Source organism: Cucumis melo, chromosome 7, assembly GCF_025177605.1.
Source record: "Cucumis melo cultivar AY chromosome 7, USDA_Cmelo_AY_1.0, whole genome shotgun sequence".
Taxonomy (NCBI): Eukaryota; Viridiplantae; Streptophyta; class Magnoliopsida; order Cucurbitales; family Cucurbitaceae; genus Cucumis; species Cucumis melo.
The window spans coordinates 16,338,763-16,410,851 of record NC_066863.1 but is presented as its reverse complement, the minus strand read 5'-3'; the positions used below and the strand labels follow the sequence as shown (position 1 = coordinate 16,410,851).

At 35.0% G+C, this 72,089-nt stretch overlaps 1 protein-coding gene across 5 annotated transcripts; it reads right to left on the bottom strand.

Annotated features, from left to right (window-relative positions):
- Positions 1–32,642: 32,642 nt before the first annotated feature.
- On the bottom strand, positions 32,643–64,680 carry LOC103495777 (uncharacterized). 5 transcript variants are annotated; one of them, XM_008457441.3, is made up of 15 exons: positions 64,514–64,680; positions 64,087–64,229; positions 63,879–63,939; positions 62,118–63,630; positions 61,995–62,026; positions 61,151–61,283; positions 60,841–60,938; positions 50,242–50,286; positions 49,698–49,803; positions 36,277–36,403; positions 36,006–36,121; positions 35,537–35,613; positions 34,909–35,043; positions 34,042–34,110; positions 32,643–33,058 (listed from the first exon to the last, which is right to left on the bottom strand). In XM_008457441.3, the coding sequence occupies exons 2-15, from the start codon at positions 64,221–64,223 to the stop codon at positions 32,786–32,788; spliced, it is 2,922 nt and encodes a 973-aa protein (XP_008455663.2). In that variant the 5' UTR covers positions 64,224–64,229; positions 64,514–64,680; the 3' UTR covers positions 32,643–32,785. The 5 variants fall into 5 exon arrangements, with proteins under 5 accessions (XP_008455663.2, XP_050943701.1, XP_008455664.2 ...); XM_051087744.1 differs by having other exon boundaries at positions 64,087–64,244; positions 64,414–64,626; XM_008457442.3 differs by having other exon boundaries at positions 64,087–64,244; positions 64,514–64,625.
- Between the last annotated feature and the right edge of the window lie 7,409 nt (positions 64,681–72,089).

The following is a 72,089-nucleotide window of genomic DNA, read 5'->3' as shown; positions in this document are numbered from 1 at the left end:
TGAATGTTGGATTAAGATATGGCCCTACTTTTCTTCCTTGAAGGTAGTGCAGAGTTGACGCTTAAGTTCTCGGGTTCCGCGGCAGACCGGGTTGGAGTTAGCTTCCTTTCCTTGGGTAAGTCAGCGGATAACCTTTTAAAACAACTGCTACTGAAATCACCAACTAAAACTTTCGTGTTTCGTTAGGTAGATCTGTCGAGCGTGGTTTTCGATCGAGGGGCATAACCGAGTTTCAGGTAAGGGTTTTCCTACTACTGGACCCCGAGTCCAGGCTAAAACCGTAGTAATCCACAGGGGATTACACGTTAGTGACTGTACTGAATATCTGTATGCGTGTTGACTGTTAAGTACTGATATTATATTTTGTCTGATGAAAATATGCTGTGACTGCTATTTGTGGATTGAAATTATATGTTGATGGACCTTAAAGTTACGGTTTAGTATGTATTAAACACTGTTCTGGACGTGGTTCATGGAGTTTGGGCGGGGAAGGACAGTGAGTCCGGTTTTGGTTGGTTAGTCAATTGGACCTAGGGTTCCCCTATTGGTGTGCGAATCGGTAATGCATAAAGCAACTGAGGGTGTAGATGTTAAACCTATACTATCTGACTGACAAAGCCTATGGCGGGACTGTAATATGAATGCCGTTGAGATGTGACTGATGTAGACAGTTTAGTAAGGGCTGAGGGGTAACGGTTAGCTTCATCTATGGGGTAGTGTGCCTTACGGATACGTGCATCCTTCGGGAGCACTAGACTGATACGTGCATCCTTCGGGAGCACTAGACTGATACGTGCATCCTTCGGGAGCACTAGACTGATATGTGCATCCCTCGGGAGCACTAGACTGATATGTGCATCCCTCGGGAGCACTAGACTGATATGTGCATCCTTCGGGAGCACTAGACTGATATGTGCATCCTTCGGGAGCACTAGACTGATATGTGCGTTCTACGGAACCACTAGACTGTTATGTAGGGTACCCCCGAATAGGAAGTTAACTGTTGTTCCCTAACGGGCCCAGTAGTGGGTCCCTTACTGGGTATGTTTATACTCACCCTTTCTCTTCTTTAACTTTTCAGGTAGGGGTACAGCGAGGGGCAGACCGACGAGAGGCAGGAAGGATGCGTGAAGGCCATATGGACGCGTCTGGTTTTCTTTTCGCTTCCGCTATGTATTTTGTCAGAATATTTTGACTGTGATTTTGGACTGGTGACTTGACATTTTATTTTGTGATTTTCTTTTTGAATTATTTAAAATAGGGCCCGAAACTGTCTTTTGTAAGGTTTATACTGTTTTAATGAATCGTATCTGGTCCGTTTTAAATTTTACGTTGAATGGTCGAGTTTTGGTATTTGGTAGTGACCTCAGCTTAGTCCGGAAAAGTTGGGTCGTTACAACTTGTGTCCTACGGAATCACAAGATTGTTATGATACAGGGTACCTACCCTTAATGGGACCTGTAGTAGATCTCTTACTGGGTATATTTTTATACTCATCCTTTTCATGTTTAACTTTTTTAGGCAAAGGTAATATGAGAGATAGACCGACGAGGGACAAGAAAGACTCATGAACACCATATGGAAATCTTTCGAAATGCTTCTGCTTAACGTTTTTACTGTTTTTTAAGCAAAAGTAATGTTTCAACATGTTTATAACGACTGTACGTTTCATTATATCTTAAAACATAAATACTTTTGTACTTTTATCTTGTTTGAAAAAGGGCTTGAATTAAACTTTTCTTTCATGTTTATTTTTTAAACATATTTTTTATAATCTTTTGTGTCTTAACAATTTATTTTGGGTTGAACTTTAGAGTAATGACCTCAGCTTATTTTAAGAAGTCAAGTCTTTACAGTTGGTATCAGAGCCTAAGTTTTAGGTTTTACAGACTGACTTACAATGTGAGTCTTTGATTTTTGTCCCTATGGCTAATACGGTCCTTCATCACTCACCAAGTTTGTTTTTATGATATATGATTATGAATATGCACATGACCTTGCATGTATTAAACTAGAATTTCATGAATGTTATGATTTGCTGGTGAAGGATTTGGTGGTGAAATTTAGGAAATGTCACCACGTAAAGGTGCTTGAAGGGGTGGTCGAATAGGCAGAGGAGTAGGACGTATTTAGCTTAATTAACTATTTTGTGACTAAAAATCTAATAAAGAAGTTATGTTAGTGGTTTTAAAGGGAACTAAATACATGGTTCGGTTAAGTTTATACCAAGCATATTGAATTGTGTTTAGAATAGAGATATTGGGGAGGACCAAAGAAAACATTATAGCATAGTTGTCTTGATAGGACTTTAAGAAACTATTTTGAGTTTACCACGAAGAAAAAATTACTAGTGTGAAGTTTGAAAATGAAATGTAGTTTTTAACGATACGAGTTTAGACTATCTAGTTACAAATACAAGGGGTTGGGATTGTGGTCCTCTCCAAAGTCATCTCAGCTATGAAAGCCAGTAAGTTACTCAACAAGGGTACTTGGAGTATCTCGGTCAATGTGGTAGAGATTTGCATACACATTCTTTTCAATGTGCATCACATCTAAACAATGTCGCACATGAAGGTACTTCCAATATTCTAACTCAAAAAAACATAGATTTTTTCTTCCAATAAGTTCCTGAAGAACTCATTGAACTATTCTTTTCCTTGATAGTTCTCTTACCAAATGAATTTTCATACTTACTTTGTTTGTACAAGAATTTCTTTCCTACTCAATGGTTCTGGAGCACATTCTAATTCTTGCGCACCATTAAGAACTTTCTTTCGTTTCCTATATGGATGATGACGTGGTAAAAACTTGCGATGCCCAATATATGTCATCTTTCTTCCTTTTGGAAAATAAATGAATGAAGTTTTCTCCCCACAAATTGGAATGCATGACATCCTTTGACCGTACAACCACACAAGTTGTCATACGCAAAAAAATCATTAATGATCCATAACAAAATAGCTTTGAGCCTGAAACATTGACCTTGATATGTATCGTAACATTCCACCTCCTCATGCCAAAGTTTTTTCAAATCAACTAATGAAGCTAAATAAATATCTATTTCATTTTCTGGTTCTTTAGGACCAGATATTAGTGCAGTCAATATCAAAAATTTTTTCTTCATACACAACCATGGAGGTAGGTTGTATGTGACTAACATCACTGGTCAACAACTTTATCTACTCCTAAGATCTTCATGTGCATTGCCCTCATCTGTGGAAAGAGTAAGACGTAGATTTCTAGGTTCTAACCCAAACTCTGACCATAAATTATCTATTTTTTTCCACAATAACATATTTTTTGGATGTTGTAATAATCCATTCACTTCTCTTTTTCTGGCATACCACGTCATTAATTTTGATGTTTCTTTGCTTCAAAACATTCTTTCAAATCTTGAAATTGCGAAGAAATATCACATGACTTTCACTGGAACCCACATGACTTTCACTGAAACATTCTTACCCTCATTCTTTGAATTTTTAGGAATCTTCTATTTTGACATACCACAAGAGGGGCATACATTTACATCAAATAACTTTTTTCTAAACAAGCAACAATAATTCCAACATGCATGAATCTTCTTATATTTCATTCCAAGAGTACACAAAATTTTTTTTGCTTCATATGTAGAAGTAGGGATTTTATTAGGAGTACGTAAGATGTCACAAATTAATTCCAACAACTCAGTGAAACTCTTATCACTCCATCTAAATTTAGCTTTCAAATTATATAACTTTATCAATGTAGATATTTTGGTAAAATTCTTATAATTAGGAAATAATGAGTTCTTGGCATCATCTACTAGTCCCTCAAAATTTTTTGACTTGTCATTAAAATGATTGTATGCAACCTCAAATATTTCAATTGTGTCATCAAACATCATCTTTGTCAATTCCTTCTCTTGCATTACTAAAGACACTTTCATTGTTTCTCTTCATTGGTAGTGATTCACCATGAAAAATCCATACTTGGTAACTCTGATCGATGTCATTAAAAAATAAGTGATCTCTAATTGTATTCACATCTAAAGTTTTTGCATTCACTCACTTTAAACAAGGACAAGTCATGACATTTGACATCTTCGAATGTTTCAACCCATTTTTAATAAACATCTCAACCCTAAGCATAATCAGTTGACATTCTACTCTTTTTCATCCATGACTTATCCATATTATATAAGATGCAACTTAATCTATAAAAAGAAAAAGTAAAAAAAAAAAAACAAGGAATAATTAAGTAATCTTAAACTTGTAAACTTGACTATAATCAACAATAATACCTAAAAAGTTGAAGACTAAATATAATCAATAAAAAGTTCTATATACACCTAACCAACCAAACAATTAAAACAAAGCAAGATTATCAAATAAGCACATATGAAAACAAATTAAATTCTTACCCACATTCCAAAAACTAACAAGTTCTATATACACCCAAATAACCAAAATGTTCTATATACACTCAAACCACTACAAAACTCGTAATCATATCACTCAATCAACTAACAAACAGATCTTAAATTAAAATCATCCACAAAGACCAAACACAAACTTCTAACCATCATTATGACATATAATTCCAAATGAATGAAGTAATTAGTTTGATTTTCTTTTTCTAACAATTCGAGCGATGTTAAAAAGCCCTTCAGGTATGCCTAAATACTAATATCATGTACCAAGTACCAACTATATCTACAGCTCTTGTCAATGGGAAGCCTTCGAGCAAGGTTTTTTTTTCTACGACCAGTGGTATAAAATAAGTTGATTCAACTTTCAAGATAACACTTTTTCAAAAAGAACAAAACAAAACAAATGACACTAGAACACTCTTATCAAGGTCATTAAAAAATGTGCATTCTGTAAGAGCAACAACCGTCTAAAAGAGTATTAACATTCACCTAGAGGATTCAACAAACAGATCTTTGTTGCAGATGTATGTCAACAACTTCACAACTAGTATTTAAATCATACAAAATCAAAAGTTCCAACACTAAATGAATTTCAAATGAATAATAAATAATAAAAAAATTACCTTCACAAGTGTCTCCTTGATTACTTTATCACTCAACTTCTCACTTCGGCCTTTCTTAAGGATATTATCACGAAAGGTAGCAAGTAGTTCTGCACAAAGAAGAATATCAAAGCATGAGACGATTGTTAAATTATAATAGATGTTTAGTAAAAATGTATGATCTTTTAACATCCTCTTGCAAATTGATATCTATTGATGATGTTCCTTCGTATTTAAATCAAATATTTATAGTTCATATACTTTGATTTATCTTGGCGTTAGAACTTTTGAGGATCATCTTGATCCTTATAAATGAAAATGAACGGCCGAAATTGTCAGGACCAAACTGAACCAAAATTGAAAGTAATTTGATCAAAATGAACATTTTGGAAGTACAAGCCTAAAATAAACCAAAAGTATAAAGACTAAAGTAGAATTTTAATCTAAATCAAATTAACATGATAATGTAAATAATTCTAACAATGTCTTTAGAAATGAAATACGCCAAAAAAAAAATCTTAATCTTCTATATAGTTGCAAATACTATCACATACATTTTTTAACTCTTACACACATCCACGGTCACATCAAACCCCAAAATTCTATATATATTTTTAATGTTTCATTTTGAAATGAGAATCCAATGAAAACAATATTTTAAAGCAAATTCATGTCTAATAATATTTATATTTTGAGGTGATATATCCATAATGAAAAAAGGTAACAAGCTAAAGGTATAAATGATATGTAAACATAACCTAATCCAAAAGAAGAATATCAAAACCCAAAACAAGAATCACCCAAAAATTATAACTCCATCGTGATCCATATCTCAAGAAAACAATAGATTAGATTACAAATACCTATTGAACCTCTCAAGGCTAATCGACGCTTCTGCAACAGATCTGAGCTTGTGAGACAGATGCGGACGTGCAACGATTGTGGCGAAGGTTGGGCATGAACGTGGTCGAAGAAAAAGACTCCTAACAGTGGTGGTGAGCACAACAACTGTAAACCCCGAACCCTAAGGAACTTGGACTTTGCAAAGAGTTTGAGAAGCTGATTCTAAATGAAGTAGATGGGAAAGTAGGCTTGAGTATTGTCATTGTAAGTATGTCATGGTAGGTAGGAAGGAGGAGAGTTAAGAAGGAATGGTTTAAAAAGTAAAAGGGAAGTTATTGGAAAAGAAGGAAAAAATGGCAAGTCTATGGCTTAGGCGTTTTGGCCATGATGAGTAGTCAAAGGATGAGGAAATAACCTCTAAAGAGGTTATTTGGGCAAGGTGATGGTTCTAGGCTGCCAAAGACAAGTCTTGGTAGTATGTGTGGGCGAGAAGGATGAAGAAAACATATAAGAAGTGCTAGGCATTTGGACTAGGCGAGAAGACATGTCTTATAGGTTAGTTGGGGCATTTTGGCTTGGCGAGAAGGCTTCTTTAGAGGCTAGCACTACAGGAAAAAAGGTCTACGATAACACACTAAAAATACTATCCTAGACATTTTATAGCATTTAACAAAAAGTCGTAACAGTCCACGCTATTAAAAGTCGGGATTTTTAATAGTATTTCATCAAAGTTATAAAAAGTATTCATTTTGATAGCGTTTTGGGAAGGTTATAAAAACAACTTTGTAATACCGATCTTCTATTTATATCATTTATGATAGCGTTTTCACAAAGCTATGAAAACTTTTTATAGTGTCTTATGAAAGCTATAAAAAGTGTGCATTTTGATAGCGTTTTGGAAAGGCTATAAAAACAACTTTATAAAAACGTTTCTTGTATGTATATTATTTATAATAGCGTTTTGTTAGAGCTATGAAAAACTTTTTATAACAAGTATAAAAAGTTATTGATTGTTTATAATAGCATTTTTTTGACAAGTTTAAACGTTTAGTCATACCTTTATTAGATAAAAGCTTTAATAATGTAGTATTTTCACATATTTTATCTATAATAAACTTTTTTAAATACCAATATTCAAGTTCCAACATCAACATATAAAACACATCCCATTTATGTGAAGGAAATATATTTAAAATGCTATTGTTCATGCCTCATACATAAAAAGTCAAGTAACAAAAATAATGATCCTTATATATTGCCCTATACGAAATACAACACAAAAGATTTATAATGCCCTGCACAAAATGCTATTTCTATGGTTAAGTATTCTCACAAAAGATAGTCACTAATATATCATTCAATCCAACACAATGATCAACCTATAACATCCATTAGTTATAAAAAAGTAATAGAGCTTTGTACAATTCTTGGTAATAACATTTTTGGACTTTGTACTATTGTTCTTTTATCAACCTACAAAAGAATTATGAACAAAAGCTAAAGGAATTATTAATTTTATACACAAAGGTTTTAGTTGAAAAAGCTAGCTAGAAGTTAATAGTTCAAGAATGTACATACTTAAAATAACTTTGTCAAGAGGTCATGTTACTGTGCTTCCAACAACATCCTCAATGTATGTCATCTCTGAGTTAGATCTCCATAAAAATTCACCCGACTTCTTTGGCAAGTCCACCCAAACTCTAACAACATGAGGACCGAGAGGAACAAGGTGAACAATAACTTTAGGATCATTAGAGGACCATCGACCTTCGGCAACCACCTCTTCTGTACCACCTCAATCTAGCAACGTGCACTTGCGGAGAGTATCGTTGTTATTAATACATTATACCAACAAAACAATATAAAATGCAATATTATTAAGCATAATAAGCAAGTTATAACAATTAGAAATAAAGTAATAGAAATTAACAATTAAAGACCTTACCGGAGGTGAAGTTCCAATCAAGTTAGTAGCAACATTGTTAACCACTTGATCATTTGTAGCATTAGAAAGTTAGTCGCTTTCATTACCCTAAAGTTAGAAAATAGAAAAATAATTTATACAAGTTAAACAATTAGAAGTAAAGAATATAAACCTACGTTAAAGTATGCTATGAAACTTCATACTTGTGATTTAAGAAGGTGAGAAATTAAAGATCTCATTTGAGATATTTCAACCTCCATCTTCTCACACTTTTCTTCTAGTTTGGCATAATGGCCATCTTTTTTAGACAATAAAGAAAACTTCAAGGTGGTGACTCCAAATCCAAATGCTCTAATATGACCCTGATTAGGACCAAGAACTTTATTGCATCATTTGCCACATCTTTTGAAGAAGTGCTTATCCATTCATTGTCAATTTCGTTGATATGCCCTAAATTATATAAATGCATAAATACAAAAATATTTCTAAAAAATCATAATAAATATTAACACATTGTAAACTAACAACTAACGAAAACATCTTTAAATGTTTCATTTTCCATAATCCCTCTTTACCACATATTTAAAGGTTTCTAAGCTAGTATGCTTTTGATGAATTGACATTTATTAGATACTTCAAAATTCAAGAAGATAAACATAAAACTATTCATATTTAAAACGGTTCATCAAGAAAAAATCAGAACTACGGAGGAAAATGTTTTCCTCTTAGACTCAAACTCAGATCCAGTATGAATTGACCTCATCTTAAGACTACAAACCTCACCAAGAGGAGAATTTGGCTGGAATTAAATGGAAACATTGATGTTGCTACTGAAAGAAAATCTAGTACAATTGATCTCTGCTATTTTCACATGGAAATAGATTCTTTATTACAAGCTTATGCAATTAAATTCACTTATAATAAGTCTTGTGATAATAAAATTTCACGTAAGGAAATACAAAATATGAATATGTTTTAAAAAAATGCTATTAAATAACAAAAATATATCAACGACTAAATTGTTGTTTTATATAACACTTACATAGCTTAAAAGAGTCTTATCTAGTTAGTAGTTATTGCCAAGGTTGTGTGCATGATATAACTATGTAGGACATTCTCATGTCAAATCCAAAAGGCCTCTAAACTCTTCTCTCAGAACATGAACAAAAACAAAAGTCTATAAATTCAAATTTTGTCCTTCAATTCATACCATTCAAAAGCCAATACCTAGCAAGTTTCATCATTTCCAAGCCCAAAGGGCAGAGTATTTCACAAACAAAAAACAAAAGCCATGAAGTTTGGCAAAGAGTTCTTGTCACAAATGGCAACAGAAAGGCAAGAAGCATACCTGAATTACAATCAATTGAAGTAATTATTGAAAGAAGTGAGTCAAGCAAGAGAAGTAGAAACAACATCAGAAAACCAAATAAAGGTCTAAAAAAGAAAGTGGTTCTACTCCTACTATTATCATAAACATCCACTAGAATGAATAACAAACAAACTCAAATAAAAAAATTCTCCTAGTAACCAACAAGCGAATATCAGAAATAAGGAGAAGAAGAGGGTAACAGTAAGTTGTTAAAAAAGAGTAACTAACTAGTTAACTAAGCATCCAAATTAAAAACTCATGCTTGACTAAAGTCTGTAAACATCAAAACCTGTCGACAACTAAAACTTTAATAGCACCGAAGGAAGTTGTATTGAAAGTACTTTACTCAAAACAAGGAGAAATAAAACATAACCACTTGCCATTCCAATTTCAGTATACAGTAGCTAGAAAGCAACAAGGTTACCAAGCAACTCAATTACAGACTAGGATTTCTGACTTTGTGCAATCAAGAATCCGACTCCAATGATAATACTTTCAAATAAAGGTCTAAAAAAACAAATGGTCTTACTCCTACTATTATCATAACATCCACTATAATGAATATAAACTACTTCCTTGATAGCAAATAACAAACAAACTCAAATAAACAAATTCTCTTAATAACCAACAAACGAAGATCGGAAGTAAGGAGAAGAAGAGGGTAAAGTCGTTGACTAAGAAAGAAAGTATAGAGAAAGAAAGAAAGAGAGAAAATTAAATATTATGTGTATGTGTGAGTTTGTTTTTAGTAAAAAACATAGAGAGGACTTTATAGAGTAGAAAAGCGATCCATGTCAAATTCTTCGCTAAAAGGAAAATTCTTCGCTAAAAGAGCCCTTTTCTATTAGATATTAGAAGGGACCCAAAAATAGACAATTCTAAAGCACTATAATAAATAAGGCAAACCAAATTTTCTCTCCCAAAAGAAAAAAGAAAAAGAAAACCCTCACTTTGAAAATGACCTACAATAACATGTCAAAGTGACTCAACTAGAGCTTTATGTTACTCAAATCCAACAAATTGCCATTGTAAAAGCTTGTGGAGAAGACCGCAAGCTTATGACATGAAAGGATTGGCAAAAGAGAGCTTAATGGATTGCATAATGTTTGTGAATGGTAGAATGAAGATGGATGAGGGTGCAAATAAGAGAATCAAGATTCTATATCATGCAAAAAGAATGATTAGCCACTACAAGAAAAGTCACTTTCTATGACATTTGTAAAGAAAAAAAATTGAGAGAAGAGGAGAAACAATTGTCATAATATGTAAAAATGCGCTTTTTTGGCGGGAAAATACGTTGTTTTCGGATATTGTTTTCCATGACAGTTATTTAGTGTCATTAAAGGGTATATGCTTTTTTTAATATAATTTATTAAAATAAAAAAACCTAATTTTATTCAATAAACTAAATCCCTAATTGATTTTCAAATTTCTCCTTCCCCATCCTTTCGAAACGACGCTACCTCTGCTCTCCCACGCCGACGCCGACGCTACCCTCTGCTCCTCCTCCACCTTCAACCGGCGCCCGACGAAGCTTCTTCAGCCGACGCCCATCTCAGCCGACGCCCATCTCAGCCGACGCCCATCTTCAGCGACGCCCATCTTCAGCCGACGCCCACCTTCAGCCGACCCCCGACGAACACATTCAGCCGACGCCCACCTTCAACCGACGGCCGACCAAGCTCTTCCACCGACGCCCGCACACCCAACTTCAGGCGACGCCCTACGCCCTACACCCACCACGGCCGACGCACCCACCACGGTTTACCCACCCACCCGCGGCCGAATCATCCAGTCCAGCGTTGATCCGCGCACCCAGCCGACGCACTGAGTCGACCCGTCATCCGCGCAGCTTCAAATCTAGAGCGTACCCAGGTTCTAATCCATTTCTTTTTAACTCATATATAATATCCATCTCCAATTTCATAAGGTTCTAGAATCGTTTATAATTGGACGTTTATAATTGGAATAAGGTTGGGAATTTGATCTATTGGCACAATACACAAAACAACGTTAATTCTCCTGCTATATTAAATTAGAAGAACAAAAAGGGGGCTATCACTTTTAACATTATTGCTTGCGACTTTGTGGTCCATTTGGTTGGAGGGAAATCACGACTTTGTGGTCCATATAACAATATATGTGCGTATGTTAGAGAATGTTAAATTCGTTTAAATGATCATCACTAGTTTCATTTGAGGTGTGCATTGTGTTTGGTGCATTATTGTTAAGAAATGTTGTTAGCAAATCTTTGCATAAATTGATCTAAAAAAAACTATTGAAAATATTAAGAGTTTTTCATAAAGCGAAATTGTTAAGGTTACGGTTTACTTGTAGGTTACTAAGTAACTCAATAATAAACTTGGAAAGATTAATTTAAGACTAAAGCTAGTTTTTAAGGTGGGGAGATTATAACACACATATATAATTAATTTTCATCCGTTTATATTTTATTCTGGGCTTCTTACCATACACGAATATATAATCAATTTAGGCTAAATTTATTATTTCCTTATTTTTTTTAATATTTATGTATATTTACCCTTGTCATACATTAATGAATCTTTGACTTGGACATGCTTCTACAATTGTCATCTATATCTTTTGTAACCCAGGTTTTTGTAAAGGGAAATTATAGAAGATTTGGTGTATGTAACATCTACAGAATGGACAAATCATGGATGATGGAAAATAGGATGTCTAGAGAATATGATGTAGGAGTTGAAAGTTTTATTCAATTTGGTTTGTCTCATGCCAAAGGTTCTAATTCGATAAGATGTCCATGTCTGAAATGCGGGAATCGTTTACTTAAGGATGTCTCAATAGTTCGATATCATTTGTATGCCAATGGAATTGATAAAAGTTACAAGATATGGTTCTGGCATGGTGAAGATTTGAACTCAGAGACCGTTACCAGTAAAATGGAAAATTTAGGTGATGAAAAATATGAACATGACGATTTGTTTAATACAGTAAACATGTTGCAATCCGCTCATGACGAATCTTGTAATACATCCAACACATTTGATACTATGTTTGATGATGCAAAGAAACCCTTATATCCAGGATGTAAGAAATTCACTAAGTTGTCAGCTCTCGTGAGACTATACAACTTAAAGGTTAGATATGGTTGGAGTAACACTAGCTTCTCCGAATTGTTGTCCATAATAAGTGATCTCCTACCTGACAACAATGAAATACCAACTTCTTTATACGAAGCAAAGAAAACACTAGGTGCCTTAGGACTCAGTTACCAAAAAATTGATGCATGTCCTAATGATTGTTGTTTGTATAGAAAAGAGTATGCAAACTCGACAAAGTGTCCTAAGTGTGGTTTGTCAAGGTGGAAGATCAATAAAAACTCAACAAAGGAAAACAGTGGAGTTGCTGCCAAGCAGATGTGGTATTTTCCAATAGTTCCAAGATTTATAAGAATGTTTAAGAACTTTGAGAATGCTAAGAACTTGCGTTGGCATGCGATGGATAGAAAAATCGATGATATTATGAGACATCCGGCCGACACTCCATCATGGAGGTTGATAGATCACATGTGGCCAACATTTGGGTCAGAACCTAGAAATCTTCGTTTAGGTTTGTCGACTGATGGAATTAACCCATTTGGAGATTTATCGTCGAACTATAGTTGTTGGCCCGTTATTACTACAATATACAATCTTCCACCATGGTTGTGTATGAGAAGGAAACATTTGATGTTGACAATGTTAATATCAGGTCCGAAGCAACCGGGATATGATATCAACACCTATTTAGCACCCTTAATTGATGATCTCAAAATTTTATGGGAAGAAGGGGTTCAGTGTTTTGATGCGTATAAAGAAGAATATTTCACTTTGCGAGCCGTCTTATTGTGGACTATCAATGATTTTTCTGCATATGGTAATTTATGTGGGTGTACTGTCAAAGGCTTTAAGGCTTGTCCAATATGTGGAGAAGAGACTACTTCAATCAGACTACAACATGGAAAAAAAAATGTATACATGGGACACAGGAAATATTTGCCAAGATATCATCCTTATAGATTACAGAAAAAGAATTTTGATGGTAAGCAAGAGCATGGAAAGCCTCCACAACCCTTGTCAGGAGAGGCCATCTACTTTAAACTCAAAGAAATGATTTTTTCTTCTGGGAAGAATTGTGGCAAGAATAATAATGAAGGTGGCAATGACTACTGGAAAAGAAGATCAGAATTCTTCGAACTACCATATTGGAAGAACTTGCATGTACGACATTGTCTGGACGTAATGCATATTGAGAAGAATGTATGCATGAATATAGTAGGAACATTGCTTGATTTACCAGGCAAAAGTAAAGATGGGATGAATAATAGACTTGATCTAGTGGACATGAATATAAGACCAGAATTGGCACCAATGGTTACAGGTAATAAAACTTACATACCTGCAGCATGTTATACATTGTCAAGAGAAGAGAAGTATCGGTTTTGTAAGACTTTGGCTGAAATTAAAGTTCCAGAAGGATATTCATCAAATATTAGAAGTATTGTCTCTTTGAATGACTTAAAACTTAATGGCCTTAAATCGCATGACTGTCACGTTTTAATGCAACAATTGCTTCCAATTGCAATACGTTCAATCCTACCAAAGAATGTGAGATACACTATAAGTAGACTGTGTTTTTTCTTCAATGCGATTTGTGCTAAAAGTTTCTCCGTATCAGAGCTTGATGCATTGCAAGAAGATATAGTAATGACTTTATGTAATCTTGAGAAGTATTTTCCACCCTCTTTTTTCACAATTATGGTTCATCTGGTTGTTCATCTTGTGAGAGAAGTAAAACTTTGTGGTCCTGTATATTTGCGGTGGATGTACCCATTTGAAAGATACATGAAAGTGTTGAAAAGTTTTGTTCGTAATAGAAATCGACCTGAAGGATGCATTGCAGAAGCACAAGTATGTGAAGAGGCTGTTCACTTCTGTTCGGATTTTCTTTCTGGATTAGATGAAATTGGTCTTGGATCACTAAATTCAAGGGAAGAGAAACAAATCGATAGGCCGTTGTCAGCGGGAACCTATGTCCGCCCTGATATGCAGGAACTGAAGCAAGCACATCTTCACATTTTACAGAACACTGAAGAAGTACATCCATATATAGAGTATGATTTCTTATCATCATACACTAACACCATTAAATTACCCTTAAGAACACATAATTTATATTTATTAACTATATTGTAGAGAACATATGAATCATCTCAAAATTGAAAACCCAAGAAGAGCAAAAAATGAACAGTGGCTACAAGTTGAACATAATCGATCATTCGGTGCATGGATACGAGATAAGGTGAATGAAAACTTCAAATCATCCATGTTGTTTTATTATTATTGTTTAGCAGTCCCAACATATAACTCTTTTTTTTAATAGGTGATGTGTGAATTACATGAAGGAAAGGTAGTCTCGAACACAATACGATGGCTTGCACATGGCCCCAATTGTGGTGTAATGACGTATGATGGGTATATGGTTAACGGATGTTCTTACCACACTAAGTCCCGTGATGACCATCGAACTGTTCAAAATAGTGGGATTATGTTAGTGGCAACGACAATGCAGGTGTCAAGTGCGAAGGACAAAAATCCAGTGATTGGTGACATGTCTTTCTATGGGATCATTGAAGACATTTGGGAAGTTAGTTACAATACGTTCAATACTGTTCTTTTCAAATGCAAATGGGTTGAAAATAAGAATGGTGTTCGAATAGACGATCTTCATTTCACGTTGGTTGACCTTAGCCGAATTGGACATTCTTCAGATTCCTTCATTATTGCCACACACGGACAACAAGTCTTTTATGTCTCAGATCCTGTTGATCCAAGATGGTCGGTTGTTGTAAGGCCACCACAAAAAGACTTTCCGTACAAATGTGCTAATGATGACCTTGGAGATATGTTGCCACACTACCCCCCAGTTTCAAAATGGAATTCAACAACTGACATTGATGAAAGTGGGGATGCATACACTAGACTTGACTGTGAAGGCATATGGGTTACCACTTGACTTTCATACGTATGTAAAGTAATTAAACTCTCTTTGAATCTATACAAGTTTCTTGATTCTGGGTCGATTAGTTGTGGAAGTTCTAAAGAAGAACGAGCCCAATTGTTGACTGCACGATTACTTGGAACAGATTACGATCAACTCTTACTGTTTCCTTACAATTTCGGGTATGTTCATAACCTAAAGTTATTGATAGGAATTGTGGTTACAGTAGTCTAAGATGTAGTATTATTGTTTGACACATATATTTAGGAATCATTGGACATTGGTTGTAATAAACCTTACGAAGGATGCTGCCTTTTGGATAGACCCTTTGAAAAACCGTATTGACCCAGATGTAACCGAAGTAGTTGAAAGGTATGTCATACTTACTTTTACCTTTACTTCCTTTTTTCTTAATGAGACAATATTTTAATTAGTTCAAACTTCAATATTATTCTGTAGGTCGTTCAACATAATGAACAAGAAAAAACCTGCTTGGAGGATCGTGAAGGTATGTGAATATCTATATTGCTATGGGTTGTATATTAATCCATATTTCTAACATAGGTGAACTCATGTGTATGTGTATCTCCAGTGTCCTAAGCAATCAGGAGTAGTAGAATGTGGTTATTACGTGATGCGGTTCATGCGTGACATCATAATGTCAACGAGTACTTCTATCATACAGATAGTAAGCATAACAGTTATAAAACTAGCGTGCATATATACTTTTTTGTAAATGAAACTCATTTAGAACCACTTCATTGTCTACAGATGAAAGATTCACCTCGTGCGTACACACAGGATGACATTGATTGTATAAGGTCTGAGTGGGCTGAGTTTGTAGGGAAGCACGTACATTGTGCTTAGGATAAGATATTTTGTTACACATTTTGTCACATATTTTGTCATATACTTTGCACATATTTTGTCATATATTTTGTCACATATTTTTGTGTTCGAGCTACCATGGAAAATACAGTGCTGGAGGAAAATACAACTGTCATGTTCAATATCAATGAGGTAAGGTTATCTTAGAATGTATTAAAATGCAGTTTTTTAAGTTCATCAAATTATCTCCATTGATTTAGTATCTCCTTTTGTACTTTGTTCTAGTTATCTTAGCGTGTTGTTGATCTTGAAGTGTGTTGTTGATCTTGAAATGTGTATGTAATTATTGTTGAAGTGTGTTGTTCATAAGTGTTGTTGATCGTGGAGTGTGTATGTAATTATTGTTGAAGTGTTGTTGATCTTGAAGTGTGTTGTTGATAAAAGAGTGTTGTAGATAAAGAAGTGTTGTTGATCTTGAAGTGTGTATGTAATTATTGTTGATCTTGAAGTGTTGTTGATCTTCAAGTGTGTATGTAATTATTCTTGAAGTGTGTTGTTGATAAAAGAGTGTTGTAGATAAAGAAGTGTTGTTGACTTTGAAGTGTGTATGTAATTATTGTTTAAGTGTGTTGTTGATAAAAGAATGTTGTACATAAAGAAGTGTTATTGATATTGAAGTATGTATGTAATTGTTGTTGAAGTGTGTTGTTCATAAAAGAGTGTTGTAGATAAAGAAGTGTTGTTGATCTTCAAGTGTTGTTGATCTTGAAGTGTGTATGTAATTATTGTTTAAGTGTGTTGTTGATAAAAGAATGTTGTACATAAAGAAGTGTTGTTGATATTGAAGTGTTGTTGATCTTGAAGTATGTATGTAATTATTGTTGAAGTGTGTTGTTCATAAAAGAGTGTTGTAGATAAAGAAGTGTTGTTGATCTTGAAGTGTTGTTGATCTTGAAGTGTGTATGTAATTATTGTTTAAGTGTGTTGTTGATAAAAGAGTGTTGTAGATAAAGATGTTGTTGATCTTGAAATGTGTATGTAATTATTGTTGATATTGAAGTGTTGTTGATCTTGAAGTGTGTATGTAATTATTGTTGATATTGAAGTGTTGTTGATCTTGAAGTGTGTATGTAATTATTGTTGAAGTGTGTTGTTGATAAAAGAGTGTTGTAGATAAAGAAGTGTTGTTGATTTTGAAGTGTGTATGTAATTATTGTTTAAGTGTGTTGTTGATAAAAGAATGTTGTACATAAAGAAGTGTTGTTGATATTGAAGTGTTGTTGATCTTCGACGTCTTCGTTCAATCCTTTTCCTTTTTATCGTTTAAATGATTAAATGTAGGGATGTATATTAACGTTTCTTTGTCAAGTATACTTCTGTCCTGTTGATTACATTTACTTGCAAGGTGTGGTTATTACGTGATGCGGTTCATGCGTGACATCATAATTGTTGAAGTGTGTTGTTGATAAAAAAATGTTGTAGATAAAGAAGTGTTGTTGATCTTGAAGTGTGTTGTTGATCTTGAAGTGTGTTCTTTTTGGTTTTGCTAGGTTGACAAAGGTCTTAACAAGGCAAAAGGGAATCCTATGGCATTCTATAAGGTATGTACTCAATCATGTTATGGTTGAATAGGCAAACATATTTGAAGTGTGTATGTGTTCTATGTTGTTGAAGTGTGTTGTTCATAAAAGAGTGTTGTAGATAAAGAAGTGTTGTTGATCTTGAAGTGTTGTTGATCTTGAAGTGTGTATGTAATTATTGTTTAAGTGTGTTGTTGATAAAAGAATGTTGTACATAAAGAAGTGTTGTTGATATTGAAGTGTTGTTGATCTTGAAGTATGTATGTAATTATTGTTGAAGTGTGTTGTTGATAAAAAAGTGTTGTAGATAAAGAAGTGTTGTTGATCTTGAAGTGTGTTCTTTTTGGTTTTGCTAGGTTGACAAAGATCTTAACAAGGCAAAAGGGAATCCTATGGCATTCTATAAGGTATGTACTCAATCATGTTATGGTTGAATGGGCATACATATTTGAAGTGTGTATGTGTTCTATGTTGTTGAAGTGTTGTTCATCATGAAGTGAATGTGATGTGTTTATGTGGGTGAATGTGTTGTCTTGTTGAATTATTTTGTTTCTTTTCTTTTCTTATTAGGTTTTGCCACAATCCATTGGAGCAATGAAACCATGGATACGCCAATTAGTTGATGTATAGCCTTTTTTATAGGTTTGGTAGGAATTTTTTTTGTTTAAATGTAATTATTTAAAATATTTTGTTCGTACGAAAAAACATTTGTACTAACAATTAAAGCAATATTAGTAAGTGTTTATTTCTATTAAAGCGTTCACCTTTTTTCCATTTGTTATTGTATTGGTATGTAATGTTATGTGTAATGGCAGGGCGACAACAAATGCATAATTCAATAAGAAATAGGGCTTTTGAAAAAAGGGACTAAAAAACACAACTATGACATTAAAATTGAAAAATAAAACTGTCATCGAAAAAGTTTTATTGACAGTTAATAAAAGTCATGGTAAGTAAAATGATGACAGTTAAAAAGTGTCATAAATGATAAATAATGACATTTAATATCAGTCATAGATTATTAACAATGACAGTTATATTCCGTCATAAAATGTCAACTATGACAGTTATAATCTGTCTTAAAATATAAACAATGATAGTAATTAACTGTCATCGAATATATATAATGACAGTTATATTCTGTCATAAAATGTAAATTGTGATAGTTATTAACTGTCATCGTAGCTAAATAATGACAGTTATATTCAGTCATTAAAAAAAATCTTTTGTGACAGGTATTATGTGTCATTGAAACGACATTTCGTGACAGTTTATACAACTGTCATAAAATACTTTTAATGACTGCCGCATCAATGACTGCAAAAAACTGTCACGAAAACCTTTAATGACAGCATTTAACTGTCATTGTAGGCCCTTTTTCTACTAGTGAGCAAACAGATGGAAGCAACATGGCTTTTTTTAGTTTCACTAAGAGATGGAAGAATAATAAGCAACATGGAAGCAATACTACAGCCATAACAATATGCACTGCAAAAACAAATGTCTAAATTCAAATGGACAAAAATGTACATAAAGAAAGAATAATAAAAGAGAAAGCACATAACGGTATATGCAATTGAAATAGAAACTAAGAGATCAGTTCAGTCAGTAACTAGACAGGTAAAAGGTCAGTAGGGGCATCCTTCAAGGATAAACTAAACTCTCAAAGTGAGCCGTACGGGGTAAACCAAAAAACTTCAGCCTTTTGTAGGACAGCCATTGGTTAAAGTTTATGAAAAAACTAAACTCTTAAAGCAACATATAACGTTCTTAAATGCTTGCCCTTGTCAAGGCTATTGTTTCCTTCAAGAGGCAATACATTAAAAAAATGGTTCCAGACCCAGCAATCTCTAAAGGATTTAGCAAGGAGATAACCATTGCATTTACTAAAATTTCGTGTTCCCTATATCAAGCCCCCATCCTTCAAGAGACAAACAAACAAACAAACAAATCGTCGACTAATAACTACCATTGAATCCATCCCCCAAAGATGTCTGTAACATGCATTCTTAATTAGGACATGTAAATTATTGCCAATCTATACATGATACGTGAGACAAATTCCCTAGTGATATTTAAGGTGCAAAACATAAACGATTAGTCTCATAACAAACAAAAGATTAGTCAGACATCAAACTTCAAATATTCTCATATAAGAAAGAAGTGAGAAAGTCAAAGACTCCACTACAAATAACTTTCCACGAGAAACAACTACACAACGATTCTATACGACGATCAAAACGGGCGTAAGGATTTTAGTTTTGTGTTGTACATAAGTTTAAGGTTTAAGGTTAATGTAATTTGGTTAATTTAGTTGTAAATATTTGGTTAATTTAATGACAACTAGCCTTCTATTGTATAAAGAACTCATGTAATGAAGTTGGGTTAATTTATGTTATGAATTTTGGTGTTAGAACACTACATCAGTCTTTATTTTACTTAAGATGTTTAGCATGTAAAAAGGATTCAAAAGTTAGGATCAATTGGTATTGTTCAGAAGGAGAACGATGTCGGTTGGCTTCACGCCACATCTTAGGCCGAGCAAGAAGGTTCCCGAGGTGGAGTGTGACAACGACGATCGAAAAAAGGGAAGAGTGACGACAGTGGTGGCAAGCACGGTGGTGGCGAGTGCTGGGCATGAACGTTGTCGAAAAAAGACTCCTAATAGTGGTGGCAAGCACAACAATGGTCGAAGAAAGGGAAGAATGATGATGGTGGTGGCGAGCATAGGTTGGGCACAGTGGTAGTGAGGGCTAGGCCCGAACGTTGTCGAAGAAAAAGAGTTTTCAATGGTGGTGGCGAGCACAGGCTGGGCATGAGGGACGACAGTGGTGGTGATGGCAGCGGCTGTTTAGAGAAGAAAGGAAAGAGTGTGAGATGAGATTGAGAAGAGAAGGAAAAAATTGTCAAAAGAGGAAGAAATCGTGTGTGGGATATTGAGAAAGAGTAAAGAGAGAAATAATTAATTTTTTACAAAATTTAAAAAAAAAATCTAAAAATGAGCTTTAATGTCTCTTTTCAAAAGGAGGATGCTTAATGTCAATTTTAAACCGACATTAAACATCTGCCTTTTAAAAAGTGACAGTAAAGCTCCTTTTTCATTTTTTTCAACTGACATTAAAGGCCACATTTCTTTTAGTGAAGTTTTAAAAGGTAAACCTCCCATTGAAATATTATTTAACAATAAAATGAACTTTACGAATTTGAAGGTATTTGGCTATGCATGTTTCTCTTATTTACGAAGTATCAAATGAACAAATTTCAATTTCATTCTGAAAAGTGCATCTATCTGAGCCTAAGCCCATAACACAAAAGATTGAAGTGCCTTACTACATCTGGGAGAGTTGTTATATCGCGACATGTCCAGGTCAATAAGGTGAGTTTACTTTTTCCTTCCAAACAATTTTTTCCAGCCCATTTTAATAATGAGCCTAATACCTCTTCTACTCCAAACTCGTTCATGGTCATACTTCCTCCTTCACCCCATTACTGAAGGGATGAAAGCCCTTGCACAGTGAAAAAATTATAGAGACTTTAACTTAATTTAATTGGAAACCTAAAATATCAATACATTAGCAAAAAAATGTACAGAAACTAATTTCTATTATGGTAAAATTGCTAAAAAATAATATTATAGAAAATTACATAGAAGAGGAAACTTACAATCGTGGACGAATCTGGATCTACAAACCACCAAATTTGGAGATACCACCACTTGGAAACCTTCCTATTCTCTAGCTTATTTGGTTTGTGGGAACCAAACATGGAAAATAAAATTTTCAAAGAAAGTGAGAAAGAGTTTTATTCTTCTAGAGAGAATTGGAGTGTACGCAAAATCACAGACTATTCTTGTGGGTTGTTACTTAGAAATTTCCCTCTTCTTCAAACAAAAGAAGTGGGAAGTTGAGAGAAAAAATGGGAACGTGGAAAAATCGGTCACGTTTCCTATTAATTTAATAAATTAATATTAATATTAAAATAATTAATTAATTACATTACATAATTAATTAATTAAATTACATAATTAATTAAGTTAATAATTAATTAAATCATATTTAATTAATATTTCATTTAAATCATATTTAAATGAATATCTCTCGCATAATCTATAGTTTTAATTTAATTAATTTAATTTAATCAAATTAAACTAAACTATTAATTATTCTCCAAATAATTAAGGGAAACTTACATACATGTAACAAAACACCAAACTATTTACAAGTCCGTGTAACAAAGTCCATAAAGTTAGTCATTTTTTAAATTTTCAAGTTTGTCCTCTAATCTTTCTTCTCTTCCTCACGATGAAATTGTCTCTCCTACGATTTCTTTCATCATCTTCATATGCGATTTCTTTCATCGTCTTTCTTCTTTTCCTTTTCTTTTTTTCTGTGATTTTTTTCCATCATCTTTCTTATTTTCCAATTATTTTTTTATGTCGTTAAATCTTTCCATCGTCTTTCTTCTTTTCCTCTTTTTTTTTGTTGTGATTTCTTTCCATCGTCTTTCTACTTTTCTGATTTTGCGATTTCTTTCAATCATCTTTCTTCTTTTTTTATTCTTTTTTACGTAATTTAATATTTTCATCGTTTTTCTTCTTTTCTTATTCTTTTTTACGTTGTTTAATCTTTCCATCATCTTTCTTCTTTTCTTTTCTTTTTTTCTGTGATTCCTTTCCATCGTCTTTCTTCTTTTTCTCTTCTTTTTTACGTCGTTTAAATTTGAACAACCAAATCTAAATAACCGTGTATAAAAAAATAGCAAAATCTAAAAAATTATGTATAAAAAATCTTGAAAAAAATCATTTAAATTGAAGTAGCTAAATGTAAACGATTGTGTAAAAAAATAAATCATTAGTAGACAAATCTAAACAATCGTGTAACAAAAGAATTAAAAAAAATCGTTTAGCGAAATCTAAACGATCGTATAAAAAAAACAAACGATCGTGTAGCAAAAGAATTTTAAAAAATCGTTTAGCCAAATTGAAACGATCGTGTACCAAGTTTTGATTGGAGTAGCCAAATGTAAATGATCGTGTAAAAAAAATAAATCATCGGTAGACAAATCTAAACGATCGTGTACCAAAAGAATTAAAAAAAATCGTTTAGCCAATTCTAAACGATCGTATCAAAACAATAAACGATCATGTACCAAAAGAATTTTAAAAAATCGTTAGATTTGGCTAAACGATTTTTTTACACGATGGGTCCCCAAATCTAAACGATCAAATCTAAACAATCGTGTAACCAAGTTTAAACGTAACCAAATTAAACGATCGTGTAACAATTTTAAACGATAGAATTGAAAAAATAAATTATAGTCATATCTAAACGATCGTGTACCAAACAATAGCCAAATCTAAACGATCGCAAATATATTACGTGCGCATTGCTGACGGCGTAGTTGACGGGGCATTTTTTGTATTTTACACGATGTGTCTCTGGGCTTTTTCCGTTTTTGGAATTGTTCTATAGATAGTAAATAATTTGCCGCTCTTTTATATTTTTTAAAAGACCCCATTAATTAATTTTTAAATTAAATATCTTCTATTTAATTTAATCCAAATTTGAATCATATTCAAATATAAATTTTTCTCACAACCTATAGTTTTAATATATATGTATCATATACACATTAAATTTTAAGCTATATTTTTAATATGAATCTAATTCACATTAAATTAATATTTGAACCTATTCAAATATTTTGTTCTCTCATAAATTAATTTTGAATCATATCCAAAATTAAATTTATATATTAAAGTCTAATTAAAATATAAACTTTATATTATAAGGGGTCTTTTCAAGAATATAAAAAAGCGGTAAAATATTTACACTGTATAGAACAATTCTAAAAATGAAAAAAGCCCAGAGGCCCACCATGTAAAATACCAAAAATGCCCCATCAACTACGTCGTCAATAACGCACGTAATATATTTACGATCGTTTAGATATAGTTTAATATATACGCGATCGTTTAGATATGGCTACAACGCGACCGTTTAGATATGCCTATAATGATGGAACTAAACCAACTAGGGCATACAGCAGCGTAAGGAAAAGATCATGCTTTACTCTATATGCATCTAAACAATTTAGAAATTAACATGCATCTACTATGCGATGGGCCTAAACGAGGAGCCTAAAAAGTAAACAATGAACTTACATTTTATTGTTCTGTACTTCTTCAATCCTTTTTCTTCTCTGCCTAAAAATCACGAACAAGGACAACCACCAAGTTGACCTACTATGCTCAGGACTAAGAACGGAGTTGTGGGACTCGGTTTTGTGAAGTAAAACTTAGAGAGAAATGGGAAGTGGTGTATCGTTTAGGTGATAATTTTTGTAAAAAACATCATCCTCTTCTCATTCTATAATGAGAAGTTTTATATGAAATTTACATACAAATTGCATGTAAATTATTTCATATAATATCAACACCTAATCAATTCATTAACTCTTTAATGAAATTAGTGAATTCAAATTCACAATAATCTGCCACATTTCCCATTAACCGTTAATTAATAAAGTAATTAGTCAAAGAGGCATTGTGGTCATTTGACCAATTAAGTCAAAGTCAAACTTTCACTTTTCTTAGTCAAAAGTCAACTTTTTGACTTTTTGCTATTTTACCCATCTTGACTAATTCTAACCTCCCGAGTATGAATCCGCATTCATTTTTCTAAAATTCAAATCATATTTGAATATAAATCCGGTCAAAGGTTCAAAGTTAAAAATCAATATGTTGACTTTTACAACTTTGACCGTTCCAAAACTTTCCAAGCTTTTAAATATGAATCTATATTCATATTTATTTAAATCATTTTTAAACACAAAGCTTAAAGTTTATTTCTATCGACTTATATCTTATATATATTTGTCAGTTTCTCTCTCTTTTCTTTAATTCTAACAATTCGAGTTACTTCAACATATTGTTCTTAGTTGAATCCATATGAGCTAGTAGGGGAACCTAATGGACCTATAGATCATGGGCAGCAACGATTCGAGATTAACTAGCTAAACTCTTTTAGACCAAGCTTAATCAACATTCGTTAACTCAAGAGTCATTCCACTAAAGACTCTTAGTTGCACTCCCCTCACTATAGATATATTTCTGTCCACCTGATATAACCATGATGGATAAGTCGATCCTTCACAGGTTGTTTGTAATCTTGGCTGGGTCAAAATATTGTTTTACCCCCGATATTACATCTTGTTCCTTAAGACCCACTGATCTACTATTGAACAATTGGTTTAAGGTCCAGCTTTTAAACCTGAATCTTTCTCGGACCAATGAGAAGGTGGGACCCCTTGTTCAAGACTTGAATTCAGTCCTTAAGGGAACAACCTAACTACTATCCCAGAAGTGGGTAGGAGAGAATTCCATCTTGCACCCTATGTCCCTAGCTATCCACTTGGTCTTACCCCTGAAATGGGAGGCTTATTGGGTCAGCAATGTTGAGCTGCCCTCACCTATGCAGATCTAAGGATACTATCGAATGAACAGAAGTTCATAGTTCGCTCAGGATTAAGATCAAGTTACCTAGGTCATCATAATTAAAATAGCCAGTTTATAGTTTACGGTGTTATAAGTAAAAGTGACTATTTCGTGGTTCCAATCTTACGTAAACCATTTACAGAGGACGCCCCCACTCCCATGTCTCTATATAAACAATTCAGGATTACATCGTTTGTACTAACTACGGAGCGGGTCGCATCCATAGTGTTTTTCTAGAATAAGGTGCCCAACCTTATTCATATACTATAGACTATTTGGGCTATTAACTTGAACTTAATCCATGTTTATGTCTCTACATAAAGTTCAAGTGTATTTGACAAACTCATTAAAATAGCCTCGACATCTTAACTTATTGGTTTTAAGACTATAACATTCAATAATAAATTTTATTGAGTCAAATAACAAAGTACAAGTTTTAACACACAAATTCCAACATATAATTTATACGTGATCGTTTAGATATGGCTACAACTTATACGCGATCGTTTAGATATGTCTACAATTTATTTTTTCAATTCCATCGTTTACTTTTTTTACACGATCGTTTACATTTGGCTACTCCAATCCAAATGATTTTTTCAAGATTTTTTATACACGATCTTTTATTTTTTTTACACAATCGTTTACTTTTTTAAACGATCATTTACATTTGGCTACTCTAATCTAAATGGTTTTTTTTCAAGATTCTTTATGCACAATCTTTTATTTTTTTACACGATTGTTTACATTTGGCTACTTTAATCTAAATGGTTTTTTTTCAAGATTCTTTATACACGATCTTTTAGATTTTTCTATTTTATTGTACACAATCTTATACACAGCCGTTTAGATTTGGTTACCCAAATGTAAACCAAATCTAAACGCGAAAAAGGAAAAAAGACGATGGAAAGAAATTGCAGCGATGAAAAGAAATCAAAGCGAAAAAAACAAAGAGGAAAAGAAGAAAAACAATGGAAAGATTAAACAATATAAATAAAGAATTAAAAAATAAGAAAGATGATAGAAAGAAATCGCAGAAAAGAAAAAGAGAAAAAAAGAAAGACGAAATCGTAGGGGAAGACGGGGAAGACAAAATAACAAGAGGAAGGCGAATCGCGAGGAGAAAAGAAATTTGGAAAGGCAAATCTAGAATATTTTAAAAATGGCTAACTTTATGGGGCTTTGTTACACAGGCCGTAAATAGTTTACAATTTTGTTACATTTATGTAAGTTTCCCATATTATAATGTATCACCATATATTATATTAAAATATAAACTTTATATTATAATATATAGGGGTCTTTTCAAAAATATAATAAAGCGGCAAAATATTTACACTGTATAGAACAATTTCAAAAACAAAAAAAAGCTCACAAGTTCACAATGGAAAATACAAAAAATTCCCCATCAACCACGCCGTCAACAACGCGCGTAATATATTTGGTACACGATCGTTTAAATTTGGCTATTGTGAGATACATGATCGTTTAGATTTTGATAGCCAAATCTAAATGACTTTTTATTTTCAATTCTATCATTTAATTTGATTACACTGTCATTTAATTTTGTTATATGATCATTTAAATTTGGGTACACGATCGTTTAGATTTAATTGTTTAGATTTTAGTAGACAAATCTAAACGACTTTTTTTTCAAAATTTGGTACACAATATTTAGATTTGGCTAAACTAATTTTTTTAAGATTCTTTTGGTACACGATCGTTTAGATTTTTTTACACGATTGTTTATTTTTTCAAGATTTTTTGGTACATGATCGCTTAGATTTGTCTACATGATCGTTTATTTTTTTTTACACGATCATTTAGATTTTTCTATCCCAATCTAAATGATTTTTTTCAAGATTCTTTATGCACAATCGTTATTAGTACATGATCGTTCAGATTTGGCTACCCAAATCTCAACGACGTTTTTTACAAGTCTACACGATCTTGAACAACGAAATAAAAGTTTGAAAAGAAAATAGAACTTTTATATTTGATACATGATGTTGAACCATATAACAAGCTGGAAAAAAAAAAAAGAAAAAGAAGAAAGACAGACAGTTGAAAGAAATTGCAGTGAAGAGGAGAAGAAGGACAGAAAGACAAACCTGGAATATTTAAAAAATGGCTAATTTCATGGGCTTTGTTACACGAGCTGTAAATATTTTACTGCTTTGTTATATTTATGAAAATTTACCTAATATATATTTAATTAATAGAATAACTCCCTATGTGGAGGGAGAGGGAGGGAGTTATTTGATAATTTCCCCTCCATCCCTATTAAAAAATGGTTTAGATATAGAATCTCTCAAAGAGGACTTTTTGTGCTCTGTTTTTCACGATCTCTCTTTTGCAAAATCTCTCAAAACTTTTCCCTTCACTAAATCACTATCACTAAAACCCACAACAACTTGTGTGATTTTTACCTTAAGAATAAAAAAGGAAGACTTCGTGGTATTCTAGGGAGGAATCTACAAAGTTTAGATTTTTTTTCCCTTTCCTCTTTAGAAAAGCATGTTTAGTTTTAATTTTTGTTTTCTCTGAATTTTGTTGTTTAATTATCCAAATTGAATTCTATTTGCATCGCCTTTATATACATCCGCTATGACAATTTCATTCCTTTAGCAATAGTAGAGCGAGCTTCTCGTATTTTTTTTTATTGTGTTTATGTGAGCGAATGGCTCCACCTGAAGAATCTTGTACAAATCGTTTGAAGAGTCAGCAGTGACTCGAAGAATCTTAAAGGAAGTAGGGATTTCGGCGACACTGTCAAGGTTTGAATCAAGGCGATGGGCTTGCTTAGCATACTTGAGAGCAAACTTAAGTTAGATTCTCTAAACCTCTTCTTGCCAGTTCTCTAAGACGCTAAGCTTCTAATTTCTCCTTTGGTTACTCCCTTCATATTGATAGAGCGGCGATGGCGATGGCGGAGGAGGGAGTTCGTGATCGAATTTTGCTGCCTTCAGAATACAAATGAGGAAAAAAGAGAATCAGGTATCACATGAGCTCGATCCACTTTGTTAGACTTAAAAATTTCGTGAGAATCATAAAATAATTAAATGACAATTAGAAGGTACTTAGATGACAATTAAAAGAAAATCAAATTAAATTATTATTTCAAAAAGCTAACTAAAATGGAAAAAAAATTAAAAAGTAGAATGTGACAATTAGATGGTAATCAAATGTCTATTTCAGAAAGCTAACTAAAATTGAAAAACAAAAGTAGTCAAATAACAATCATAAGGTAATCAAGTAATATTATCTCAATATTTTGTCGTTGTGGTTAAGCTTTCAACGGTCATTTTTCATAGTGGCAATTAGATGATCGACAATGTTATGTAGATTAAAATGATGAAAAATAATCACAAACTACATAGTAATTAACAAAAAAAATATAAGATAATCATATGACAATCATAGTGTAATAGAAAAATTCTTAGCAGTTGACAAAAAAATTGGAAGGTAGATTATATGATAATATGATGGTAAATAAAAACCACTTGATAATTGACAAAAGATGGAAGATAATGAAAGGATTATCGATAAACTACTTAGTAATTATAAAAAATAAAAATAAAAATAAGGTCAGTAGATTTAAATGATATCATATTAAATCAAATAACAATGAGATGGTAAATTAGTATCATTACCAATTGATAACAATATACATCAAATAACAATCAGACAATAATCAGACGACAATCAAATAACAACCAATATGATTGATAATTAGTGGTAATAAGATGATAATCAAATAACGTTCAGACGGTAATAAAATGTAGTTACTCATTTTTAACTATAAGAGCATTTTGGTCATCCAAAAATTTCAGTTGGATTGGACTTGTTAATTTGTCATTTCTGCAAAATTTAAAATGTAAGGTCATGAACTTAATTTTCATTTTAGATTTTGCTATCGGTCTAAGTGCCCTTATATCAAAATATATGAGAAATAATTAAAGATACTTACAATACATGACTTTTGAGTTTCCTAATTTAGAATGTTCTTTCATTCCTTGTTGGATGGGATCTAAATAGTATTTGTGTTCTAAATTTATTGTAATTGTTGAGGAAAGTAGGACATTATTGTAAATAATGTATTACATATGAAGATTAATAGAATATAGGACCCTTGATAGATTCAAATGTGTATAAACCTTTAGACGATTTGGTCCAATTTAATATTAATATTTGACCTAATTTAGTATTAGGAAAAATTCATAAAATAGCACAAAGTAGAATATAAATTTAATTTATAGTACAAGGGAACAATATTTGTAAAAATTATAATTTTTTACCAGCCGTATGGTAAAATTTTTAAGAATATCAATTCCGCCCTACAATTTCCTTCCTCCCATGCTATCAGTAATCACTTCTATCAATGACAAATGCCTAATATGTCAATGTGTTTTTCATGAATTTATCACTAATAACTTGAACTTTGAATTCCTACATGATATAAATGATGATAGCATATTTTGAAATTATTAATTTATTTCAACAAAAGTTGCAACTATATCAATTTCATTTATACTATTAGTGATAGAAGCTATCATATGGATATTATGTTATTAGTGATAAAAGTTATCATATGGACAGTATGTTATTAGTGATTCAAAGTTATTGTCGATAGTATGCTAATATGATCGAAAAACAAATAACCAAAATATCACTTTATATTAGCATTACCTTGATATCATAGATATATAGTAGTCTATTAGGGATATTACTTATAAATGTTATTAGTGATATTCTTCTGTTGTTATCGCTGATAGATACTATTAATGATCGCAGTAGAAGAATATTATTGATAGTAGCTATCAAAAATAACTATTGGTAGCCTAATTAAACCTCATCAATTTACCAAGGAGACATCACTTATAAAAAAATATTCTTTTAATGATATCACTTATACTTACTATCAAAGGTATTCTTCTAATGCAATCATTGATAGATAATGTTTGTGATATCATTTTATGCCGATAGCAATATAGAAAAATTACTTATAGTAGCTATTAGGAATATCAATTGATAGCAACATCGTCGATAGAAGATATCAGTGATAGCAACTGATACCACATTTCTCAAATTGAAACGTATTACTGATAGCAGTTATCAGCGATAGCAGCTGATACCATATTTCTCAAATTAACAATTACTTTTCCCTTCGGTGGCTATCATTGATGAAAGATGACGCTGATAGTCTTATGAATTATATCAACTGATAACATATTTCTCAAATTAATAGCTATTATTGATAGCATCTCTCCGAGAGAAAAAAAATGTTCATAATGGTGACAAGTTATCACTGGTAGTAGTTATCAGTGATAACAACAGGTAACAACTATCTGTGATATTCACTAATTGTAGCTATTAGTGATAGCTTTCAATGTGAAAAGTTGAGAAGAAGTGTGTGAATTAATCATTTCTCAAATTGAAATCTATCAGTGATAGCATATATCACTAGTAATTATCAGTATAGATGCTGTTAGTGATTGATGTTGTTAGTGATAGATGTTGTCAGTGATAGATATCAGTAATAGATGCTATTCAGTGATAGTTTTTAGTTTGAGAAGTTCGACAAGAAACAGCCAAAATGGTGGTTTAACATGGATATTTAGTCTTTACCATTTTTTGTATTATATATACAATTATTTGATTCTTGTGCTAAATATGCTATTATTTTAGGTTTGTTTTATGCAACCAACCCTTAATATTAATATTTGGAGTAAAGTCACATTGACCCCAGAATAGGCTTAATTGACCAAATGTCCACCTAAGGCCCATAGTTTTCCTAATTAAAAACTCTTACGTTTACCTTTCTGCTTCTTTAAGTATATGAAGTTGAATCACACTTTTATTAGCATACAAACATTCTTGGGGGTCAATTTTGAGGGATTACAGGCTTTTGAGACTGTTTTTTATAAAGTTCAGTTTTATGACAAAATGAGGTATGAAAAGTCTACGATGTCCTTGTATGAAGATTTTCTTTTCTTCTTTTCACTCCAAAAAACCTAAAAGAGCTTTCTTTTTCCACTTTTTTCTCTATCTTTTTCTAACTCTTTTATTCTCGGCTCTCTTGTCATTTCTTAAAATTTCTAATCAATCTTGAACAAACTATCTTGCTATTTTAGAAAATATTTGGGTTTTTTCTCTTTATTGTTATAGATAATCCTCGTAAATTTTAATGTTCTCTTGGGTGAAACGTTTAAACCTTAAATGTATAATCCAAAATCAATTTTACAATTGTTCTAAGTGATTTGGGGTTTGTTCAATACAATTTTTTTTTAGCAATTTTTTGTTATTTTTTTCATCTCACATACATCTTTCACTTATCTCACTACTTCAAAAATTGAAATTTCTAAAAAAATCAATTTTATGCCTGTTTGAGGTTTTTAAATATATTTTAGAATAATTTTAAACATATATGAAGCTAGGTATTGAAAATTTGAACATTGCAAGATATGCGCAATATATTTTTTATATTAAAAAATAGCTAAAAAAACTTCATCAAACATGTGATAAATCAACATTAATCACATAAAACAACTATAATTGATTTGGTGTTTGAGTATTTCAAACATCTCACAACTTCTAAAATTTAAATGTTCAATTTCAAATCAATTATATACTTGTTTTATCGATTTAAGATGGTTTTATAATATGTTCAGGAGCTTTCTTTTAATCTAGCAAAAACTCTCGCACACATCTCATAATATTCAAATATGAAATACTCAAACAGCAAATCAATTAAATATGAAATACTCAAACAACAAATCAATTTTATACTTGTTTTATGTGATTTATGATGATTTTACCACATGTTTGATCAAGTCTTTTAGTTTTTTTTAATCTCATAAATATCCTGCACATATGTCTCGCAATGTCCAAATTTGAAACACTCAAATTCAAATTTGTTTGAAGTCACTCTAAAATATTTTTAGAACACCTTGAACACATAAAAATTATTTTGGATTAGAAATCTCAATTTTGGGAGTTGCGAGATAGGCCCGAGATGTTTGTAAGATATCTATGAGATGTTTACGAAGTGTTTGCAAGATGTTGTGCAACTCCAAATCAATTAGAGCAACTATAAAATTGTTTTTTGGATTGCACATTTAAAGTTTAAACGTTTCACTTCAGAGAACATTAAAGCTAAGAGAATTATTTATAACAATAGAAAAAATTAAAAAAATACAAACACTTTGCAAAATAGCAAGAGAATTTGTTCGAGAGTAACTAAAAATCCTAAGAAATGACAAGAGAGCTTGAAAGGAAAGAAGTTAGAGAAGGATAGAGAAAAGGTGGAAAAAGAAGGTTCTTTTATGTGTTTTTGGAAGAAAAAATAAGAAAGTAATATATCATGTAAGACACTGAACTTTTCATATCCCATTTTGTCCTAAAACTCAATTTTTTAAAAATCAATCCCACAAACCTATAACCCCTCATAACCAGTCTATTTTTTGTAATTCCCCAACATTGCTTCCTCAAATTGAAGTACACACATTCTATTGATTGATATCAATCAATTACCGAGAATAAACTACATCAAATCAAATCAACATCCACATGAAACACATGAACTATGTTTTTTTTACAGTTTTGAGTTTTGTGAAGTTGTCATACATAATAGGGGTAACAGGATCATTTTGACCTATAATGTAGGTACAATTTGAAGCGCACATTATCCCTCCGTTTAATAGTAGGAAGTAATACTATTGTCTCAGCCACAGTTGGTAATCTGATCCTTTGTCAACAAACTTTTGCCAGTTCCCATCCAAATGATTTTCCTTTGAGGGATTCCAATCAAAATGTCCAAGCTTCATTACCAGAGTATCTCCAACCTGTGCAACATATCCTTCATTGTTCGCATGGTATATCTTAACCGAGCTTCGACAATGGATCCCAGCACGTTGTCGAGCCTCAATTAACTCATTGATCATTTCACGAATCCCAAAATCATAAAAGTGGTCGTAGAAAATTGTAGGCTGCAAAATGAAACACAAAGTTAACAAAATTAAACTTCAGAAAAGGGAGAGGATTGAAGACGGGGACATCTGACATGACCGCAAGCAGACTCTGAAAACTAAAATTACCGCATAAAGCTTTACAAACAAGGAATAAACTTAGAAAAAAGACATAGCAAATGACAACGGATAACAATTTCATACCATTTTAACTTCATTGAAATAAGGTTGTTCGGTAGAGATGCTTAACAATTGATATAACCAAAGAGAGGAGCAGGAAAGGACTTAGACTACAATAGCCCATAGCCCACCCGCTTTGACTGATATAAGTCGACTAAAAATTGGTTGCTAGAATTATTTATATTGATCAGTCATGAATTATCATTGTCTGTTTTTCGTTACATTTTGAGGCAAGTTAAAGAGGTGTAGAATTTGAACAAAAGTAAATCAGTACAACTTGGAGAAAATACCGGTAATTGCAACTTACAAGGAAGAACATTATTCCAAATGGGATACAAAAAGAATGGCCTCAGTTTGATAACCATAGTTTCCTTTGACCTCCAAATTTCTTGTTTTGCTATCTATTTTTACCAATATTTCAAAAAACCAAACTAAATTTTGAAAACTAAAATAAAGTAAAATTTTAAAAATTGTTTATGTTTTCGGTTTTTGATTTAGAATTTGATGCAAATCATGGGAAGATATTGAAAAGAAAATAGACTTTAATTTTAAAAAACCAAGAAAAAAAACGAAATGGTTACAAAACGAGGTCATAAGAATAAAGATATTGATCTTCTTAGCTGAGATAAGAGTATTTTCGTAACACTCTATTGATATCTCTTTTTAGTCGTAATAATTCTCGCCCTCTATTTTTCCCCCTTCTTTTCTTCTTCATTTTCTAATCTACACTAGGAGGAATATATAATAAAATGATAAAAACAAATTTTTGCACTATGAAGAAAATAAACTAGATTCTTAGGATTCAGTGATTAAAAAGAACTTACCGTTCCAGGATGAGTCAAGATGTATGCATATCCTTGAGCAAGTTTATCACGTGGAAATGGCCAGTGTCCCTGGAAAGAAACAACTAAAGAAATTCAATTCCTGCCTCTCCAAAATTACTAGCATGTAAATCAACAAGAACTCAGTATGGAAAAATTCTAATAATGGAGGTAAGATTCAATATTAAGTGCTTCCAGAATGAAAATAATTTTACTAGCAGCCAAGAAATGTTTCATGTAAAATGTGATATTTGCAAACCAAGAAATGTTTGATGGAAGATGAGATCTTTGCAAGTTGCTTCGTTCACAAATGAATCTATCAAAAAATACTCTATTACATTATTTATTTACTTTTTTGTTTACTAACCACTCAGTGTCCAAGGAAAATTCCCCGACTCTACAAAATGCATCTAACTTATGACTTTGAAAAGCATTGGTTTATGGTTGGTTTGGTCCAATTTTACACTAAAAGATGAATTTTGGGGAGAAAGATTGCTCAAAAATATATTATTGAAACTCCAAATTACAGGAAAATATAATCGAATAGAAAACAATAGAAAAAAAAACTAGCTAAGAAGATAGCTCATGGGAGAATATAAAAGGACTAGTATCTAAGCCATATAACTTGTGAATCTTCAAAAGCTTAATGTATGAATCCACAAAAGACAATTGAAAATCCGGCCTAAAATGCAAGCTTAGAGAAGCTGTTGGCATCAAACAATGTGCTTAGCTATTACTTCCGCTGATATTTTTTCTCGACCGACGCGGATGTATAAAATATTAGATTTGTACTGCCATTTGTATATCATTATCCATGAAAGAGAAACATGTCGCATAATGCGAATAATAAACTCGCTCACAGTTTCAAACCTGTGTTGAGCCAGTGTCATGGTTTTCCAAGAAAGTGACAGCACGGGAAGGCCACCACCCCACTACTCCTGTTGGTTTTCCTTGTGGGTCTATCATCCTCCAATATTGGTTATGAAGTGCAGAATGCAGTATTCCCTGAGTGTGAGCGCGAACTTAAATGTCAAAATTCTCAAGCAAAGAAAACACTACGGTAGGATCCCTATTTATAAGAAAACATTGAAAATATAATGTATTACGACATCAAGGAGAAATTATATTATTGATGGCCTTTTGAGATAGTCACCTTTCTCCCACAAGTAACAGCAGTTATAGTATCCTACATTAAAATTCTATATTTACCAATTAATACTCCGACGCACTTGTACATGAGAAAATATTTGACAAAGTATAGATTTTCAGAATCTATGACAAATAGATTTACTCACTGTATCAGTATTCCGTCACTCCAAATATATACCATAGTTCCACATCCAAAAAAATAACAATAATAAAATCCACAATTTTTCTAGTTTGTCACCTAGTGATCTAAAGAAGGTGGCACCTGAATGTTTTATGGACCCACCTCGTCCACCAGTTTTTTCCTTCACTTTTTTCACAATCAGGAATGGAACATAAAGTAAAAGAATACCTTGGTGGTAACATCGAATGCAGAGGAAGTGCCACCCGTGGCATTGATCCAATTAACTATTCGTTGCCGATGAGCATCTGTTTATGAACACGATGAGAATAATTAGCTTAGCGTGAGGTAAGAAATCACAAAACCATGAAGTGAAATTTTTTAGCATTAGCCTACATCCACTTAAAATCCCTACTCCTAGATTATACGTATAAACTAAACTTGGACACAGTGTCAACCATATAAAATTTGTATTCACTGTTTTCTTAAATTTGTAGTAGATAAAGGAACCAGTGAATCTCATATGCACAATTAATAATACGAGATGCAAACGAGGAATTTTTTCACACATCTAACTTAAATTGGTAGTCGTGGACCCATGCAACAACCTCTTGACTACAGTAACCATAGAGAACCTTTGATCTGTTCATTGGAATTGAGGACTGAATTAACGGTCCAAAAATGTAGAGCAACCTACTACCTTGGTTATAACATAAATTCCCATGTTCATAAGCCAAACTGTCCCAGTATTCTCCAATAGCAAAAGCAGGGTTTGAAGTCTCAATATATTCTTTAACATATGTACCTGAGAAACCCCTATAATACCAAAATAATAATAATAATAATAATAGTAATAATAACAATAATAATCACTATCATATAATGAACAGAGAATATTTTATTTAAATTAGCATTCATTTATTATTTACAAGAAACCATCTATACTGAAGAAAAGAGTCGAAAAAAATTACCTCACAAAATCAAGACGCCACCCATCAAAACCAATATCATTGCGAAGCCAATTTAGCCATTCTTTTATGTCCCTCCTCACAAAGTCCTGGGAGTGATCAATATTTGGTGCTGCATGGAAGATGTCGCCTACAGCCATCACCAAACAAACAAAAAGTAGCATTGATAACCAAACCAAAGCTTTTCATGAAATTGAATTGGCTAACTTCAGAATATGATAGACCAATGTATCGTATCTGCTCATTCTAATCTTGATGAGATAGCAAACTTATGCTGGTCGTAAGTCTTCTCATTGGAAGACTTCACAATAAATCAAGCATAATACAATTTTATAGAGATTCAGTAGAAAGCAACAGTTCTTCAAATTATCAAATGCCAAAAACAAGTACAACTTAAAAGAATTAATACGCTGAAGCATTCCATTTTTCATGCCAACTAGAGAGGGGGATAGAAGGGGGGGCTGATTCTATTAAGCTCTTATTTGCAACTTCATATGCTTATAAATTTTCAAAAAGAGCCGTGAGAGCTCTATTTCTGGAGAATCAGACTCTTATTCTTCACAACTAATGCTTACAACCAATTCCTCATCTGAATCAATTTTAAATTTCTTGTTCATGGAGTTGTCCTGATATTGACTTTGATAAATTGGATATTTGAATCAGGGAGTGTAACTTGTAAGAACTGATTGGCAGATAACCTTTAACTTCTGAGACTGCCTATTGTTGCTTATATGACAGGCAAGTTGAAGTGTAGATGACATCAAAACACAAATGCGATCTTCTTCTATCTTATCTAAACTACACTCAGAATGTTTAGAGACTGCAGTCTGATTGAAATGAAATGGAAGGGGATCTAGAAACCGTATTGTCGAATTACTTCAGATTCGTGAGGGCTTCAAAGATGAATCCTCCAAACAAACTATCTGACTATAGTATCCCATTTGCTTTCTTATTAAAAACTTCCTCACAGACGTTGACTTCACCATTCAAACCATAAGCTGTTTGCAAAGACGAATTTGGTGCCTTATTTTCATCATCAACCGAACAAGTCTTGGAGGGAAAAAGCTCAGTAATCAAACTACCTCTTTTCCACTTGTAACAACCAAAATTGCTTGGTTACAAAACTGAGCTCTCGAGGTTTGTCCAAGTTTGTGAGCTACTCAAAGAGACCCCTTGAAACTAATGGAAGTTTCAAAATTAATTCGTAAAAGTCAACTTCTGGACTTTAAATTGTAGGTTCAATGCCGCCATCCATTACCTACTCTGAACGAAAAAGGTCAACCAGGTTGAAAAAATTACTCAAAAATAAAGAGTTGTGAACTATATTTGGAGGGTCCAATACTTCAATAACAACATAATGAAGAAATATTTTTCCTCTGATTTTATTATGAATTTCAATGGATGTTGGCATAAAACCACACAAATTATGTTGGACTTGAATTTGAGGCACCTAGTAATTGATCATATTAAGAGTATCAACTGCTATGCTATCAAGCCACCAAAATATAACCCAATAGCCTCAAAAGTCTTGCCAAAATAATATATTTTTGGTATATTTAACAAAGAGAGAAGAGTTTTCTTAAATAGAAGAACAATCCATTACAAAGAAGGAAAAAAAATAAATTTGGCAAATATAATACAACAAATACAATAAAATATAATACACAAAAGGAAATAATTAACACTCTGCCTCAAGTTGGTTTGAAGATATTAGTCTATCGCTAGCTTGTCAATCAATTAGTCGAATTGCGATTTTAGAAGCCCTTTGTTAACACATCTGCAATTTGTTCCATTGCCAGAAGATAGGGTATGCATATTACTCCTGCATCGATTTTTTCCTTTATAAAGTGTTTATCAACCTCAATATGTTTCATCCTATCATAAAAGACCGGATTATGGGCAATGGAAATTGCTTCCTTGTTATCACAGTAAATGTGCATGGGCATTGTCTGCGTGAATTTCAATTCTTCTAACAATCTTCTTATCCATATACCCTCACAAATACCATAGGCTAAAACTCTAAATTATGCTTCTACACTACTTCTTGCAACCACACTTTAAAACTCTAAATTATGCTTCTACACTACTTCTTGCAACCACACTTTATTTTTTACTTCGTCAAGTAACGAGATTTCCTCCAACAAAGAAGGAGTATCCAAAAGTGGATCTTCTATCAGTTATGCTACATGCCCAATCATAATCAATATAAACTTCAACATTAAGATGGTCATGTCTTTGAAACAATATGCTTTTTTTTAGTACCTTTCAAATATCTTAGGATTCTATAAATTGAATAAAGTGAACTGGCTCAAAAGCATGCATGAACTGACTTATCATACTAACTAAAAAAGCGATGTCAAGACTTGTGTGAGAAAGATGTATAAGTCTCCCCCAGGTACTTTTCTTTTTCCTTTATCTCATTCTTGGTTGCAACTTCCAATTTCAGATTCTGCTCGACGAGAGTTTCTGTTACCTTGCAACCTAGTGAGCCCAACTCTTTTAGCGTATCAAGAATATACTTCCTTATGTTGACAAGAATGCCACTTTTGGACCTAACTCCATGCCTAGGAAGTACTTTAAAGTTCCTAAATCTATGATTTGGAAATGATCGACTAATGTTTTCTTCAAGAAAGTCAGTCATGTCTCACCATTGCGTGTAAGAATGATACCATCAACATAAACTACCAAAACCACAACCTTGTCATTTTTGTATGTTTGTGGAACATTGTATGATCGGCTTACTTTGACAAAATCCATAGCTCGTGACCGCTTTTTTGAAGCGTTCAAACCAGACACTAGGAGACTATTTAAGACCGTATAATGATCTCTTCAACTTGCACACTTTGTTAATCTCGAGATCTACCCAAAACCAGGTGGCAAGTCCATAAATACCTCCTTCTTCCTTTTCCCCATTGAGAAAGTCATTCTTAACATCAAGTTGATAAAGAGACCCATCAAAGTTAACTACAACAGATAGGAACATTCTAATAGAACTGATTTTAGCAACTGGAGAAAATGTTTCTTGATAATCAACTCCATAGGTCTGAGTAAACCCCTTAGTAAACAATCTAGCCTTGTACCTTTCAACACTACCATCAGCTTTACATTTTACCATGAACACCCACTTGCATCCAACTGCTTTCTTTTCTTTTGGTAGTTCAACTATGTCCTATGTGCAATTTTGTTTCAGCAAATTCATCTCTTCTATCACTACTAATTTCCAATTCAAATCATTCAGGGCCTCCTGTATATTCCTTGGAACAAACGGGTTGGTTATTTTGGATGTGAAGGTGTTAAGAACCTTCACCTGCACTCAGAAAAACCCAACAAACTGCAAGAAACAGAGGCAGCACTCTGTGGATTCTTTATTTATATAAAGGGAGAAAAGTTCACAGGAAAACTTAAACAACCCAAACAAAGAGCTAGCTAACGGAAAGGAAAATAACAACAAAATAAACAGTAGCAGAATTCCAGCAATTTGAGATGCTGGTGTCTCCCTTCAGCCTCCACAGCAGTCTTTTCTCAAAAAAACCCATATCCTCAGCAATCCCTAAACATCCCTTAAATATTCCCCTCTTTTTTTGTTAGTGGGTCCCACCCCTTCTCTCAGCCTATTCGTTATTCATTCTTGTCTTGGGTCGGGCTGTCTATATGGATATTGGATTTCCTTCCTCTACGTTTATACGTATTTATGATAGGAGGTCTTACAATACCGGTGGGTTCAAAATTCACCTTGTCCTCAAGGTGAAAAGAAGGGTATTGTTGGTTCATTGCCCCAACGGGTTCCCAAGTCGCTTCACTGCCCGATAACCCCTTCCACTTAATTAGCCATTCGTTAGCTCCAATATCTGTATTCCAACGGATTCCCAAAACTGCTTCAGGTTCAACTTGTAACTCAAATTCTTCGGTCAGCGCGGGTGGCACATGCTGCACTTGGTGTGAATTTCCCAGCTTCAATTTAAGTTGTGATACGTGAAATACATTGTGTATGATGGCCTCGGGTGGAAGGTTTAGGCGGTAAGCTACTTCCCCAATCTCCTCAACAATCCGGTAAGGTCCATAGAACTTTGGGGCTAATTTTTCACAACGTTTCCGTGCCAATGATCGCTGCCTATAGGGTCGCAACTTCAGATAAACCTCATCTCCTACTTTGAATTTCAGTTCTTTACGGTGTAGATCCGCTTGTTTTTTCATTCTATTTTGTGCCATCATCAGATTTTCCTTCAAGGCGCTGATAACCAGATCCCTTTCCTTCAGCAGCTGTTCCACACTGTTGTTGTTAGATTTTATGTCTCCATAACGTACCAGCGGTGGTGGTGGTCGGCCATATACTACCTGGAATGGTGTTGTTTTGGCCGATGCGTGAAAAGTGGTATTATACCACAACTCTGCCCACGGGATACATTTATGCCATTTCGTGGGTTGCTCGTTACAAAAGCACCGTAAGTAGGTCTCTAGGCAGCGATTTACCCTTTCCGTTTGTCCGTCGGTCTGCGGGTGGAAAGCCGTACTTCTTTTCAAAGATGTCCCCATGGCTGTAAACAGTTCCTTCCAAAAATGACTTAAGAAAACCTTATCTCGATCAGTTACTATTGAATTCGATATCCCATGTTTACTAATGATCTCCTCAACAAATTTTTCTGCCACTTGTTTAGCTGAAAAAGGGTGTTTCAAGATAATGAAATGGGCCATCTTACTCAACCGGTCCACTACAACCATGATACTGTCATAACCTCCAGCCTTAGGTAAACCCTCGATGAAATCCATCGTCCAGTCTTCAAGAATCAGATTGGGTAACGGCAGTGGCTGCAACAATCCCGCTGGAGCCAGCGCTTCTGTTTTATTCCTTTGACAGACTTCACATTGCTCTACGTACTTCTTAACGTCGTTTTTCATGCCCATCCAGTGTATCTCTCCATTCATCCTCTTGTATGTTCGGAGAAACCCCAAATGACCTCCTAATACCGAGTCATGGAAGGTGTGCAGTAGTGATGGAATAAGGGTGGATTTTCTGGATAAAACTAACCTTCCTTTGTAAAATAAGTTTCCCGCTTTCCATTGGTAGTTGGCTTTGCCTTCCGGGTCTTCCTTCAAGATTTCAATGATACCTTGCAACTCCTCATCTTTTTCCACTTCCGTTGTTACTATGTCAATGTCTAGCAGCCCGTGAGCCCTTAAAGAGTGAAATTCGGCCGGTAGCTTCACTCGTGATAAGGCATCAGCCGCTTTATTTTGTAAACCGGGTTGATACAGAATTTCGAAATCATATCCCAACAATTTTGTTAACCATCTTTGGAATTGTGGTTGCACCTCCCTCTGCTCCAATAAGAATTTCAATGCCTTCTGATCTGAAATAATCGTGAATTTAAAGTCTAGCACGTAACGGCGCCATTTCTGTACAGCCATCACTACCGCCATTAACTCCCTTTCATAAATGGATTTTGCTTGGGTTGGGGGAGATAATTTCTGACTAAAATAGGCTATCGGTCTGTTGTTTTGAGAAAGAACAGCCCCCAAACCTGTCCCTGAAGCATCGGTTTCAATGATGAATGGTAATGAGAAATCTGGAAGGGCCAACACCGGTACTGATATCATCGCTTGTTTTAACGATTCAAAGGCTGCTGTAGCGTCTTCACCCCAATGGAACCCATTCTTCTGTAGTAATTTGGTCAGTGGCGCAGCAATGTTTCCATAATTTTTGACGAACCTCCGGTAGTATCCCGTCAAACCAAGGAACCCTCTTAGTTCCGAGACATTAGTGGGTTGAGGCCAATTAACCATGGATTTCACCTTCTCGCCATCGGCTTCTACCCCTTTTTTGATATCCAGTGACCCAGATAGTTAATTCTTGAATGCCCAATCACGCACTTCTTCTCATTTGCAAATAACTGATTGTCCTTCATCACATTAAAAACTACTCCCAGGTGCTTCTCATGTTCCGTAATATTTTTACTGTAAATTAGTATGTCGTCAAAAAATACCAAAACGAATCTTCGCAAGAATGGCCGAAAAATCTGATTCATTAACGATTGGAAAGTGGCTGGCCCGTTGGTCAACCCGAATGGCATTACCAAGAACTCGTAATGTCCCTCATGGGTGCGAAAAGCCGTTTTTTCGATGTCTTCCTCCTTCATCCGAATTTGATGGTAACCGGAGCGTAGATCCAATTTTGAAAAGACTTCCGCTCCGTGTAGCTCATCTAACAGTTCTTCTATGACGGGGATGGGAAACTTATCGGCGACAGTAACCTGATTCAACTTGTGATAATCAACACAGAATCGCCACCCTCCGTCTCTTTTTTTGACCAATAAAACTGGGCTGGAGTATGGGCTTCGACTGGGTCTGATAATTTCTGCTTGAAGCATTTCTGATACCAATCTTTCTATCTCCCCTTTTTGTATATATCCATATTTGTAGGGCCGAACATTGATTGGGTTTTGTCCTTCCGGAATTAGTATTCGATGGTCCACTGCTCTCTTTGGTGGTAATCCCTTGGGCAACTCAAATATGATTCTGTTTTTTGCCAACAGGTTTCTGATCATAGGCAGATTGGATTCCTCCCCTTCCTCTTCTTTTTCACTTTCCACTTCCGAGCCAGCTTCAATCTCGATCTTCTGAAACGCTATCAAAAATCCCTGATCCTCTTCTTCCCATGTTTTGGAAATCGTTTTCAAAGAACACTCTGCTTTGGCCAGTGAAGGATCACCTTTTAATATTACTTGCGACGATCCTACCATGAATACCATTGTCATTGACGGCCAATGGATTTCCATAAATCCTGTAGTACTCGGCCATTGCATTCCCAAAACCACGTCAACTCCTCCTAATTCAATCACTAAAAAGTCTGCCACTATTGTTAATTCCGGTAGTTTGATCTCCACTGTTTTGCAAATCCCATTTCCTTCCAAGGCTGTTCCATCGCCGATAGTCACTCCAAATTTATTTCTTCTTTCAAGTGGTAAGGCTAATTCCTCCACTACCCCTGGATGAAATTGTGGGTTGCCCCACTGCCGATAAGAATGATTACCTCTCTGCCACAGATCATCCCTCGTATTTTCATCGTTCCCTTCGACGTGAACCCTAGAATGGTTCGAAGTGATATTTCGGACCCACCTTTGATTACCAGGGATCCCAGCTCCGCTTCTTCAGTCACCTCATCTTCCTTCTCTTTTTCAGTTCCGAGCTCTTCATCTTCATTCGTGATAAAAAAACATCAACTCCCGGTTCGTTTTAGCCTTACACCGATGCCCCGGCGAATATTTGTCGTTACAACAGAAGCACAACCCCTTGTCCAGCCTTGCTCGGAACTCGCTATCGGATAGTCTTTTCACCGGCGGCTGTGGTTCTTTTTTAACAAAATTCCCCTTAATCGGCAAGGTCAGCTGCTTCATCGCGAAATCGGCCCTTTTGCCTTCTTTATTTTCTAGGTTTGTTAGGATCTGTTTTCCTTTGTGGGCTTGGGCCCCCACCACCTTTGGCCCATTACATCTCCAATCATTTAGGGCTAAATTAATGGCCAGATCCCGATCACTTACCATTTGGGCTTCCCGCTACACTCTTCTAACGTCACTGGGTGACGGCTTTTCACTTCCACCTGCAGGTTGGTTTCTAGACCGGTGACGAATGCGTCGATGAGGACGCTCTCTGCCATTTCTGGCAATGGGGCCGAATACTCCAAAAACTTCTTCAGATAATCGCTGTAACAGCCGTCCTGTTTAATTCGTATGAGACGCGCTCCTAGACTTCCTTCTCCTGGTGACTTAAAATGTTCGAACATTCTTCTTTTGAGGTCCTCCCACGTCTTCACCTTTTTCCGATTGTTACTCCAACGAAACCAGTTTACCTCGTCCAGCCCAAAACTTACTACGGCCACCTTCACTTTCTCCTCATCCACCAACTCATTGATATCGAAATAGTGTTCGGCTCGATAAATCCACGTTTCTGGGTTTTCTCCATTGAACACTGGTATTCCCAGTTTCTTATACTTACTTCTGTCCGATGACCCCACGGTGAAGCCCGGTGTCGTTTCTGTCTCTCCTATTTTTCCTTTACCTTTCAGTACGGACCCCTCGGAGGCACCTGATTCCTCCCTGAGTTTCGCCCGACAGCCTTCCTTAACTTCCTCCGTCACTCTCCATGCTTTTAAGTAGATTCAGCATCATTTCCTTCATCTCTCTTATTTCCTTTTCGTTCATGTTCAATCTATCTTCCCACTCCTTTTGAGCCATGGCTCGTGTCTTTCCCAGGATGTTTGTGGCTCTGATACCACTTTGTTAAGAACCTTCACCTGCACTCAGAAAAACCCAACAAACTGCAAGAAACAGAGGCAGCACTCTGTGGATTCTTTATTTATATAAAGGGAGAAGTTCACAGGAAAACTTAAACAACCCAAACAAAGAGCTAGCTAACTGAAAGGAAAATAACAACAAAATAAACAGTAGCAGAATTCCAGCAATTTGAGATGCTGGTGTCTCCCTTCAGCCTCCACAGCAGTCTTTTCTCAAAAAAAACCATATCCTCAGCAATCCCTAAACATCCCTTAAATTTTCCCCTCTTTTTTTGTTAGTGGGTCCCACCCCTTCTCTCAGCCTATTCGTTATTCATTCTTGTCTTGGGCCGGGCTGTCTATATGGATATTGGATTTCCTTCCTCTACGTTTATACGTATTTATGATAGGAGGTCTTACAGAAGGCTTTACGACTGTCAGACAATTTATCATAAAAAGATAGTTTGCAATGGAATATGTGAAACATTTACGAGTACCTTTTCTATGGGCAATTGGAATATCAAGATCAAAGATATTAGGCAAGAAATTATGAGAAGAAGAACAGGGAGAATTAGAAGAAGTAAAAGGAGAATGTATGTTACCTGGATCTTCAGAATCATTTATCGAGGTATTAGATTGGTTTACTGATAGATCAACTCTTTGTCCTTGATTCCTTTGAGTCAAGTTTGTTCTAAAACCGTAGTTCAGGTTTTTTACTTGTCAAGTCAATCTGTAATGTTTCTCCCTTTGAAGAAAAACTCTCCACACTTGGCATAAAAGAATTAGAACTCATAATTTCGAAATCACGATGTTTCGGATAGGTGAAGTGTCCCAAAAATTATCTTCAAGGTTAGGTGACTCCCTCAAAGAGAATTTTGGCTAAAAAATGTTGATTTTCCCAAAAAGTATAGATATATCCATACTCTTGAAATACTTTTTGGTTGAAGGGTCAAATGATTTGCAGGCCTTCTTATGGGAGACAGCCGACAAAAATGCATTTACCAGCTTGATGGTCAAGTTTAGTGCGAATAGGGTTGGGATTATGAACATAAGCAATGCAACCAAATAATTTAATGGATAAGTCAGAGAAGAACCGAATAGTAGGAAAAGAATTATTTAATTTTTTAAATAATACAGAGGAGTTTTAAAATTTAAAACCTTAGTTGCCATTTGATTGATCAAGTATGTAGTTGTAAGGACTACGTCATCCCATAAATATTTTGGGACATTCATAGTAAATATCCACACGAGCAACTTCAAGTAAATGTCTATTCTTTCACTCAGCAATTCCATATTGCTGAGGAGCATCACGACATGTAGCTTGATGAAAAATACCCTTTTCGTAGAAACTTGTTAATTGTTCGGTGAAATATTCAGAGTGAAAGATGTGATTTTAATTTGGAACTGAGTAACAGTATGAGTTAAAACTTTAGACAAACCCCAAAAATCTATGTGAGTTAAGGAAAAAGGTGAAAAGGCCTTGTAAGGTTTGGCAAAATAAGTGGATCGATGATGTTTGGCAAAAATGCAACTTTCACATTGAAAAAACGAACAATCAAGACCTTTAAATAAATCTAGAAACAAATACTTTAAGTAAAAGAAATTAGAATGCCTAATATACAATGTCAAAGCATTATAGTTTCTTTAGCAAAAGGAGAACAGACACTACTCGAGTCCTGAACTTGTTTATGACTAGCTGAAACTACATCAAAGTAATAGAGACCACAAATCATCCTAGCACATCCAATCGTCTCCACAGAGTGTTAGTCCAAAAAGGTAACGAGTGTCAGAAAAGACAACAGGACAATTAGTAACAGGACAATTAGTATCCTTAGAGATTTCACTGAAAAATAACAAATTGCAAGCTAATTTTGGAACATGAAGGACAAAATGCAACATAAGTTTTGTAGTCAGAGAAATAGTTCCTTTTCCCACAATAAGGATGAAACTACCATCAGTGATGCAAATTTTGTTATTGCAATATATATGGGAGTAGTATGCAAATAAGGAAAAGGAACTGGTCATATGATTGGAGGCTCCAAAATCAATAGTCCATGTGAATGAGTTTATGTAAGAGAGAGCATGAGGAAACTTACCTGATTGTGTCAAGTGTCAAGGCAACACTAGGATTATTAGATGAAGAAGTAGTCATTAGCAGTTCCAAGGATTTGATCAATTTGCTTCTTGCTAAACAGGTGGGAATCACCAAGATTAGCATTCGTGGTGTGTAGGAGAGAATTTCCCCCTCGTGCTTAGAACTTTTCCAATTTGCAGGTTTCCATGAAGCTTCCAACAGGTTTCTTGTGTACGTTGGAGTTTATTGCAATGGTCACACTAAACGAGAGGTCTTCGTGGCTGTTTGTTCGGTCACCAATGCAGAACTTTCTACAGAGTCAATAGATTACTTTTTCAATCATAACATTCTTGTGGCTTTCTTCCCTGCGAACTTAAAAAAAACACATCATTAATAGATGGAAGAGGTTTTCCCAAGTATTCGACCTCTAACCTCACCAAATTCAACGTTGAGGCCAGCAAGAAACTTGTAAGATCGTCTTCGACAATTTTTCTGTAATGCTTTTGATCATCTGCAGACTTCCACTTGTACGAATCAAAGAGATCCAAATCTTGCCAAATTCTTTCTAAGGAGTGAAAGTATTATGTCACTGAGTTACCTCATTGGCGTATATCTCATAATTTGAATTCAACTCAAATACCTATGATTGATTACCCAAATCAGAGTACATTTGTGTCACAATATCCCACTATTCTTTAACCGAAGAGTAGCACATGTAATTGCAGCTGATGTCTTCAATCATGGGGTTTACAAGCCAAGTAATAACCATGGAGTTTTTAGCATCCCATGTAGCAATCAAAGGATCGTTTGGTTTTGGGACAGTTTTCTCTCCGGTAATGTAGCCAATTTTCCCTTGTCCACGAATATACAACCTAACACTTTGTGACCAACGAAGAAAGTTATCTCCATTAAGTTAGATCGTGGTTATTTGGATAGTGAGGCTATTGGAATGGATACGATCGTCGACTTTAACCATAGGTGACTTAATATCTGACATGGCTGAAGTAAATAAGTTCAGAAAACAGACAGAATAGATTAGGAAAAAAGAACGAACAAAACTCATCAACAGAGGCAAACGGCGGTGGACGGTGGCAAAAACAGCGGTTGGACGACTCAGACAAGGGTGACCGGCAAATAGTAAAGAGAAACCACAAGAAACCCACCAACTTACAGCAAAAAACGCAAGAAAAACTGGCTGCCGGCGATCTCCAGCGAGCTGTGGCGGCGGCGGGGATCGATCGAGTAAAGTGACCAGCGGCGACGACCCTCGAGGCTGCGGATGTATGCAGTGCTGGGGGCTGTAAGGGATTTGGGATTTTTTTTAGGTTTTTCAAAAAGTTAGGTTTGTTAGTCTTTTCATAAAACTTGCTCTAAAACCATGCCAAAATAATATTTTTGTTGTATATTTCATAAAGAGAGAAGGGCTTAAATAAAAGAAAAACAGACTACAAAGAAGGAAAAAATAAATATGGCAAATATAATACGACCAATGCAATAAAATATAATACAAAATAGAAAACAATCAACAAGTCTCACGAGAAACGACACCAATAGTGTAAAGGGTAGATTTTTTTATTGAAATTCGACACCCTATCCCTTTATAAAACACGGATGACTGCATTCAGTTCTATTTTTTAAAATGCAAATGAAAATCCTCAAAAGTCGTCCCATTTCCCTATAGAATCAATAAAACTAGCTAAATTTTCATGGACACCTTCAATCAACCCTTTATCATCAAAGAGCAGATTGATCAATACTTTGGATCTGAAATGATATTCTAAAACCGCTGCAATTTTCTTCCAATCATTATGCACAAATGGTCTTGAAATCAACCATAAATCATGGAACTCAAGTTGAATCACCTCATGGTCTTTTCTAACCCAATAACAGGCCTGAGCATTACTCGAGTCAAAATTTATTTTTTAACCAAAACAGAGGATTGAATGCTCTGTTTTTTCACTAACACTTCCACATAGAAAAAGGCAAGGGAAGATCATATTCTATTTTGATGCTGCTACTTTTAGAGGATAGGTCGGACCCATAAAACAATATATCAAAGATGGAACTCAAACTGGGCCTTCAGAAACTGAAGGAAGGAAAGCCTAGGGTAAGGATTCCCCAGCCCAGCCGGGTTACTCTTGATTGCTCCATTCATCTCAATTTTCTCAGACTGGTATACTGGTTCAACCTCGATTGTTGCATAGGAATTCAAGTTAGCCATCTCATCAATATTAATGAATCACTACAAATTTCCCAAAAGATTACCCATCCTTTCTTGTCAAAACCAGCTCGAACATGATTGTTCATTTAACCTTTCGTGCTAGGATAAACAACGTATTCAAAAAATCGTTCTGAAGAAAATCTAAAATTAGATAATCGAATGACTCTTGAATCTCCTCAATCTTGTTGATGAAAAAAGGACTAATTTGGAAGAAGCAAAATATCAACCAAGCACGCTTCCAATGAACGAAAAAGGTAGAGAGAAAGGAATATCTACTTTTTGTAGCTCATGTCTTTTACCAAAATCCATTTAAAAAAGGGGAAAAAAAACAGACCGGATAACCACAAAAATGGCATTAGTCATCCAGCTGCATGGCAGAGGCGGCAGGCACGGGGAAAGACAACAGGGGTATGGAAAGTATATTCCAGCTAAATAAGTTGGGGTGGGCATGAGTTTAGGCAAGCAAGAGGTTAACAAGACTAGGTTGAAACAACAAGAAGGAGCAAAGAGGAAGTCAGAGAAGTTTGCGGCAGTTGAAAATAGAAAGGGAAAGTCTAAGGTTTCAAAATTGGATGGGCTGTATTTCAGTTATTCAATTAATTGTTTCTTCTCCAACGAGAAGAGGAGCAGGGTGAAATAAAAAGAGAAAAAGGGTAGAAGAGAATCTAGGGCTGAGGAGATGACGACCAACGATAGAGATCAACAGCCTAGGTGGTTAAAGATATTGGCAGTTGACGGCAATGTCTACCGTGGTTGAAGGCTGGACAAAGTAGTTAGGCTTTTCTGATACTAACTAGTTTTCCACACAAAATATCAGATAATAGCATTTGAAGTTCAATCAAGAGATAAAAGCTAAGAATTACCACTTGAAGGATTTCCTCGACCCTGAAAATTCGGATCGTCACAAACAATTGCTTCAGGCCCCCAAGGAAGCTTACCACCGAAAATGTTCCAAACCCCATTGGGACTCTGAAACCAGCAAGAGCACTAAGTTATATTTGTGCAACTACTCTGAGGCGCACCAAAAGGTCTGTTGGCATCACTGCAAAGTTCTGCATGCTTTAATCAGTAATAGACTGCAGATACATGATATAAGGGTCATTCAACGCAGCCTTTGAAGTCAGGAACGTAAACAAATATATCTCTCAACTTTCAAAAGAAACCAATAACTAAAATGGAAGAGAAAGGTCAGTCCAGCCATTGAAACGATGTAATCAATCAAGAAGATAAAACTTTTAAGACTGTTTAGTTCCATTTGGGGGTAGATTCTTAATACCAACAGTTCAACTTCCAGAAAGCAAACCATGCACAACTCTTCTACTAACTTAACATATATGATCTTATTAACATAAAGGAAAAGGAGCTAAAAGTAAGAGTATCAAGCTAGGAAACAGAAATAGAGGAGACCTGCTTGTGTGCACATCTATGATTGAGTACAACATCACCAAGGGCCTGGAGGCAAATTCAAATAATATTAGTCAAAAGAAGGGGGGAATTGAACACTAAAAAAGAAAATAAAGCATAGATCATTCTTTATACACAATCACCTATTGAGTTTACAACTCAATAAAAACTATACTATATAACTAACGTGTGGGAGTTGCACACCTTCCTAGAATTATGCATTCACAATTAGTGGTCGATCTCGTCTAACAGAGTTCTATATCATAGAATTTGCAAATTTCCAATATAGCATAGTTTTATTTCCTTAATATAGCATCCTTTTACAAAATATATACAACATATATATATTCTTAATACAGGTTAATAACATGTGTAAGGATTCTCCATCGGCAGATTTTGTCACAGCACTCCAGATGCCGGCGTCTGCTTCAATGAAGTAATAACTATTGTTATTGTTAAAAAAATAATAATAATAAAAGACCGCATCTTCTACTAAGTTTCCTTTTTAATGATATCTTGAAAATTAAGTAGTGTATCTATCTGGGAGTTTACACCTATCTCGGGTGAAACAGGTTAACATATAAAATTATACAAACCTTGACTTTCTTAAATAAATTCAATTTCTAATATTCCAGGTGTAAGAAATACTTGTACCAAGGGTATTGTGTATTATACCCTTGTTTATTTCCTTTTTTGTCAATGCTTATTATGCCTACAGATATTCCATCCCTTGTATCCTTCTATGAATAAGAGAAATATAAAAAAAAACTTATGTCGTGGTTTTTTCTCACTAAACCAAGGTTTTCCACGTACACCCAGTGTTATTCTTTCTTCTTCTCCTTTTTAGTATTTTTATATGGTATCAGAGTCATGGATAACAAAACCCTAGTCGTCATTGACGAAAATCAACCAATGGGAAAACCTTACCACGGAACCCTTAACCACCGACAATAACCTTACTATCGCCACTGCCGCCGACCTCACCGACACCGCCACCAACCAGTATCTTCGGTGACTACAGCCACTGCCATCCATACGACCACCGTCGTCTGTATAGTCTGTACAACAGTTGTCATCTGTACAGCAAACGTCTTCAATTCGGCTACTAAAACTTATATCGAGGTTGAAAGTGATGAATCGTCTGCCCACTATAAAGGTAAATCTCCTTGGGATGGTCATAGTGGTATTTCCCCAACGATGGTTCAACAACAACTAACAAATTTCCAAATGAATTTTCACCAACAAATAGCTGCACTCGGAACAGCTCTAGCTGCTTCCACCTCCACGAATTTTTCCATTATGTCAGCCCTACCGATGTATTCAAAGAATTCAGTAACATCCTTCCTTACATTAAATACTACTAATTGTTTCTCTGGTTCAGTTGCCATGGGAAACTCAAGTTTAATTGTAGGGGAGAAACTGATGGGTCAGAATTATTCTCTTGGTCTCAATCCATTAAGATGGCTCCCTAGGCCAAGAGATTCGATTCTCTTGGTCTCAATCCATTAAGATGGCTCCCTAGGCCAAGAGATCCTCAAGAACGAATTTGGAAGGGGGAGGACTCTCTTTTTCGGAATGTGTTAATTATCGGTATGGAACCTTAGATTAGAAAACCATTGTTGTATGATGCTACAACTCCGGATATTTGGGATATTGTTTAGAAATTATACTTGAGGCATCAAAATACTTCCCACCTCTACACTTTATAGAAGCAAGTCCATGAGTGCAAGCAAGGGACCATGGATGTTACATCCTACTTTAACAAATTATCTCTAATCTGGCAAGAAATTGATCTATGCAGACAAATTGTCTGGGACTATCCTTGCTGAGGTGTTCAATACTGTAGAATAGAGACTGCATATATGATTTCCTTGCTTGTCTGGATTCTAAGTTCGACTTGGTTCATGGTCGAATACTGGGTCAAAGACCTATCCTGTCCTCTTAATGGAGGTGTGCTCAGAAGTTTGTTTAGAGGAAAATCATACGAGTGTGATGAATATCGTAACTGTTCCATCTATTGATTCTTCTACAGTGCAAAGCCTAACTCTAACAGTGACAAGTAGAATGGGAAACCTACGAGTATGTGAACATTGCAAGCAAACGTGGCATACAAAGGAAAACTGTTGGAAGTTACATGGTCGGCCACCAAACAGTAAGAGGTGCCCGCAGAATGACAAACACAACTCTGATAAGGCCTTTATGAGCAATACCGCCAGTGCCCCACCGACCTCAATCCCTACAGGATATCACAGTGATCCTAATACGTCCTCACTTGAAGCCATTGCACAATCAAGTAACTCTCAATCATTCAATCTTATCAACATCAATGGTAGGAAACCCCGGATCCTTGATTCAGGTTCTGCTAATCATCTTACTAGCTCATCTAAAAGTTTTGTATTTACCTTGTACTAAAAATGAGAAAACTAAGATTGCTGATGAATCATTTGCTTCCATTGCAAGCAAGGGTCACATTCCACCGGTTGATGGTTTTACCTTACTGAATGTTTTGCATGTGTCCAAAATATCTTACAATTTACTGTCGATTAGTAAGATAACTAGGGACTTACATTGTCAAGTTATCTTCTCCCCTAATGTTGTTTCGTTTTAGGACTTGAGAGCTCGAGGAGGATGATTGGCACTGCCCAGCACAGTAAGAAACTCTACTTCCTTGATGAGGTTTCTTTACGGATTGTTCTAGGACTAATTTACTGTCTACTTATTTTTCCATTGTTGTAAACAATTGTACGTTGTGGCATTTTCGTCTTGGCCATCCAAAGTTTCAATATATGAAATATCTTTTTCCTCACTTGTTTTCTAAAGTGTATGTTTCGTCATTGCCTTGTGATGTTTGTGTTCATGCAAAACAACCTCGGGTCTCGTTTCCCTCTCAACCCTACAAACTTGCCCAACCCTTTACCCTTATCCATAGCGATGTTTGGAGGCCCTCTCGAATCACTACTGCCTTGGGAAAACGTTGGTTTGTTACCTTCATCAATGATCATACCAGTCTCATTTAGGTTTTTCTCCTCTCTAATAAATCTGAGGTTTTATCGACCTTCCAACATTTTTACACCACCATCGAGCCCAGTTCAACATGAAAATTGTTGTTCTACATAGTGATCATGGTCGAGAATACTTAAATCATTCCCTTCATGAGTTTCTGCCCTCTAAAGGGATTGTCCACCAAAGTTCCTACGCTTATACCCAACAAAACAAGGTAGCTAAAAGGAAAAATTGTCATCTCCTTGAGGTTGCTCGGTCTTATGTTGTCCACCTCTCTACCGTTTTACTTATGGGTGGATCCTATTCTCACTGCGACTCATCTCATTAATCGAATGTCGTCTCGTGTTCTCCATCTCCAAACACCACTAGAGTGTCTCAAGAAGTTCTACCTTGCCACCTGACTTATAGCTTATAATCCTCGCCAGTTGTTTAGATGCACTGCTTTTGTCCACAATTACGATCCTAACCAAACCAAGTTTCCCTCTCAAGCTAACTCATGTGTCTTTGTGATGTATCCCCTTCACCGGAGAGGTTATAAGTGTTTCACCCATCTTTTCAAAAGTACTTTGTGTCCATGGATGTCATCTTTCTGGAAAACAAATCCTTCTTTCCCGTCAGTCATCTTCAGGGAGGGAATGTGAGTGGAGAGAATAACTCTTTCTCCTTCATTCCTTTAGATCCTTCTATGCCATCGAAACCTATTCCCCACAACACAGTTCTTCCTACCAACCAAGTCCCTAAGATAACATACTATAGAAAAAATCTTAGAAAGGAAGTGGTGTCTCCTACAGCTCCATCGCCTTCGGTCCGTGACTCTAAATTGACTTATGCTCAAGGTACTACTAATTCTAATAACTATAATTTGTGTGCCGAGGATAATATTGTTGATGCGGTTGACGATGTGGTTGAGGAAGACAGGGATAATGTAACAGTCCCAGAAGAAGGGAAAGCTGCCAAATGTAATGAAAATAGAGTCGAAACTCATTAGGCGAGACTAGTTTAGATGACTCAAATAAACTAGGAAGTTATGATCCTCTATTCACATGCCCATTGCCTTGAGAAAGGGCTCTAGGTCGTGCACGAAACACTCTATGCATAAATTACATATCTTACTTATTTATCACTGAAGTTCAAGGATTTCACTACAAGTCTTGATGCTGGAACAATACCAAAGAACATATATGAGGTTACGGAAAGTCCCAAGTGGAAGGCGGCTGTCACGGAAGAAATGGGAGCTCTTGAGAAAAACAAGACATGGGATCTACATAATCTTCCCAAAGGATACAAGACAGTGGGACACAAATGGGTATTCACTCTGATGTATAAATCCGATGGGACATTAAACCAATACAAAATTATGCTAGTTGCAAAATGATTCACTCAGACGTATGGAATAGACTACTCTGAGATGTTTTCACCGATGGCAAAGTCAAACCCAGTCAAGATTCTTCAATCCATTGCAGTTAATAATGAGTGGCCTCTTCATCAACTTGATGTAAAAAACATCTTCCTAAATGGTGATTTAGAAGAAGTGTACATGAGTTTTCCTCCAGGCTTTGAGGTCTAATTTAACCATCAAGTATGCAAACTTCGGAAATTTCTCTATCGTTTGAAACAATATCCCAGGGCTTGGTTCGAGTGATTCACCACATACTTTAAGCCACAGGTTACTATTGAAAGTAAAGAAAAAGAACACACAAATTTACGTGGAAACCCAAGTATCACGAAAAAAACCACGATATTTTTCTTCTTATTATTTTCTAATAAATTTTACAATAGGTACAATGAGAAGAATAAATAGAAAACACAAGGGAATAAAAAAAGGAAAAGATTTAGGAATTAGGGTAAATCTTTCCATAAATACCCTAAGGGCCAAGCCCACTAATTCCAACACTCCCCCTCAAGTTGGGACATAAATATCAATGAGCCCAACTTGCTAACACAAAAGTCAAAGTTTGGTCTGAGAAGCCTCTTGGTGAGAACATCAGCAATCTATTAGCTCGAAGGGATGTACGGAATGCATATGCTCCTACTGTTAAGTCTTATTTTGATGAAATGTCGATCAATCTCAACATGTTTAGTTCTATCATGTTGGACAGGGTTGTTAGCAATACTAACAACGGCTTAATTATCATAGAAAAGCTTTAATGGTGTCTTACATTCCTGTTGAAGATCATACAAAACTTTCTGGAGCCTACTTTCCTCACATATTCCCAAACTCATGGCTCGGTATTCGGCCTCAGCGTTGCTTATGGCCACAACACTTTGCTTCTTACTCCTCCAAATTACAAGATTGCCCCAAACAAAGGTACAGTAATCGGAGGTAGACTTTCTGTCAACAACTGATTCTGCCCAATCTGAGTCAGTGTATGCCTCAAGGGTCTTTCTGTCTATCTTTTTAAACATCAACCTTTTACCAGGTGTTGTTTTCAAGAAATTCTGTTGACAGCTTCCATGTGCTCCTCGTAGGGAGCCTGTATAAACTGGTTGACAACACTCACAACAAAGGAAATATCAGGACGAGTTTGGGATAAGTAAATTAATTTACCTATAAGGGGCTGATATTGTTCTTTATCAACTGGAACTTGATCATCAGAGTTTCCTAGTTTACAATTGAATTCAATAGGAGTGTCAGCAGCACGACATCCCAACATGCCCGATTAGCAAATTAAGGGTGTATTTTCTCTAAGACATGGAGATGCCTTCTTTAGATCTGGCCACCTCCATTCCAAAGAAATATTTCAGATTTCCCAAATCCTTGATTTCAAACTCAAATCCCATCTTTTTTTTCAGTTGAACAATCTCATCAGTATCATCCCTAGATAGCACAAGGTCATCGACATAGACAATCGATATTGCAATTTTCCCTGCCTTGGAGACTTTGGTGAACAAGAAGTGACCGAATAACCCTGATTGTACCCTTGAGACTTGATGAAAGTGGAAAATCTATCAAACCACGCTCTTGGTGATTGTTTCAACCCATATAAGGACTTCCGAAGCTTGCAAACCTGATTATTAAATTGAGCTTCAAATCCTGGAGGCAAACTCATATACACTTTCTCTTTAAGATCCTCATTCAAGAATGCATTCTTAACATCAAGTTGATATAGGGACCAATCTTTATTCACTGCAACAGATCGCAAAACTCTAATAGTGTTCAACTTTCCAATAGGAGAAAAAGTCTCAGAATAGTCGATTCCATAGGTCTAAGTGAACCCTTTTACAACTAGCCTGCCTTTATGTCTGTCAATTGTACCATCTGTTCTGTACTAGAGTGTAAACACCCATTTGCATCCAACAGTCTTGTGTCCCTTAGGGAGTGTGCAGATATCCCAGGTCTCGTTCTTTTCCATGGCTCTTATTTCTTCCATGACAGCAGCTTTCCACTTCGAACACTCTAAGGCAAGATGGATACTCTTGGGTATTGTGGTAGAGTCAAGACTGGCAATAAAAGCTCTGAACTTTGGTGAGAGATTCTCGTATGACACATAATTAGATATGGAGTGCTTTGTACAGGACCTAGTACAAAATGGTTTGACTTAGTTTCGTTTTCAGTATGTTCAGCAACAACCTCGTTCTCATCGATCCTGTCCTCTCCGTCTATAATAACCCCATCAATACTGTCCTGCTCACACATATGTTCTAGAATAGCTATCTCGAACCCATCATTCGCCTTACTGTCGGTATGTGAATCAATTGAATTCGTCTTAAACCAGTCATTCTCCCTCATTTTATTATTACTATGTGAGTTAATGGAATCAGTCATACCTTGATCTCTTATTTGTTCAGAATCCTAGACTTGAGCCATCTGAACAATAGGAGACTCAACTCCCTTTCTGAGATTCCTCCTATAGTAGGTTTTCCAAGGAACTTGATTTGTTGGTAGGACTATACTATGAGAGCTAGGGTCGGGTAAGGTAACCACAGTAGGGCAAGTAGACTCTATGAGAAGCATATAGTTAGACTCTTCACTCACATTCTCCCCTTGAAGTAGACTAACGGAAAAAAAAAGGACGATCTTCAATAAAGGTGACATCCATGGTAACAAAGTACCTACGTGAAGAAGGATGGAATCATTTATAGCTTCGTTGGTGCAAAGGATACCTAACAAACATGCAAGCATGAGCCCTAAGGGTAAATTTAGTTTGGTTAGGACCGTGGCTATGGACATAGGCAGTGCATCCGAACCCCGAAGGGGAACATCAGGTATCCGACGAGTGGAGGGATAAGATTCTTAAAGGCAATTGACTGTCTGGAAGTGAAGGACACGAGAAGGCATGCAGTTGATGAGAGGAGCGGCAGTGAGAATGGCATCACCCTAAAGATAGGAAGGAAGAGAAGTGGACAACATAAGGGAACAAGCAACTTCCAAAAGGTGACGATTTTTTCATTCAGCAACCCCATTTTGTTAGGAGGTTGTAAGCAGAGGAACTTTGGTGAACAATTCCTTTAGAGGATAAGAACTCGTTAAAAGGGTGATTTTGAAACTCCGACCATTATCACTCCGTAGGATTGCAATCTTTATATTGAATTGTGTTTCTATGGTGTGATAGAAATCCCAGAATGTGGAGGTAACTTCGGATTTTTCGGAGATCAGGAAAACCCAAGTAAGACGAGTATGGTCATCAATAAAGGTCACAAACCATCATTTCCCAGAGGAGGTAGTGACCTTGGATGGTCCCCAAACATCACTATGGACAAGAGTAAAAGGTCAGGTTGGCTTATAGGGTTGCGAAGGAAACGAGACTCAGTGTTATTTAGCTTGTATGCACACATCACAAGATAAGGAAGAAACATCAACTTTAGAAAAGAGATGAGGAAATATGTATTTCATATATTTAAAGTTGGAATGGCCTAAACGGAAATGCCACAACAGAAGGTCCTTTTCAGAAGTGGTAAAGTAGGAAGATAAAAGACTCGTCCTAGAAATACTACTTCAAGAGGCATCATCATTAAGCAAGTAAAGACCCCTATTGTGTCGGGCAGTGCCAATCATCCTCCCCAAGCTCAAATCCTGAAAAGAAACAAAATCAGGTAAGAATATTTGCAATTTAGTTCATGAGTAATCTTGCTAATCGACAGAAGATTATATGAAATTTGTGGCACATGTTGTGTAATGAGAACCCGCCAAAAGGAGAAATTTGCGCTTTCCCGGCAATGGGATCCAAGGAGCCATCACCAATTCTTATCTTCTCATTCCCAGCACAGGAATGTAGGACACAGAGGGTTCAGAGAAAGCGGTTAAATGATCTGGACATTAGAGTCCAAGATCCAAGGATTCTTACCATCAATACTTAATGAGACTAAAGGACTGAGGTATACCTGACTGGACAATAGCTCCAAATGTGGTTGGACTAGCATTCTGAATCACATAGGAAGAGGATAAAGTAGGAAACGAGGTTATTGGATTCTTATAATACATCGATACAAGAGTGTTGCATGTCGTCCCTAGGGTAGCTTCAATTGCTGCAGTCTGTTGTTGAAGCGCTTGTAGTTGTTGCTGAGTTATTCCCGAAGAGGAAGCTTGCACGTTAGTGTTGGAATGTGCCAAAAATTCACCAACTTCAAATATTGAGTGAGTTTGAGGATTCTTAACATCGGGATAATAACTAAGGCCAGTGGGTGGTAGCGCATACAAATTTAACTACAGAAGCGATGGTGGCCGACCAAAATTAGGTGGCAGAACATGAATTGGCACGTGGGAAACACTATAGGCCATGGATGAAGACAAGGGTGGCACAGTTAGGTTGGCTAGCGGCGTCTGAACAGATGGGCCAGCGCGTGTAGCTTCGTCGGCAGCGCGTGAAGGAGCGTGGGAGGTTTCTGGCGGCGGGAAGGACGAGAAAATCTACCAAATTATGTTTCTCGACATTTTCTGAAGGCGACGGAGCCATTCGTCTATGGCAACATTGATCCAAGCATCAACGACAGCACTAAAACTGGCAGCTATCTCCTCTGTTTTATTTTCATCCCTAGTTGTGTTCTAAGGTGTGTTGTAAGGTTTATTCAATGTCCCTCTCTGATACCATATTGAAAGTAGAGACAAAAAACACACAAATTTACGTGGAAACCAGAGTATCAAGAGAAAAATCACGATATTTTTCTTCTTATTATTTTCTGATAAATTTTACAATAGGTACAATTAGGAGAATAAATAGAAAACACAAAGAAATAAAAAAAGAAAAAGATTAAGGAATTAGGGTATATATTTTCATAATCTTTTCATAGATACCCTAAGGGCCAAGCTCACTAATTCCAACCGTTACACTTAGGGACACTCTAATCATATATTGTTTACGAAGAGATCTGGATCAGGGAAAACTATTGTGTTGATTGTTTACATCGATGATATTGACTTATCAAAGGATGATACTACTAAGATTATCAGGCTAAAAAGGAAGATGGGTGACGAGTTTGAGATTGAAGACCTAGGGAATCTAAAGTACACCTTGTGATGGAAGTCGCACAATCAAGGGAAGGAATCTCGGATTCACAAAAGAAATATACACTTAACCTGTTGTAGGAAACAAGTATGATTGGATGTCGTCCAACTAATACCTCTATGAAGTTCAATGTAAAACTAGGAAATTTTGTTGACAAAGTCCCTGTTGATAAAGAAAACTATCAACAATTAGTGGAAAAGTTGATTTACCTATCCCATACTAGACCAAATATCTCCTATGCAGTTGGTACAATGAGTCATTTTATGCAAGCTCGGTATGAAGAACACATGGAAGCTACGAACTATATCCTAAGATATTTGAAAACTAATCCAAAAAAAGGTTTCATTGTTCAGAAGACCAACAAAAAGTGCATTAAAGCCTATACCAACTTAGATTGGGGAGGATCAGTGGCTGACAGAAAGTTTACTTCCAGATACTATACCTTTGTGTGGAGCAACTTTGTAACTTGGAGAAGTAAGAAGCCAGGGCTTGTTGCTAGGAGTGATGGGGAAGCAGAATACCAAGCTATGGGTTTGGGAATTTATGAAGAGATTTGGTTACAGAAGGCCCTATCTGACATTCACTAGGACTGTGAGTTACCTATGAAGCTATTATGTGATAACAAAGCCGCTATAAACATAGCTAATAATCCTGTTCAACATGATAGAACCAAACATGTGGAGACTGATAGACACTTCCTTAAGGAGAAACTTGACAATGGCAATATTTGTATTCCGTACATTTCGTCAAATCAACAAATTGCTGATGTTCTTACTAAAGGGCTACTCAGGCAGAATTTCGACTCATTTATTAGCAAGAGGGTCCGATTGACATCTACACCCCAACTTGAGGGAGAGTGATAGAAAGAATTGTACTAAGGGTATTTGTGTAATCTTTTATACCCTTGTTTATTTCCTTTTTTTGTCGAGGCTTATTATGGCCTATAAATATTCCATACCTTGTATTCTTCTGTGAATAAGAGAAATACAAAACTCATATCATTGTTTTTTCTCCTTGAACTAAGGTTTTCCACGTACATCTAGTGTTATTTTTTCTTCTTCTTCTTTTATTAATTTTTATACCAAGGATAATTAAAACAAATAGAGGAATTAAATAAGTATGCAATACATTGGAAAAGTTTCAGACCATGGCATACCAGAAGATCTTGAGAATGAAATTCTTCTATACAGTACTTGAGTTCCTCCTCAGTTCCGTAAGATGAGTTCAGATTATATAGGTCAGATGGCATATAACCTGCAAAATATACAACACTGATTGTAAATTTTAACCAAATTGGATTTTAGAAAAAAGGTAAATATTCCCCACTGAGTTCAGGTACTTGAAATTATTCCACTTGAACCAAATTGGGGAAATAGAGTTCTAGAAGTGTTGAAGAATAGAAGAAGAGCTTATTGATATTATTTCCCCCTTTAAACTATATAAAATAAAAATGACAAGGAACAAACCTTGTGGAGCAACAGACTCCGTCGGTGGTGGGAGCCACACTGCTGTTATCCCAGACTGAGATAAATCAGATGCTTTAGCAGCTAACTCCAGGTACCAGCGTCTTCTCCAGCTTTCCCAGTTGAAACCTTGAAACTTCAATCGGTACCCATAAACTCATCAGTCAAGGTTGGTGCATATATTATATAACTGAAAAAGTAATAGGTTTTCAATGGGGGACGTCTAACAATAAAGCACTGAAAGAAAAAAAAATCCTACAAGATTCTGATATCACTTATATTTGACGTTGCATGAGGAAGATTAACAAACTCTTAGAAGGTTCTCTAATTGCTTAAGACATGATAATGGCATCTCTGTACAAGACACCATTCCCGTTGTTTTCATCCAGACATTAGTCGTTCCCAGTTGGAACCGCGTTCCTAGCACACTCCACTTCCTCACAGTTACCTCCCAAGAATGCTTATCATCTCCACTTACATGGTTTACCAACATGTCAAACTCCTTCACTAGAGCACTGTTTAGCCTCTTAGTCTAAGGCCAGCCCAAGACATGTTATACCCTCTAAACTTTAGTCGGTGTGATGTAATACCTATCCCTTACTAAAGAAGGAGAGATCAACTACAACAACATCAATCACCAAAGTCATTATATTAAACATTAGTAAATCTTGTGTGATGCAACCATGAAACATGACAAAAACCTGATAAAAGCTCAAGTTGAACAAATTCTGAAACAATAAACCTTATTATTTCCAAACCAATTTTTTGAGTTTGAACAACTAATAATTTAATTGTGTAAATCAGAGTAAAATACATCTGTTTGCTGATATCATTAGTGATAACTAACCACAATCTCGTGTCCAGTTCCAGTTCCTGGTTCTGCATCAGTCCACAAGAGTTAAATGTTAGATGAATACCGCTAAAAATTTTCTTGATTACATTAAGAGGAAGAATTATAAAGCCAGCTAACCTAATTTTGTTTGATCAGGAGTCCTCTGCCATTGTTTGGTCTTTCGTTGCAGTGCACGCTCAAGAGCCTTTCTTTTCTTTTCTATTGTTTCTTTCTCAATAACATGCTCAATTAGTGCATCCCCTACTTTTGGCTTTTCTTGAGCAATTGACCATACTTCTTCGAGTTTGGGCAAGTCCAACGATCTAAACTTTGATGCTGAAATTTCTGTTACATCAATCTTTCTAGGAGGAAACTTGGGACGAATTGTTCCGATTCTTCTAGCCATCCATTGAGGTATCTCTCTTCGAGGACCATCGGTCAAGAGTTTCCACTTTTGTGACTCATCATCTGTCAGGAGGTCTATCCGCCCACCATTGACAATATAAGCTGCATCTTCATTATCCTTACCCATGGTTCTTTCCTTCAATAAAAATGACTCAGCCATATCAGCTCGTTGTTGCCACATCTTTGTTGCAGCTTCTGATGCCCTCAATAATCTTTGCAGTGCTTCACATCTTCTCATATATGCGCTGTCCTTTGAATGTGCAGTTTCTTTGGCAGCTTGAATGGCAGACTTAATACCTTCAAGTTCAACCTTGAAAGCTTTGGAAGCAGCTTTCTTCTTGTCTGCTACATCTTTCTTGATTTTCTCCATCATCAATTTAATTTCTCCTTCCTGTTGATTGATCTTTTCCCTGCTCAACTCCTGAAATTCGACCAATACTTTCTCAGCATTTTTGGCTCGAATTTCTGAGGCAGTTGCTTGTGCTCGGGCGTTCTCCAGTTCCAATTTGAGGTTATCGACATCAGTTCTTGCAAGTGATAAGTGAGATTCCAATTCATTGACGACACCTTTCAACTTAATATTTTCTGATTGGATAGAGGCAATCCCATCTAAAGGATATACCTCATCAGTAAATGTAGCCATAGCCTTCTTTGCATGAACACTAGCTTTTTCAGCCACATCCAGAGCCTTCTCAATAGCTATTTTTGATTGTTCTAAAAATGACAGCATTGAACCTTCAGTAGCATCCCTGATCTGTTTTTCAATTTCATAAGACGTCTCAATAGCAGAAGTTTCTGCAACTGAGACTCTATATTTAGCATCTTCCAATATGTGCGAGGTGGCCTGCTGGAAGGCAATTGCGGCTAACTTTTCAACTTGCACTGCAAGATCAATAGCATCCTGCTTTGCAAGAACCAGCTTAGACTCCAAAGCAAACTTCTCACCTACTGATTCCTCGAGTTTTTTATTAAAGAGTGATCTGGCCGCCTCAAGTTCTGAAATTGCCAATTCCTTATCATGCAATATAGTAGCAACATATTCTTTTTGTTTAGCCTCATAGCGAGCCAACCTCTCAAGCAGTTGATCTCTCTCTTTCTCTACAGCTTTTTGTCTTGTTTGAGACTCCAAAAGCGCTTTTTTAACTGCTAGAATTTCATCCTCTCCAGTCTCCAAGACTTCACTTCTTCCAGTTGTAAAGCCATCGGCATCATTTACCAAATCTGTTAAATGATCATTTGAATTGTCCTGTCACAGAAGGCAAAACAAAGATCCATAAGTAAAGATGCCGTTGAATATATTAGTTAAATTCCAATCTTCATACCAGGAAATGTTCTAGCCTGGCATTTCCATGTTACTAGAGTAATTTAAAAAAAAAAAGAAGAATTAAATAAGAACCGATATGATCATTCATAAAACTTTGTTCAATCAGAGCAGCAAGCGTGCAGTTTTTAATAATGAAAACATAAAGAATGTGAGTTCAAAAGATATCCTACCCGACTAGAAAAGACAACAGTTTTTGGTTTAGACTGCAAGTTTTCAATGTATGAGACTTTCCTGCATTAACACAACCCATTTGATCGTAATCGAATAGAAAGGAAGATAGAAAAGCTGCGGAAAAAATAAAGGTAGAGTACCAAAATCTCAACCCCCATTTTTTTTTCCGGAGAAGAAGACATGCAGGCAGAGTAAAAGCACAAGTACCAGTTCCTCGTAGCTGAAACTGTAGTTACAAGGAGATGGCAATGTGATGACCGCCTACCATATGAAGATCTCGAAGTGATAATGGGGCAACGCGGGAAGATTTCAATTGCCGTATCAAGTAATGGGAATGGACCCATTACTTTCTGCAGAAAGGAAAACTGAATTATAGATTTGAAATGAATCAAAGTTAGCACGAGATACATAATTTATGCGTAACTGTTCACTGGCACTGGTACGAATGATATTACTGAAATCGCAAAAGACAACTGAAAGCGAATAATTGCATCCCTGATTATAATAAATTCAACAAAAGAAATAGAAACGAACTTGGGAGTGGAGAAGTGAGTAATCTGATGATAATGAAGGGTGATTGGAAGGTGTAGAAGTAAAAAAGGGAAGATAGAAAAAGTTTAAGAAGATTGAAGACCTGAATTGAATGGCGAAATCAGAGGGAGAGACGGAGTTGCATTCTTCAGATGTGGAAGTTGAAAATGCAATGAATAAAAAAGGAGAAGGAATGGCGGGGAGAGAACGACTTTTTTATATGCCCAAAAAGCTTAATCAAATTTGTTGGGAACTTCCTTTCTTGTGACTTAGAACAACCAAAGCTTTAGACACTTTAGGGCCCTTTTGGCCCGAGGGTTGGAGTGGGGTGGACCGGTCTATAATAACTCACTCCATGCTTGGTCCGCTGCTTAAGGAAAACTAAGGATTAGGATTATTATAATCCTTCTAGTGCCCCACCATTCCCTTGTTCATCATTTCCTTCTCAACCTTTCACTGTCCACCATTCCCCCTCTCTCCTTTCGTTTTCCCTTCTTCGAGTTGTAATTTCTTTTTTGTTCACGTCGAACGAAAACTTCAATTTCTCTTCTTTTTTTCGTCGTTGGTCCTAAAGAAATCAGAAGTTATTCCCACTATATGAATTACTGATGAACGAGAATCAAGGAAAAAGTCAAATAGATCGAAGGAAGGCAGACTCAAGAAGAGTTTTTGAGGTCTCTATTTCTTATCTAATAGAATTCACCACCCCAAGAGGGAGCTACGATTCGCATATGAGTAGCTTGATTTACTTTCGACTATAATTTTGTGTCATTTTCAATAATTCCTTAGCTTAATCTTCTCTTATTCTCCCACTCTTTTTTCTTCTGTTTCGTTTACCCATTATATGATCAAGCTTCAATTCCTCAAGGTTTAGGGGTTTCGATCTTCTTCGGGACAAGAATTTTTTTTTCTCCATTTCTAAACATTTTAAGTGCATATGCTTTCTCTTTGTTCCTCAAATTTGTTACTCTCTCATTGTTATAGCTTGTGTTTAAAGTTGGAATTGGAAGGGTTTTTGACTTATTCATACAATTTGTGGAACTTGTTTTAATTATGATAAATTTTAAGGAACTTGTTTTAATTAGAGAGAAACAAATTAGAAGAATAGTTATTTTCTTGGGAAATTTGAGTGATATATTTTCTTTGGGGTTGTGTTTTTTTTTTTTTTTTTTTTTTGTTGATTTCGTTTAGGGACTGCCTCTATCCTTGTGTGTTCGTGTGTGTGAGATCTCTCATTAGTTATCCTTTTTGGTTTTGTAATTGATGGTTTCTTAGCATATATGTATTTTTTTAATCTGTATATTTTCGTTTGGTTGGAATTTTATTTACTTGCAATGCTATTAAATGAATTCATAATCATAGAACTTCATTATCATATGTTTAATAAGTAGTTGGTTCTTAATGAAAATGTGGTTGTATATCCCTCTTGGGTTGTAATTGCAATGGATGGTTTTATGATTTGTCCTTGATTTTTTTTTTTTTCACAATAACACCAAAAAGAAAAAAATAGTATGAAATTTCACTATGGTAATTGTTTTTGTTCATAATTGTTTTTGTTTATTTTATTATATTTGATCACAAAAACCAAAAAGGCCATTAATGAACCACTTATGAGTTATAATTAATTTATAGGACTAAATTGAAGCTTGAACTAAATATGAAGTTATATTCAATTAGGGAGGAAGATTATTGTATGTTATATTTTTCTAGTAACACTGTTTTCTTGCAATTATGAATGAAAACAAAACCTAGAAGGGTAAATTAGTAGTTTAATTTTCGGAGGGAAGAACATTTGTTCAAAAATTTTACCCTCAATAATAAATTCTATCACATAAGGCACAAATGTAAGTGCTGCAATCTTAAAATTTTAACATTAAAACTTTTAAAAAATAATAATAGTTTAAATTATATATATATATATATATATATATATATATATATATATATATATATATATATATATATATTCTCATATGTATTTAAAGAATTTATTAAAATACATGGTATAAAATAAGAGAAATGTCTTTCTAAAAAAATTCTCGATATTTTGTTAAATGAGGTGGTGGACTAGGGATCAAATAAATGGTAGAAATTGTAGTTGTTATATAAATTTAGAGCAAAATTTGAAAGAGAAGGTAGGTCGAAAATTGCAATATCCTAACAAATTTAGGATATAAAAAACCAAAGAAAACATCTAAAATATTCACCATATATTGCAACATTTATTAAGTGGAAAGATTGCAAATCGGTACAGGAGTTTTTCAAAATATATATGGCAAAATTGGAAAACTTCTCAAATATTCATCAAGTGAATATTAAGATTTAATAAAATCAATTTAATAAGAATACATATTTCATTGGAAAAAAATAGTAGTGAAAAACTCAAATGATAATAGTTTCCATTCCAAACATAATTTATAACAACATAAATTATAATAATCTCCAACCTAAACACAATTTATAATAACACAAACTATTACTTATAATAACTTATAAACTAGAGAGATAAAAAAGCAAAGCGATAGTGAATTAAACTTTTGCGTAAGTTTATCTTAGTAATTTCACATAAACTTGAGGTAGGCAAAGAATCTAAAAATGTGATTTTTAAAAAATCGAGACAAATTTCATTTCGTCAAAAAAATTTGGGTTATTTTCTCATAATTTCAAATACAATCATCTAAACAAATGAGGAAATTACTTTATGGATATTATAATTAAATTTATTAAATAAACAATATAATTAACAAGGTTGAATAAAATAACTTTGAAAAAAGATGTGTATTGCAAAAAAGATTAGTATAAAAAATCACTTTTGATATAACCCAGATTAATAATAATCTACACCCGAAACACTGATTATAATAATTTAGACTATAATAATCTGTACCCCAAACACAGCTTATAAAAACTCAAACTATAACGCCCCAAAATAAAGTAATTTTTAAATTATAATTATCTTAGGAAGATAATATAATTATTTAAGGATGTATATTATTTGGAAAGATAAAAAGAAGATTTGATAGGAAGAGTTAATGAGAAGGGAGGATATTTGAGTTTAAAAATGGAGATTTGATTGGTTTTAAATGAAAAGAGAGAAGATATGAGATTTATTTTGGAAAAAGAATAAGGAAAAAGAAAAAGAAAAATAATAATTATTATTATTATTTTTCTTTAAATAGGACCTCGAGAAGCATGCCCCTTACTATTCATCATCTTTTTCCTTAAGACAAAAGAAAACCCTAAATTTTTCCTTCACAAAACCCTAGTCGCCATTCAAGGTTGTCGTTCGCCGCTGTTCACCGACCGTCTCCGTTCAATAGCCACCACGAAACGTCGTCAACATTCGTAAGCCACATGTACCGAGTCGCTTCTCCTTTTGCAAGCTGATCGTTGTGCGTCGTCTTCCGCTGCGTCGTTTCGCCGAGCAGCAGTGTCGTCGACGAGCCCTCATCGATCGTCGAATCGTCGCGTTTTGCAAGCATCCGAGCCGGTTCTTCATCAAGCCACTTGAGCTACTACTTCTTCAAAGTCGTCATCAAGTCAAAGCACCAAGTTGACCTTCCCTTCAAGCCACACGCATACGCGAGTTGTTCTCTAGGTCTAAGCCGCACGCGAACCGTTCGTTGGGTCCACACCACATGCGAGCCGTCATCCTAGCTGAGTCGTTTTCTACCTCCAACCAAGCCATTTTTTGCCTTCAGCCGAGCTTATTCCTCTAGCCAAGTCGGAAGCCTAATTTTGGTCCTTTTCCCACCTATTTTGGTAAGTTTTAATGGATTTTGGTACTACCCATGAGATATTAATTTTATGCCCTAAATAATTTAATTTTGGATTTAAGTTGGAATTTCATTTAAGTTGAATTTTGGATTATTTTTCTTGAAGGATTTTTAGTTGAATCTTGGAAGTAGTTACCTGAGAAATTTTACCAAAGGTTAAGTTGGTTTCAACTCTATTTGTGGGTAAGTTGGAAACCCTAATTAAATTTTGGTAGATATTGGTTAACAAAATTATTAAATTAATTTTGTTGTGTTTAGGACTTGATTGTTTGGGAAAGCCTGACTATTGCTATTAGGATTATTTTTGGTTAAGCTAATCTCCAGGTAAGAGATTCTCCTACTATACCCTAGTAATGAAGTTAAGAGTTTGCATGTGATTTTCCTATTATGCATTAACGTAGCTAAAATGCATAATGTATTGATGACGTATGATGATGACTAATAGTTATGACTGAGTTATGTTGATGATGATGACTGATGATGTTAATGTTAATGCATGAAATATTAATCTCATGATCTAGAACGTTATGATTAATACTCATGTCATGTTTATAATATTATGATGTGCTACATACTATGGATAGTGTGTTTTGTTAACTATATCTATTAGAGTCATACCCACATGAGTGTCCCTAGGGACCACCCTCTTTTTATGACTGCATGGTTCGACTGGATCAACAATCTCATGAGATGTTATGTATATGAGTGGTTCGAGGGGATCACTTACAACCAGATTGTCCTAAGTGTTCCTTCGGGTTCACTAAAGACCAGTTTGTCCTAGGTGTTCTTTCGAGATCATTGAAGACCAATTTTGTCCTAGGTGTTCCTTTCAGTTCACTGAAGATCAGAGATGTTCCAACGAGATCATTAGATTGCGCGTGTTCGGGACACTCACTCTTTCTATATTTAATCTTTCAGGCAGAGGTAGAGGTAAGGGTAAAAGAAGACTGGCGAATAACAAGAAGTGACCATGGCGTGCCATAAGAAAACTTTTTGCTTCCGCTTTTACTTTACAGTTATGTTTTCAATATTTTTGTATTCTTTGACTATATTCCTTAAAATTAGATAGGGCCCGAATTAGGAGCTTATCTTAGATTTATTTATATATTATTTATTTATTTATGATTTTAATGCATATTTGAGGTTTTCAGTAAAAGATAGTTTTATTTTTCATTTTCTTCAAGAGATTTTATTTTCCTTTAAGTAGTAATGATCTCAGCTTAGTATAAAGAGTTGGGTCGTTACACAAACTATAATAATCTACACTCCAAACACATACTATAATAACCTACAAACTATTATAACCGTTAGACTATAATAACCACAGATTATAATAACCCACTCCACGTCCCAAACGCCCCCTTAAGTTTTAACTGAGCATTTCAATGAAGAAAGAAAACAAGTGGAAAAGTATGGTTTCCCTCATTTCACTTGCTTTCTTACTTCTTTTATCTTGCCACACTAGCTAAAGTGCAGTAGGTTGGCAATTCAAGCTGCAAAAACCGATCCGTTTCTTAAAATGGAATCCAATACTCAATAAAATCGAAAAAAAATGGTTCAGCTCAATTTAAAGAAATTTAAAACCAAGTCGAACCGCTTTTAATTTCAAGAACAAAACATAACTTAAAATCGAACATAACCGAACTATTTTTAAAATGTTTTAAATTACCAAAACCGAATTTGAAATCAAACCAAACCACATAAATACAGTTTGGTTCAATTCGATTTGAACCAGTAAATCAGTTCAATTCAATTAGATTTGGTCGCCAAATCGAATCAAACTGAATGGTTTCCACCCCTAACGTGCAGTTTCCACGTGAGCATTCACATGAACGACTTTGTTAGAAAAATACCAATAATAGTCCAATTTTTAAGGGATTGTAGGTTTTTAGGATTGGTTTTGAAAAAGTTGAATTGTAGGACAAATTGGGGTATGAATAGTCCAATTTGTCCTTGAGGTAAAAAAAATCCTAAAAACACAAAATTGAATCCTCCCCTTCAAGCGCGACTATCTCTCCATTGAACGAAGAAACTTCAAACTTCAAGATTTTGGAGCTTCAAATAGTAAGCCGTGAGCTACGAGGCAACATTGGATAGGTAGCAAACCATCTATGCAAGTGGCAACTTTAACATTATAGATACTTCGACACCATGGAGACTTCTAACAACAGAGGACTGTGGAGACTAAAGGCAATGACAATGGCATCTGCTGCTGTTTATTGATCTGCATTCTGATGATTTGGAAGATGGCTAAAACTCAAGGACTACATCATACTCATACTTCAACCTTAGCTAGGAACTTAATCCCTCATATTGACTTAGAAAACTTTCTTTTTAACAATTGGATTTTGTACTTTTTTTTTCCTTTGTTTTTCTAAAGCTTCTAGATTTGTTGTTTATTGATTTGGATTTTTAAGTCTGTTCTAGAGTAACTAATATTGTTGTTTACTTATTTTCTATCTTGAATATTGAATCCTTAAGTTGTTTTTTCTTTGATTATTTAGAATATTTTGTTTTTATTCTTTTAGAGTGTTATTTAGGTATTGTTTTTTGTTATGCAATTATCTTATAACATTTTGAAACTTTCAATTTTGAAACTCGAAATACCCTAACTACAAACTATAAATGTCCAACTCCAAATCAAAGCAGGATAGTTTGTAGGTGAGAATTTGCACATGTTTTAGATAGTTTTTTACTAATCTTTTTATATCTCACAAACATCTCGCAATCTTCCAAACCTCCACTACCCAATCCCTAATAAGTATACTTGTTTTAGATATTTCTACACATGGTTTAAGGAGTTATTAGATATTTATTCAGTATCTGGTAAGTATCTCGCAACTTCCAAACTTGAAAATTTGAATACCAAATCAATTATATACTTGTATCCGATGATTTTGAGTGCTTCTACACATGTTTATGAAGTTTTTAGCTACTTATTTAATATCTCGCAAACATCTTGCAAACATCTCGTAACTTCCAAACTTCAAATGCTCATTTCCATATTAGTTATTGTCACACCATATCTCGAAGCACCTCCTCACTAAGCCCGAGATGTGGTGTGAAGCCAATCGACATCGCTCTTCTTTTAACGATACATGTCGATCCTGCTTAAAGGTAGCTCTTAATTATCTCTTTTCAATTAAACTTAGACATATAGTGCGGAAAGAAATTTCTAAACTTGGAATTAATAAATTAAAATCTTTGGAAAACACCTTCAGATTTACCCAACCATTGGACAACCTTTTCATAGACTATAGACAAAACTAAATTCAGAGTTCCAACCACGACAATACCAAAACAAAACTCTCATACTAGTCTATTACAAACAACAGTGACTAAGTCCTTTGCTAGCTTAATTACAATTTATCATGCATGCATGAAATGAGTCGTACAAAAATCTAGTCAAACTTCTAGCAAAGTAGGCGGAGCTTTAACAGGCGTTGGAATCACGATCTTTACCTGTAAGGAAAATAAACATTGAAAGGATGAGCTACAGAGCCCTGTGAGTGACAGCTTTTAAAATAAAACATGATAATGAAAACCTTGAGCAAAATATATGTTAACTTAGCAAAGCAACTTTCTTTTCAAACTTAGCTTTCAACTTTCTCTTTTCTTTGCTATACCTTGAACTCCTTGTATCTATGGGACGAAACTCTAGGTGTAGAAGCCCTACTCAATATAATACCTACAAGACGAAACTCTAGGCGCCAGTAGCACCTTATCTCACTACAGCTATCATGAGTGGAAAATCTAGTCATCTGTAGTGGTCCTCATCTCTTATCTAGTCTATATGATGGAAACTCTCTTAGCATCTACTAGATACCCTCATCACACCTCTGTGCACAAGACAATCTCCACCATAGAGTTTCTATCAAATCAAGATATCTCAGTGTAGACTTA

What these genes read in the sequence shown, in the direction of transcription:
- LOC103495777 (XM_008457441.3), bottom strand. Translation starts at nt 64,223, where the DNA reads ATGGGTCCATTCCCATTACTTGATACGGCAATTGAAATCTTCCCGCGT. An exon ending in GAACTGGACACGAGATTGTG is followed by an intron (nt 61,284 to 61,994) that starts GTTAGTTATCAC and finishes TACCGATTGAAG; the next exon opens with TTTCAAGGTTTCAACTGGGA. An exon ending in GGAGTCTGTTGCTCCACAAG is followed by an intron (nt 60,939 to 61,150) that starts GTTTGTTCCTTG and finishes TATATTTTGCAG; the next exon opens with GTTATATGCCATCTGACCTA.